General features: G+C 46.7%; 4 protein-coding genes across 15 annotated transcripts; 1 reads left to right on the forward strand and 3 right to left on the reverse strand.

The window, feature by feature from the left end:
- Positions 1-12,433: 12,433 nt before the first annotated feature.
- Positions 12,434-15,670, reverse strand: Nat8f2 (N-acetyltransferase 8 (GCN5-related) family member 2). Of its 2 annotated transcripts, XM_006236799.5 has the most exons (3): positions 14,845-15,670; positions 14,624-14,743; positions 12,434-14,298 (listed from the first exon to the last, which is right to left on the reverse strand). In XM_006236799.5, exon 3 carries the CDS (start codon positions 14,223-14,225, stop codon positions 13,545-13,547), a length of 681 nt encoding a protein of 226 aa, XP_006236861.1. In that variant the 5' UTR covers positions 14,226-14,298; positions 14,624-14,743; positions 14,845-15,670; the 3' UTR covers positions 12,434-13,544. The 2 variants fall into 2 exon arrangements, with proteins under 2 accessions (XP_006236861.1, NP_001166920.1); NM_001173449.2 differs by lacking the exon at positions 14,845-15,670.
- A 2,871-nt stretch (positions 15,671-18,541) lies between these two features.
- On the reverse strand, positions 18,542-25,051 carry Nat8f4 (N-acetyltransferase 8 (GCN5-related) family member 4). Its single transcript, XM_006236818.4, has 3 exons — positions 24,495-25,051; positions 21,445-21,590; positions 18,542-21,104 (listed from the first exon to the last, which is right to left on the reverse strand). The coding sequence occupies exon 3, from the start codon at positions 21,029-21,031 to the stop codon at positions 20,351-20,353; it is 681 nt and encodes a 226-aa protein (XP_006236880.1). The 5' UTR covers positions 21,032-21,104; positions 21,445-21,590; positions 24,495-25,051; the 3' UTR covers positions 18,542-20,350.
- Positions 25,052-28,656: 3,605 nt separating this feature from the next.
- Positions 28,657-35,342, reverse strand: Nat8f1 (N-acetyltransferase 8 (GCN5-related) family member 1). Its single transcript, NM_021668.3, has 2 exons — positions 35,234-35,342; positions 28,657-30,699 (listed from the first exon to the last, which is right to left on the reverse strand). The coding sequence occupies exon 2, from the start codon at positions 30,665-30,667 to the stop codon at positions 29,972-29,974; it is 696 nt and encodes a 231-aa protein (NP_067700.2). The 5' UTR covers positions 30,668-30,699; positions 35,234-35,342; the 3' UTR covers positions 28,657-29,971.
- A 16-nt stretch (positions 35,343-35,358) lies between these two features.
- On the forward strand, positions 35,359-50,359 carry Tprkb (Tp53rk binding protein). Of its 11 annotated transcripts, none has more exons than XM_063285809.1 (7): positions 35,377-35,493; positions 39,079-39,745; positions 40,678-40,766; positions 43,406-43,567; positions 46,320-46,442; positions 47,807-47,983; positions 48,749-50,359. In XM_063285809.1, exons 4-7 carry the CDS (start codon positions 43,427-43,429, stop codon positions 48,833-48,835), a joined length of 528 nt encoding a protein of 175 aa, XP_063141879.1. In that variant the 5' UTR covers positions 35,377-35,493; positions 39,079-39,745; positions 40,678-40,766; positions 43,406-43,426; the 3' UTR covers positions 48,836-50,359. The 11 variants fall into 11 exon arrangements, with proteins under 11 accessions (XP_038963288.1, XP_006236808.1, XP_063141878.1 ...); XM_006236743.5 differs by having other exon boundaries at positions 35,396-35,493; positions 39,590-39,745; XM_039107360.2 differs by lacking the exon at positions 39,079-39,745 and having other exon boundaries at positions 35,359-35,493; positions 43,410-43,567.
- Positions 50,360-51,296: the final 937 nt, after the last annotated feature.

The raw sequence follows: 51,296 nt of genomic DNA on the forward strand, positions 1-51,296 counted from the left end.
CTGTCAACACTAATGGCCTGTCCATTATGACACAGGTCAAAGAGGGAAATCAGCACTAACTTTGAGGTGCATTTAGGCCAGAAATGACGAGAACCAGCAGAACTCAGACAGTAACAAACAGGAAGGTCTCAGCTGCACAGAGGGCTGCAGAAGAACATTGGTACTCATGTAGGGAGAGGCCAGCTTTGGAATGCTCAGGGACGCTACCTGCAGATTCTTCATGGCAAACCAGAGGCTGGAACCCAGGTCCCAGTAGAGGCTGTGGCCACTCCTGGTGTTTATCTTCAAGCTTGGGTTCCAGGTCAACCATTCTCATGACACTCAAGAGAAAATAGGTACTGTGTATCCATTTCCTATGATTGCAATCTTCTATCTCAGAGGGAAGCTGGTCAGGACACAGGATGTTTATAGGGAGATAAGACAATGAAATGTTGCAAGGGGAGGTGAAATGCTCAACCTGCAGGGAAGCTTCCTAAGCTCAGGAATAAGCATCGCAAGAACTTCAGGAAGTCCTTGAAACCAATCAGATTCACTACCCTCCCCTTCTCAGGCATAAGCATGAGCTGTAAGGACAGTTGGGAGACTCTGAAACAAGTTGATCTGCATGGAAGAATGGTGACCAGTCACGTTACATAGGAGAGACGTTGACCCCACTGAGACACCTGGGAAGGACACTCTCCAACCTGTTGAGGCCTGTGTGCACTTCCTCAAGTTTTCCTGGTTTTTGGGAACTGTCACTCACGATGGCTTTGACGGTGCAGCTGTTTGTCAATCATTCCTGTAAGTCACCATTCACCAGTATCTCTGGACTTGGCCCAATGAAAGTCATTGGTTCACTAAACGGGACTTTGATGTTATCTGTACTTTGGTCTGTCATCAGCCCTATCTGCGGTAGGTAGACACGTGTGTGTGTGTGTGTGTGTGTGTGTGTGTGTGTGTGTGTGTGTGTGTGTGTGTGTGTGTGTTTTGCATCTTACTCAGCAATACTGTCACATAGCATTGTGTGACCCTGTCTCGGGTCATTTTGCTATCGTCTCTACCATGTGAGTGCTAAGCAGAAGTTAAACTAGGGATCTGATGTGGGGAGCAGAGGGTGTGCATGCTGCCAGGCAGATTCCCTCCAGCAGAAACAGAAGTCAAGCTGAAAGGGTGGTGAGTTTTACTGGCCCTCTGTGCCCTCATATCCTTGGTGGCTTCCTGGAAACCCAGTGGCCTCAGTCCTGATGCATCTTGAAAGCATGTTGGGCTTTGTAAGTTTTCTGTGCCTCTGTTCTCAGTATCACCTTCCTCCCACCCCACCACGGTTTCTGTAGCCTGCTCTCTAGCCATAGTTGAAGCTGCTTGCTTTTGTTCTCACCAGCTGAAAGGTGACAGCATATGTCCCACAATTCCGAGTATCAGCGTATTTTAGGGTTTTATTGCTGTGAAGAGACATTATGACTATGGCAACTCTTATAAAGGAAAACATTTATTTGGGGCTGGCTTAAAGACCAGAGGTTTACTCCGTTGTCATCATGGGGGGAGGCATGGCAGCATGCAGGCAGACGTGGTGCTAGTGAGGAAGCTGAGAGTTCCACATCTGGATCCACAGGCAGCAGGAGGAGACAGTGAGACACTAGGCAGTAGCATGTGATAATTAAAAAAATCAATGGGGGCTGGAGAGATGGCTCAGAGGTTAAGAGCACTGGCTGCTCTTCCAGAGGTCCTGAGTTCAATTCCCAGCAACCACATGGGGGCTCACAACCATCTGTAATGGGATCTGATGCCTGAAGACAGCTACAGTGTGTGTGTGTGTGTGTGTGTGTGTGTGTGTGTGTGTGTGTGTGTGTGTGTATATATATAATATATATACATATATATATATATATATATATATATATATAATCTTTAAAAAACTTAGAATCAACAGATAGCACAACCACTGGGTGCAGAAACTACCATCCTAAATTCACCAACTATTCTATGGAAATCTTCCGCATCCTGATGGATTCTGCCACCTGTCCCCCCTCTTTCTTTTGGACTCCTTCTTGCCCAGTGATTGGCTTCTTGTCATCTTTATTAATCAATTAGGGGGAAATTCCGCTACACTAGGAGGCCTGGCTTAAGCTTCGGAAACTTCAAAGCCTGATACCAGTCATATGTTCTCCAACAAGGCCACACCTACTCCCAATAAGGCCAACCTCTTAATAGTGCCACTTCCTGTGAGCCTATGGGGGTCATTGTCATACAAACCACCATGAAGAGCAGGATAGGTGGTCAGTCTCAGTGTTATGAATTCTAGAAAACAAAGTGTGTGTGAGCGCGTGCGTGTGTTTTCTTTGGTTTAAGATCTGTACCCCCTTCTGTTGGGGGAACACATCCTTTTGGCTCAGCCACATCACCCAGGATAACCACAATGTCCCACCTGTCCCACTCAGGGGACAGGAGTGCTGACTTGTTTTGTGCTTGACTCCTGCTCATGCTCGGGGTTGGTCTTTGGCTGGAGATGGAGTGTGGGGAGAGTGTGAGGAAGCCAGGGCTCATCCAGGGCTCCCCACCTTCTAAGGGGAATGCACACAGGGAGGGAGAACTAGTTCCCCAGGTGAGCCTTAAGTTCCTTCTGCTCTGCTCTGTGCCTGCTCTAAGGAGCCCCAGGGAAGGGGAAAGGCTCCCTTGGGCTGAGCCCAAAGGAAAAGGGAAAGTTCCACTCTTTTTCCCCCAATTTAGGTCTTCTTTTAAACCAACGATTTGTAAACCCACTATTTTCTGATAAAACAAAACAAAATGTCCACAAAGAGACAGAGGGTCAGACCCAAGGGAACTTCATGGCTGCTGTACAGACTGCATGGCCAAGGATTCTGGGAAGAGAAGGTTCATTACCTTATTAAAGATCTAATTAGTCCTCTAATCTCTTCAGTGGGCATTAAAGTGAACCCATCACACTGAGGGATGGTCCCTTGGACAGGTGATTAGCAGGTGCAATTGGATTAGTTATTTTATAAAGGAGCTGTTTTACTTTTAGTACATGTGTGTGTGTGTGTGTGTGTGTGTGTGTGTGTGTGTGTGTGTGTGTTGGGGTGGGGGGGTTGCCTTCATGTATGTCTGTGTACCTGAGTCTAGAGGCCAGAGAAGCTATCACTCAAGAACTAGAGTTATATATTGTTGTGAGCTGCCTTGTGTGGAGTTAGAATTGAACCTGATTCCTCTGGAAGAACAACCAGTACACTTAATTGCTGAACCATCTTTCCAAACCCTGTGCTAACTCTTGAGACAGCAGATGCTGCCATATGTCCACTCATTTGGCTAGGAAGCAATGGCTTTACCTAGTGGCCTTCAGTGCTGTGGTAGCCCACTTCCTAAAGCAGCACCCCTGACCCCCACAGTAATCAAGTGCTGGGATTATAGGCCACCACACCCAGATATACACCCAGATACACTTCTATTTTAATTTATTTGAAAGAGGAGGAGGAGGAGGAAGGAAGAGGAGGGAGAGAGAGAGAGAGAGAGAGAGAGAGAGAGAGAGAGAGAGAGAGAGAAGATGTATTTTTGTGGGTCACATGTATTTGCCTCCTTGGATAAGAAACCAGCAGGGATAAGGTGGAGGAGGGGCTGTGTAAACCAGTGGTCACTGTTACTTCCCAGTAACACAAGCAAGGCTTTGTGTCAACAGAGAGGAGGTGTCTTTGGCACACCCCATTCACCATTGAGAACCCAGCCTGCCCTAAGCCTCCATTTGCGTTTTAGGAGAACCCAATGCCTCAGAGGCTTTGTGTATGGCCTCTGCTGCCAACCTCCTTCTTACCCCATCCCAAGCTGTCTGTTCAGCAGCCTGGAGCTGTGCTGGCCCATGGCCACTCTGGCTTTGTTATTCTGTTTTTCTTGGCTTTGCTGCAACTCTGTTCAGCCACCCAAGAGAGTAAAGCATGGCCTTCAAAATTTAGATGCATCACAACTGGCTGTCCTGGATGCCTTCACAGCCTTTTGTGCCCAGGTCAGCACTGCCCTCCCTCCCACCCTTCACTTGGGTTTGGCCTTGGGGATAGGGTGGGAGGCCTGGGAGAGATCGGAAGATGGAGGCAGAGAGTGAGCTAGTGCTTCGTCTGGGACCTCCTTGAGGACAGGGTCTATTCCCAGCCGTCAGGTTCCCCAAACCTTCCCTCCCTTCCTGTCCAGAACAGGCAGCCTTGATGACTTCATACTTCTGCTCCTCCTCTTCAGACCCTTGGTCACCGCATGCTGGCTTTAGCGCATCCTGGGTGTGAGTCCTGCCTGTCCCTGTGGTGCTCAACTCCCCATCACTGTCTCTCAGTCCCTGAGGTAATCCACTAGCAAAGTGAGAAGGGCTGTTGTGGCTCAGAGGTTTGGAGGGTCTAGCCCAGGGTAGATCCAGGTACCCTGAGAAGGCTCTGAAGGAGGAGCCCCTGCAGGCTTCATAGGCAGCTCAGACACTGGTCAGGGGATTGTCCCTAAGACCTTGGGCTGTGTGGGCTGGGAAGAGATGAATCCTTGGTAGGTGGCCTTTGGATTTCTCTCAACGGAGCCCCAGACTTGGTCCAACTTGGATCCTAGGAAGGGCTGAGCAGTCCAGAGCTGGCGAAGGGTAGTGGGTATAGAGGGTGTCCCCTCCCTGCAGTGGGGATGGACACATCAGTGAGAAGCTGACACACTGCTCCTCTCCTTGGGTCAGAGAGTGGAATGGATGGAAGGAGACTATTTATAAAGGATGTTGTGCTCTGTGGTTCTGGGGCAGCTCCTATACACTGGCCTCCCTCAGGCATGGCTCCAAACGTAGGTGGTCACATACATCAGAGCCGTCTTCCTCCCAGAGGTCCAGTGAGGCACATGCTCTTGGCTATCAGGGAACATTTGCCTAGTGGGATTTTTGAAGTAAGGTGTCCATGTTGAGAAGAGGATGAATTTAAAAGCATGTGTCTAGATAGTAGCTTCATAGTAAATTCTAAATGCACCTGATACCCCACCACCCCTTGCCCATCTCCAATACTCAGTGGCTTCCTAAAAATCACCCCGGCTTTGTTATCAGCTTAGTAGGATTCCCAGGGCAAACTGACAACCATTACCCTAACGAAAAATGGGTTTCTACCCTTCCTCTGTTGCAATGGCTGCCCCTTCAAAAAAGCATATAATTGGAGCTCCCTCAATATTTGCCAATGGGAAAAGAGGAGAGCTGCAGTGATAATGTACTACTCCCCTAAGGATGACCCTCCCCCATCATCCAATTCAAAGAGCTGCCCTATCACTCCTCCAATATAAAGGACCATATGCTGTCTATTTAGCCCTATAGGATGTCAATAGGCCCTTTTTAGTCTGCTGTCGATTTGTCCCCTGGCTATCAAAATTCTTTGTCAAATTAGATGCCAACCCCCTTTCCCTTCTACTCATACAGGTTTCCACCCACCCACTTCTCCCTTCTACATCCAGCACGTCAGATTTCACAGTCCTCTGCCAGGTCCAATATCCAAGGGAAATGTCCTCACTGATCAAACTGCCTCTACAGGAACATTTATAGTCCCCATCGAACAAACAGACCAATTCTACACACACACACACACACACACACACACACACACACACACACACACACACATCAAGGGGCTTCATACCTACTTTCCCACATCCCTCTTGCCCAACTCCAAAGGATAATAAAAACATGTTCCTCTTGTGCATCCCTCAGCTTTATAAACTGTGGGCACCCATGCATGAGGTCTCAAACCCAGTGCCCTATGACAAATTGTTGTCACCCACTGTGGGTTTCCCAGCTCTCATGGATCGTTGGTGGGGGCAGAGATGTCAAATGTGCTTCGGAAACCCTGTGAGTATGTATGGTGAAAGACCACACTGGGACGGGCTGTCAGTAAGCAGATCAACTTTACTTAGGGTAATTCAAGGCATATAAAGTCTTGGAGGATTTAGAGTAGAGACATCCAGGATGGGTGAAGGTCATTGGCTGGAGGATTAGGGTGCTCATTAGCATTGGGAAGCATTCAGGAATCTCAGGTGCTGGCTAAACAGGTTTTGTCAGGTGAAAGAAAATTAATCCTATAAACTAATTGAGGCTAGGTGATGTTCCTCAAGCAGAGGAGTGTGTGTGGGCTTAGAATGCCCAGGCAAGGTCAGAGAAGGAGAAGCCCTGCTAACGAAGGGGGTCTCCCATAGTGTGCCATGCCAAGAGCTTATCCAGTCATGGTGGACTTTGACCTTAATTAGCAGAGTTTTCCCACAACCAACATTCCCCAGCCTACCCCGCTAATGTACATTTAAGACAACTCTGACCACCCTAAATATAGTTAACATCTACAAGAGCACCAAACACCCTCCTTTCTCCCTCCATTGGCACATACCGGGAATAACCCCTCCTATCCTAGTATGATGGCACCACCCCTTGGATGGGATTTGGAAGGGACCAGGCTCCCTCCTTACAACTGGAGTTTTGTTTGTGTTTCTCACAAGACCAGCCTTGGCCTATCTGAGTTCCTGCCATTGATGTCTGACAGCACCCCACCAACCAAGAAGATTCCCCTCCTCTCCCTGACAGACCAAGGACAGAGGAGGCAAAGGTGGCAGAAGAGACACTACTCTATAGAAACAACATCTCCTGGAAGGACATCCGTGACCTGGGGACTGCTGTCCAGGCCATGTGCACTCCACAAGCCCCCCTCTCCTCGATTCTTATGACTGTTTTTGTCACTCTTTATATAACTCTGCCACTGCCCAGCATCTCCCTAGATTGGCAGCCATTCCCATTAACATTTCCCTTCATGAACCCCATGGACCCTTACCCACACGGAAAGCACAGGACATTCCTCTCTGATCTAACCCTCCCCCTTTGCCTTGTAAGACCTTCCTCAAGACTCCATCCTGCATGTTCCTGTTATATCACTGTCACCGAACCAATATGAGCTAAACCCTCTGCTCTTCTCTGGTGCAAAGGCTCTACTGGTTCCTGCATTAACCCCCGTTTCAAGGTTTCTGCCCCTCCATAATGATTGTTCTCAGAGTTTACCTCTATGAACCTCAAGAACTTGCCTTATAGCTGGGAGGAGACAGAAAGATAAGAGAGATCTTTGTCCTCTGCTCATCAGACTGGGTCTTGCTGTCTCACTGGGCGCAACGGGAACCACTGGAGTAGCTCTCATCCAAACCCACCACCTGGACACTGACTTCCCGGACCAGGCTATGGCTTCCACTGCAGTCAGCCTTGAGTCTCTTCAACACCAGATGACCTCCTTAGCAGGAGTTGTTCTCCAAAACCTGAGTCCCTGGACTCACTGACTGCTGGACAGGGAGGGACTTGCGTTTTGCTAGGGGAGGAATGTTGCTTCTATGTCAATGAATCCAGGCTGGGAAAACAAGACATGCAAATGCTCAAAGATCTCCAGCAAGATCTCCGGGCACTCCCAATACACCTACCCCATGGTACTCAAACCCCTTGGTAGCTTGGCTTCTTCCCCTCTTGGGTCCATACTAGCCACTGGAGCTCTGCTTCCCCTGCACCCTGACTCGTCCAATTCTAAAGCAGCAGATGAGTAGCACTGCAGAGACCACTCACTGCTCATCAGGTCTATGTTCCTGTGATGGTTTGCTCAGCCAACGGAGTGGCACTATTAGAAGGTGTGGCCTTGTTGGAGGAAGTGTGTCATTGTGGGGGTGGGCTTGGAGACCTTCCTCCTAGCTGCCTGAGGATGCCCAGTCTGTTCCTGGCTTCTTTAGGATGAAAATGTAGAACTCTCAGTTCCACCTGCCTGGATGCTGCCATGTTCCCACCTTGAATGATAATGGACTGAACCTCTGACCCTGTAAGCCAGCCCCAATTAAATGTTGTTAATGGTGTCTGTTCACAGCAGTAAAACCCTAACTAAGACAGTTGCCAACATAGGAGACAGTTACTCCTGTGACACCTCTCCTTTATATAACAAAAAGGAAGAATTGTGGGGCAAGTGGGTTGTGCCATCGGACAGAAGAACTGGTAAGGTTGGGTGACTCAGACCCCAAGGAATCTCAGAGACTTGAGCTCGGCAGGAGTTGAGCCACTTCTGTACCTGCTCTGGAACAAGTAACCACACACCCCACTGAGAGGAGCATGGACAGTCAGCCACATAAGGAAACACCTGCAGTCCTTCCCCGTGCAAATAGAGCATCACTAACGTCTCAGACTGAGCCAATAGGAAACACCTACACCTAAATCCCACCCGCTCCTCAATGCTTACATAGAACCTGACCATATGGAATAAAGCGTACACGTTATTTCACTGAGGATCTTCTGAGAGTGCCTCTTTTTACTGAGCTGAAACACTTGGGGAAGAGTTCTTTCTCCCAAAGCTTTGGACCTGCCACCTCTGCCACTACCACTGCTGCCTCTGCTGCTGGCGCTGGAGCTGCTTTGATCTCTGTGAGAGACCAGGAACCTCGACTGCCTGCCCCGTGCAGGCTGCCCAAACCTCCTTGCTTCTCTTCTAAGAGCTGAAACACTCTTGGCATTCATGGCTGGACCAGAGCCCCATGGAACCTTTTCATCTTGTCTCCACTTTGCCCTGAGGGTAAACAACAATGTCCCTCTATCCATAGCCGACTCTCTGTCCGTGTCCAGATATCCTTTGCCTGAACTGTGAATCCGGTTTCATTCTCAACCGTGGGTCCTCAGGATAATGGTGTAAGGCAGGGAGATCCTGCTCTGCTGTCACCTCTTAGCCAGGACTTCCTAGGGAGGTTCCAGGACAGAGGAGAACATGGTGGAGGTCCCTGATGCTCCCTGGGATTTAAAGTCTCATATAGAAGCAGTACACTGCATAGCTGTGTGCTCCAGATTGAGGCATGTCCTAAAGAGAAAGGAGGCTCACATGACTCTGGAAGCCCCTAAAATGTAACACGGCCCGTGAAGCCCATCTCTGGGGCTGTATTCATAGCAAATGGTTGTGGGGGTGGAGTCTGTAGCAGAGATAACGGCCTGTGGTTGTTCAGGGACTTCCAACGATGCAGTTTTTGTAAATCTTTCCCTGTGCTGATGTGGGCACCTATAAGAAACCCAAATCAACTCCCTGATTCACCCTGATGGTACCTGTGGTGGTCTGAACGAGATTTAATGCTTGGTCACCAGGGAGTGGCACTATTTGAAAGGATTGGGAGGTGCGTGCTTGTTGGAGGAAGTGTGTTACAGCAGATGCACTTCGAGGTTTCAAAGGCTCATGCAATGGGAGTCCTTGTCTCTGCCCAAGGACCAGGATGTAGTACCCAAGAACTGCCCCAGAGCAATGCGTACCGTCATGCTCCATGTATGTCACCGTGCTCCATGCGTGCCACCGTGCTCCACGTATGCCTCCATGCTCTCTGCTGTGAGGGTAATGGACTAAATCTCTTAAACTGTAATCCAGCCCCCTGTTAAGTGTTTCTTTTATAAGAACTGCCTTGACTAAGACAGTAGTGTTACATGGATTTTCCTTTTCTTTTCCTCTCTCTCTCCCTCTCCCTCCCCCCTTCTCTCTTTGGTCTATTGTTGATGTCCTGATGTTTCTGAAGAAACATATCTTCCCTGGAAAAGTCAGTTACAAAACACTTGGCACCACTAGGGACTGAAGCCAGATGACCGAGAGGATCGGTTGCATCAGCTTGCAGTGAGAGATAAGACATACCACCCAGGCTAATTAGCAAGATGTTCTCTGGCCTGCACATGCTCACCTTCGCACACAGGCTGAAGGACTGAGATCATGCCATCATATCCTAACTTTATTTTATGTCGGCTCGGTCACTTCTCAGCTCTCCACCCTCAGGCAGCCACCTCTGCCTTGGCAATGCTTCAAGGACTGCCTGTGACCTTATCTACGGGCCAAATGTGTTGGAAAGATACTGTGGAGCTCTGAAAAGGAATCAGAAGTTACTCAGCTGTTCTAACTCCCTCATTATATACCTCCCCCTCCCAAACATTGATGTAATTATAGTTTTGTCTTTTAAGACACTCTAAGGCAGCAAGAGGCTTTATAGAGGCACGAGTTCACTCTTGGTCTGGCTGTCCAAAGAAAAGGACTGAACACTTGTAATTTGCTCAGTCAGCTTGGTTGTCAATAACTATCTCATGTAGCCTGTTTCCCAGGCACCACACATGCAATGGAGATCAATGTGATACCTCTTGTAAATGACCAATCAAGCTAAAAGTGGTTGTTTAATCAACTCCAGGCAGGTATGTTGTAGAAGCTGTCTGAATCAATCCAGTCATTATCCTCAACTCCTAACCAAACAAATTAATTGGAAAGCTGGTTGGTTCTGATGGAAAGAGTTCAGGGATATATCCCCTAAAGCAAGAAATAATCAAGACTGTGCCAAAACCACACTGCAGTGGGCAACTTTGCCAGGCGACTTTCAGGGACCATTGGTTTAAGGTGGGAATGGCCATGCTCTGATTGCTAAACTTGAACTTCATAGATTTTACTATTTGAGATTAAGGACATCTGTTTCACTAACTCTATGTAGCCCTCCCCATGATCCTTAAAACCTTCCTTGGGATTGGAGAGATGACTGAGTGTTTAAGAGCATGTGTTGTTCTTGATGAAGACAAGGGTTCAGATCCCAGCACCCACATAGTGGCTCACAATGATCTTTAACTCTACTTATAGAGGACCTGACATCTTCTAACATCCATGGTACCAGAATGGAGTACATACATAGATATAGGCAAACACTCATGTGCAAACTATGTCATGTAACAATTTCCTCTGAAATCAAAACATTCCATCCTACAGGGAAGCTCCTTAAGCAGGAAGGTGAACAACTCACATTAGCTTCAGGAAGTCCCTGAAACTGACTAGATTCAATAGCCCTCCTCCCCCGGCCCCCTGCCTAGAATAAGCAATAAAGCTTCAAAAATGATGCTTAACCAAACTTCAAAACAAACAAACAAACAAACAAACAAACAAAAAACACAAGACCAGGCAAACCACCTAGAAAAAGCACACGTCAGCCAAGCTTCCTGGAAGACATTTGGACAAGAGTCGCTTGGAAAGGACAGTCTCCAGTCTGTTGTAATGCCTATCTCCGAGTCACTTCTACTCATGTTAAGTACACCCTCACTGGCATTCCTGGAAGTAACACTCAATAAAACTCATTAGTTCAGTCAGAGTCAAAGTGGGACAGCCACTGGCTCTGGCCGCAGTTTGTCTTTCTAGCCTTGGAGATGCTAACTCTAAGAGTTCATAAATTTCCAAACATGTTCTTTCCTCTTTTTATGAAGGTATACAATGTGAAATTAGCCTATGGCCACACTGTAAGACTTTGTGGCCATCGCTCAATCAAAAGTGATGGCCATAATCATATTTCTCTGGTTCTATGGTATTATGTCATGTAATAATTTCCTCTGAAATCAAAACGTTCCATCCTTCAGGGAAGTTCCTTAAGCAGAAGGTGAACAACTCACATTAACTTCAGGATACTGAAACTGACTAGATTCAATACCCTCTCTCCCCCGGCCCCCTGCCTAGAATTATTGCTTTGAAGGAATGAAGCTTCAAAGATAACGCTTAGCCAAACTTCAAAACAAACAAACAAACAAACAAACAAACAAAAAACAAGACCAGACAAACCACCTGGAAAAAGCACAAGTCCCAACCATAGGTACATGCAGCCATCAGAACAACAAGGGTTCCAGCTTTGCATCCTCCAGGAAGAGATGGGGAAGCATTACTGACTTATGCAGAATTGATTAAAGAGGAATGATGACATTTGCTCCCTTCCTTGACATGGCTACATGGCACCTACATAAAGCACTGTTTAGGTCAGACATGTAAGTGTTGATATTAGCCTTGTGGGTGTAGAAAGCTCCGTGTCCCCTCTGTTATTCATCATGGAGCATGGCCTCTGCTGCTCCCCCTGTGGGGATCACAAGACAGGGAACACAGAAATAACTCTCCATGGCAGACAGAATTCCAACAGGACAACTGGTCACCCTGTCCTCTCAGCTGAAAGTGCAGCTGCTGAGCTCATAAGGACCATGGCAGGGGGAGCAGAGAGTGGGAGGATGTGGGTGGCTGTTAGCACGGCATTTTGGGTGCTGCCAGCCAATCTTACTGCCCCGGGGCTGCTGCCATGCCTGCCCAGAAAGAGCAGGGGCTGGGCAAGGAGGTCCAGCACAGATCTGAGGCTGAGTCCAGAGCAGAGTCCCTGAGCAGGAGAGATGGCAGTAAGGCGTTGGAGAGTCACACAGCTTCCCAGGTGCCAAGGACATGCTGATTACCCACCTTGCCGTCCTTCCACCCTGGTCTTGCTTGGCCTCTCTGTTCCTGTCCTTTGGCTCCCTTCCCAGGTGGGTACAAAATGAGTAAAACCATCTGTTTTTGTGCCTGTGTCGGGGTTTTGACTTTGAATTTGCCTGGAGATGTGAACGAACATCTATTCATACCATCCAGGCCCTGTGACAGACCCAAGCAAAGTAGCAAACACCAATCTACCCAAGTCAAGGTGGATGAAACATTTTATTGGAGCTACAGGGACTCAGATGAGGGATTACTGATGGGGGCATGGGTCGTGCAGGCAGTATTACCATTGCAGAGGTAATGTCTCACACAATCTACAACACTGGGGTTCCTAAGAGACTTCTCTCTGCCTGGGTGACTTTAGAGAGGGACCCTCCCCTGGGTCTGCTGATCCTCAGTCATCCCTCAACACGAAGATGCTTCAGTTCAGACCAAACAGATACAGGAGACTACACACAAGATCATATTATCCACCCAACCCCCTCATTAGTTCTGAGACTTTTCTCCACTCTACAGTGCTGTTCTAACTCCTGAACGGCCATTTTAACTTTTTACAGAGGATAACCAGGAGCACTGGATGCCTACTGCTCTCCCACCCAAGCAAGTGCCAATTGGTCCTGGGGTTTTTCTCCAGGGCAATATTCATGAGAATTCCTGACCCCATATCATCTTCCTGGATCCCCAAGAAGGTTTCATGCTCTGTAACCATATAGTTGGGCTTTCCCATGAGACTGGGACCAAATAAGCACCCAGGAGAGGCTGTTCAAAGCTATTCCCACTGCATCAGAGGTCCCTTTCCTGCCTCTGCACAAGGGTGACTTAGGAGTAAGTTACACACTTCCTTGCTCTAGCTCTCGCGGGGCGCCCGCCCTGACCTATGACTGTGGTGCACCTCTACTGTGAAGACTCCATTTCTACACGAGTCTTAGAATTTTCAATAGTCCACACGTTCAGTGTGTGTGAGGAAAGCCTTTGTTTTGAGTTCACTTATCTTGTCTGCAAAGATCCTGAATCCTGTCTGAGCTGGAACTTCAGCTCACCAAGGTTGCGGATAGCTAACAGACTCCTAGTGAATGTGTGCAGGGTCCACTCGGCTGGGTTTCGTGCTCTCTTATCCCAGCACTAGAAAGATGAAACAGAGACCCTTAAAAAGGCAGCATGGAGCAGGAGGCCAACACCCAGAGGTCACCACCAGTTCTGCTGCATCTGAAAGGGATCGAAAGGGAGCCTTGGTCTTGGTAAATGAACTGCCAGGGTTGGCTTGTTCCTAAAGCAGAGTGAACTGGAGCCCTGCAGACAAAGGAAAAAAGATCACATTCTTGGTTCCCAAACAGAAGGGAGAGAGTAGGTGAAATGAAAGATAGAAAGACCAATTAACCTCTTGGCTATGCTGACGAAGTAATGGCCTGTCTTCTGGAAGCCCATGCCCTGGTACAGAGACATAGCGCTATACTGCATATTGCCAGTCACAAGGACAACATCCGTGTAGCCCTGGTCCCGTGCAAACTGGAGCACAATTCTGACCAGTGCTTTCGCTATCCCCTGTCCTCGATGCTGTGAGGACACAGACAGGCGGAAGAGCTGCAACTGCTTCCTCCCTGATGGAGGCTCCTTGACTGGCAGAGCAGCCACTATGCCCACCACCTGCCCCCCAGACTCAGCCACCCAGAAGGAGCCATGTGCATTCAGGTAAGACTTGGTGATGTCAGCCAAGTCGGCCTGCAAACATTTAGCCACATAATTTCTGCATGAAACCCAGAAAATGAGCCGCAGGCAAAGGAGAAAGAGGAAACTGTACACTGTGGCCAGGAGCCAAGAACCAGACACTAGGATTATGGTCACGGGCACCCCAGGAAAGAGCAGGAGAGAATGAGGCAGTGTCAGCACATGGTAGAAGGCAGCAGGGACATGCTCCTCCATGCCTCTGGAGAACAAGTCCAGGACTCTTCTGTGGTCCCTGTCCTGGAACTGTCTGATGTGATAAGGAGCCATGAGGAGACTTCTGCCTCTCAAGTATCAGTGATCACCAGGGACGTCCAGACCTTCTTGCACAGCTTCCTGAGCCCTGCAGGAAACAGAGGAAAGCAGGTCAGCCCCCAATGCCCTCCCAAACTCCCAGAAGCCAGTGAGACTCCATCCACAGGCAGACCTCTGTTGACACCCATCTTGGGACAACATGTCAGGTTGTCCTCACCTAATGACCCCATTTCTTCCCTTTTCTAGTCATGTGTCCCTGGGACATGTTCCATGACCTGTCTGAGCCTGTATGTCTTTCCCCTGTAGATCATGGTAAAACAACGCCTGGTTTCAAGGTTGGTTTGAAGATTTAACCCAGGAAGCTGTGTGCAGAGCCCTCCCTGAGATCCTCCTCCGGTTACAAGTTCTCTGACCTTTGGGACCTGAGGTGCCACACTGTGGAAAGATGTGCAGTTCTGAGATCTTCTGTTTCCTCTTAAGGGTCCAGACATTGAAAACGCCTGTGTTTCCAGGTACGAGCTTGAACAATTCCTCTTTTCAGAAACCAGAGAAATTTAGTCTACAGAAAAGCAAAGGATCAAAGAAAAATGTCTCCACCCATGGGACTCCAGACTCACAGAAAACCAAGTCTCACCTCTCTGTCCTCTCACCTAACACCACACATCCAAGTGTCCAGGATGGCCTCTACTTCTGATTATGTCCAGGAGAACCTGCCAGAGCATGCTTAACCTCTAGGGCACAGATCTGGCCTGGAACTTCATTGGCTGACTCCTGGACAACCTTAAACCAAAGGTCAGGAGCTGAAAAGTGAAAGGGAAGAGAACCCATATTTGTTTATCTCTTGATGACCCCAGGATTAACCTAGAGGGGAAACTGGCTCTGCCTGGCCCTGAGTTCCTAGTCATTTTGGGAAGAGTCTCCCTACTTTCTGTCCCTTTTAATCATAGCCTCTTACACCCAGTGTACTTTGCCATGTCTGGTTTCCAGCCTAGTCACTGACATTGTCACCTACCTCCTGGAAGAGGCCCGTGCTTGGGAGATGCTGAGCTTCTCTTTCTCTCTATGCTATGGTTGGTCCTGAGATAACAGATCCTGATCTTCCAAACTGACTTCCTGTCCCTCCTCCTGACCCTCAGGGATGCTGTCACTCAGCCTCCTTGCTGATGCACCTGCTTTACTGAATGTCTTTTCCTGCCCCTGCAGTGCTTTGGTCCAGGTAATCGGCCCCACAGTCAGCAGCTGACTGAGCTTGGCAGCCCCTTCAGAACCAAGACATCAAACTCTTCACAGATGACCTGAGGAACTCCTTCAACACACAAGGCAAGAGTGACATCATACTCTTCACACAGATTATCTGAGGAAGTATTCATCACACCAGGGAAGAGTGACATCATACTCTTCACACAGATTATCTGAGGAAGTATTCATCACACCAGGGAAGAGTGACATCATACTCTTCACACAGATTATCTGAGGAAGTATTCATCACACCAGGGAAGAGTGACAGAGGAGCTCCTTTTCTTGTAAGATACCCCAACACATGGATGCTCTTTCCCCTAGGACTGACCTACCTATCAGTGAGGGTCCTTCTGTCTGCACTCATGGCGTCCTACACAGGGTCATGATGTATCCAAGCCGGCACTTCTTTGGTGCTGTTAGCTTGGGCCTATTGTAGGCAGGGCCAGTGGGCTCCCAGGAGACATACAGTAAGGTGGAACACCACAGAATCTCCTCAGGAATCGTCATGTGTCAAAGTTGGGAGCTTTGGACATGGTCTAGGTAGCAGAAACAGGGCCACAAAGACAGGGAAGACAGGTACAACACAAGACCATGATGTAAGTTGGTACATTCTGGAGCATTTAACCTGGAACTATGGTTAGCCTCCACACCCAGATTCTTTAACAAACCGGGGGAGGGATGGCCAGGGAGCCATAATCTGCATGTTCAAATCAGAGGAGGACTTGAGGAACTGGTTCTTTCCTTCCACTGTGGGACCTGGCATTGACCTTAGCTTCCCTACAATGGAAAGAGTGGGAGAAGGAGGAGGCAGGCTCTCCATAGTGGATTTCGGTTGAGGCTGTGACTGTCCGCACTACCCATGCCCCTGCACAGGTCAGGCTGCTGCACTGCACCTCTAATGGCTGCACAGGGGAAGCTGCCCCAGGACACTCTGAAGGCCAGTGCTGGGATGGGCTGCCCAAGCCATCTCGCAAGCACTGCCGGTCACTAACACATTGTCCACTTTGACTGCTGCAGTGCTGGTGCATTTCATTAATTTGTGTCCTGAGGCTGATTTGTGAAGCTTTTACTTCTCTCCGTGGGGTGTGTGTGATCCCTGTGAGTCTCTGACCAAGAAAAGGAAAAAAGTGTTGCCATTTCCCCGGGAAGAAGTTAATGGAAGTGCCCATGTCTCTTAAAGGATTGTCTGAGCCCATGTAAGAACAATGTTCTCTTCAGTAACCAGGTAAGTTCAGAGCCTGGGGTATGCTTTGGAAGAGAAGCTCATTTCTTGCTGTAATGCACTGCTGGGAGAAAAGCAGATGAAGAAGCTAGGGATATGGCTCCATCAGAAGCTTACCATACAAGGTGACTCCCTTCTTTGGTCCTTCAGGCCAGCCTCAACTCTGTGTCCATGACCGGAAACTTGCAGCGGAACTCCAAGTGAAGCCCAGGACTCACAGACTTGGCACTTTCAGGCTTCCGTACAGGACATGATTTGTATGTGAGGAAGAGGCTCAGCCGACTTTCTTGCCGCTTTGGAGGGGACACGATACTCTCTGATTTATTCATCCACGCACTTGAAGTTCCAGCTCCCCCCGAACCTTACACTGCTTCTTCCAAGGAAGCTTGTTTGGGTGAGAAACTCTCCTCATCAATATCACACTGTTCATGTCTCAGGCTCCACAACCTAAGGTGGATGCTAAAGACAGAAATCGCAGGAACGTATTTTATATTAAAAATACGTTGCAGCTCCCTTTCCCTGCATTTGTATCTGTGCCTCTGTTCCTGGGGTCATGGACTCATTCAGTTGGAACAAAAGTGGCACAGCCATTGGCTCTGGTCACAGTCCCTCCATTGTGACAGAAACTCCACACAGTTTGCCCTTTCCAGCCTTGGAGACCCTTGTGCTTTGAGTTTATACCTGTCCACACATTTCTCTTTCCTTCATTGTTTTTGTTTGTTTTGTTTGGTTTTTTTAAATGAAAAGTATACAATAAGAAATTAACCTATGGCCACACTGTAAGACTTTGTAGCTGTGGCGCCATCAAAAGTGTTGGCCATAATCTTATTTCTCAAATCCCAGGCAGTCCCAGCGGACACTGCCTCCTTTTCTGTCTCCCCCAAACTCAAGCACCTCCATTCTGCAAGGTTAACTTGCAGTTTGGCCCATGGCTCACGGCATAGTTTCCTATTTACCGTGCTGATTTCCCAGCCCCAGTGCATCCTCCTTCTGGTATCAGCCCCTCTGACTTAGAGATGCCATCCCATCCATGGGTGCATGCAGCCATCAGCTCAGCATGGGCTGCAGCTTCGCATCCTCAAGGAAGAGATGGGGAAGCATTACTGACTTATGCAGAATTGGTTCAAGAGGACTGATGACATTTGCTCCCCTCCTTGAGATGGCTACATGGCACCTACATAAAGCACTGTTTAGGTCAGACATGTAAGTGTTGATATTAGCCTTGTGGGTGTAGAAAGCTCCGTGTCCCCTCTGTTATTCATCATGGAGCATGGCCTCTGCTGCTCCCCCTGTGGGGATCACAAGACAGGGAACACAGAAATAACTCTCCATGGCAGACAGAATTCCAACAGGACAACTGGTCACCCTGTCCTCTCAGCTGAAAGTGCAGCTGCTGAGCTCATAAGGACCATGGCAGGGGGAGCAGAGAGTGGGAGGATGTGGGTGGCTGTTAGCACGGCATTTTGGGTGCTGCCAGCCAATCTTACTGCCCCGGGGCTGCTGCCATGCCTGCCCAGAAAGAGCAGGGGCTGGGCAAGGAGGTCCAGCACAGATCTGAGGCTGAGTCCAGAGCAGAGTCCCTGAGCAGGAGAGATGGCAGTAAGGCGTTGGAGAGTCACACAGCTTCCCAGGTGCCAAGGACATGCTGATTACCCACCTTGCCGTCCTTCCACCCTGGTCTTGCTTGGCCTCTCTGTTCCTGTCCTTTGGCTCCCTTCCCAGGTGGGTACAAAATGAGTAAAACCATCTGTTTTTGTGCCTGTGTCAGGGTTTTGACTGAATTTGCCTGGAGATGTGAACGAACATCTATTCATACCATCCAGGCCCTGTGACAGACCCAAGCAAAGTAGCAAACACCAATCTACCCAAGTCAAGGTGGATGAAACATTTTATTGGAGCTACAGGGACTCAGATGAGGGATTACTGATGGGGGCATGGGTCGTGCAGGCAGTATTACCATTGCAGAGGTAATGCCTCACACAATCTACAACACTGGGGTTCCTAAGAGGCTTCTCTCTGCCTGGGTGACTTTAGAGAGGGGCCCTCCCCTGGGTCTGCTGATCCTTAGTCATCCCTCAACATGAAGATGCTTCAGTTCAGACCAAACAGATACAGGAGACTACACCCACTCCAGATCTTATATCTGTAATGCATCCCCTTCTATACCTCTTCTAAGTCTTGGAGCAAGTGATACATGTACACATCTATTTTCATTTACAATTCAACATCAGGCTATATCACAGATCACTCGCTGATTCTCAGCAATTGGACAAGGTCTGAGTCTCTGGAGTAACTACCACCCACTGTGAAAGGCTCCCTTTACCACTGAGGCTGGCACAGCAGTCATAGGGCATAAAAACAAATGTTTTGAAGGCAAGACCACACACTATACCTGTTTAATAAAAAATAAAACAATACTAGTAGTAGTCTACTTACTATGGCCTATGGCCTCCACACCACAGAATTGTGTCCTGGCTTAGAATAACGAATGGGAATGCTAACCAGCGGAGGTCTCAATCAGAAAGTATCTGTGCGCAAATATTACAATTCCACTATGGCACTATGACTAGTCTTGCATGTAACAACACAGCACACAGGCTGCAACAAATCTCCCTCAGGCCCTGAGCCTCTTGGCACGAGCACACAAGGCTCTTTCAGCCCAGCCTCTGCTTGACTCCTCCATGTTCTAAAACCAAACAATGTGATGTCCTCACACAGGAGTTCTCCAGTTCCTGCATGCAACCAAAAGCAGTGGCAACACATGTGCGACTCACTGGGCTTCAGGGTCTTTTCCAAAAATTCATGAAGGCTGCCTGTGCCTAGCATGGTAATCTTCACCCAACAACCTCATTAGTTCAGAGACTGCCTTTCTCCACCTTACAGTGCCGTTCTAACTCCTGAACGGCCATTTTAACATTTTACAGAGGATAACCAGGAGCACTGGAAACCATTGCTCTCAAACCCAAGGAAATGCCAATTGGTTCTGGGGTTTTTCTCTAGGGTGACCTTTGGATGATAATTCCGGAACCCATGTCCTTTCCCTGGATCTCCAAGAAGGTTTCATGCTCTGTATGCATTAGATTGGGCTTTCCCATGAGACTGGGACCAAATAAGCACCCAGGAGAGGCTGTTCAAAGCTATTCCCTCTGCATCAGAGGTCCCTTTCCTGCCTCTGCACAAGGGTGACTTAGGAGTAAGTTACACACTTCCTTGCTCTAGCTCTTGCGGGGCGCCCACCCTGACCTATGACTGTGGTGCACCTTACCATGGAGACTCCATTTCTACACGAGTCTTAGAATTTTCAATAGTCCACACGTTCAGTGTGTGTGAGGAAAGCCTTTGTTTTGAGTTCACTTATCTTGTCTGCAAAGATCCTGAATCCTGTCTGAGCTGGAACTTCAGCTCACCAAGGTTGCTGATAGCTAACAGACTCCTAGTGAATGTGTGCAGGGTCCACTCGGCTGGGTTTCGTGCTCTCTTATCCCAGCACTAGAAAGATGAAACAGAGACCCTTAAAAAGGCAGCATGGAGAAGGAGGCCAACACCCAGAGGTCACCACCAGTTCTGCTGCATCTGAAAGGGATCGAAAGGGAGCCTTGGTCTTGGTAAATGAACTGCCAGGGTTGGCTTGTTCCTAAAGCAGAGTGAACTGGAGTCATTGAGACAAAGGGAAAAAAGATCACATCCTTGGTTCCCAGACAGAAGGGAGAGAGTAGGTGAAATGAAAGATAGGAAGACCAATTAACCTCGTGGTTATGCTCATAAAGTGCTGGCCTGTCTTCTGGAAGCCCATGCCCTGGTACAGAGACATAGCGCTGTACTGCACACTGCTGGTCTGTAGGACAACATCCGTGTAGCCCTGGTCCCGTGCAAACTGGAGCACAGTTCTGACCAGTGCTTTTGCTATCCCCTGTCCTCGATGCTGTGAGGACACAGACAGGCGAAAGAGCTGCAGCTGCCTCCTCCCTGATGGAGGCTCCTTGACTGGCAGACTTCCCACTATGCCCACCACCTGCCCCCCAGACTCAGCCACCCAGAAGGAGCCATGTGCATTCAGGTAAGACTTGGTGATGTCAGCCAGGTCTGATTTCAAACACATAGCCACATAATTTCTCCATGAAAACCAGATAAGGAGCCGCAGGCAAAGGAGAAAGAGGAAACTGTACACTGTGGCCAGGAGCCAAGAGCCAGACACTAGGATTATGGTCACGGGCACCCCAGGAAAGAGCAGGAGAGAATGAGGCAGTGTCAGCACATGGTAGAAGGCAGCAGGGACATGCTCCTCCATGCCTCTGGAGAACAAGTCCAGGACTCTTCTGTGGTCCCTGTCCTGGAACTGTCTGATGTGATAAGGAGCCATGAGGAGACTTCTGCCTCTCAAGTATCAGTGATCACCAGGGACGTCCAGACCTTCTTGCACAGCTTCCTGAGCCCTGCAGGAAACAGAGGAAGGCAGGTCAGCCCCCCAATGCCCTCCCAAACTCCCAGAAGCCAGTGAGACTCCATCCACAGGCAGACCTCTGTTGACACCCATGAGGAAGCAGGACACTATCCTGGGACATGTCAGGTTGCCCTCACCTAATGACCCCATTTCTTCCCTTTTCTAGCCATGTGTCTCTGGGACATGTTCCATGACCTGTCTGAGCCTGTGTGTCTTCCCCTGCAGATCATGGTAAAGCAACACCTGTTTTCGAGGTTGCTTTGAAGATTTAACCCAGGAAGCTGTGTGCAGAGCCCTCCCTGAGATCCTCCTCCGGTTACAAGTTCTCTGACCTTTGGGACCTGAGGTGCCACAGTGTGGAAAGATGTGCAGTTCTGAGATCTTCTGTTTCCTCTTCAGGGTCCAGACATTGAAAAGTCCTGTGTTTCCAGGTACAAACTTGAACAATTCCTCTTTCCAACACCTGGAAAGATTCAGTCTACAGAAAAGCAAAGGATCAATGCAAAAACTTTCCCCCATGGGACTTCAGTGAATCCTAATGATCCAAACTGACTTCCTGTCCCTCCTCCTGACCCTCAGGGATGTTATCACTCAGCCTCCTTGCTGATGCACCTGCTTCACTGAATGTTTTTTCCAGCCCCTGCAGTGCTTTGGTCCAGGTAATCGGCCCCACAGTCAGCAGCTGACTGAGCTTGGCAGCCCCTTCAGAACCAAGACATCAAACTCTTCACAGAAGACCTGAGGAACTCCTTTAACACACAAGGCAAGAGTGACATCATACTCTTCACACAGATTATCTGAGGAAGTATTCATCACACCAGGGAAGAGTGACAGAGGAGTTCCTTTTCTTGTAAGATACCCCAACACATGGATGCTCTTTCCCCTAGGACTGACCTACCTATCAGTGAGGGTCCTTCTGTCTGCACTCATGGCGTCCTACACAGGGTCATGATGTATCCAAGCCGGCACTTCTTTGGTGCTGTTAGCTTGGGCCTATTGTAGGCAGGGCCAGTGGGCTCCCAGGAGACATACAGTAAGGTGGAACACCACAGAATCTCCTCAGGAATCGTCATGTGTCAAAGTTGGGAGCTTTGGACATGGTCTAGGTAGCAGAAACAGGGCCACAAAGACAGGGATGACAGGTACAACACAAGACCATGGTGTAAGCTGGTACATTCTGGAGCATTTAACCTGGGACTATGGTTACTTGGGGTGGGGTGGGGAAGTGAGCTTTAAGGAGAAAGAGGAAAGGCATTCTTGGTGGGGTCTTATATTGAAAATTCTCAGGAGTTTTAGGGCTTGAAGGATCAGGAGAAGCCTTCAGAACTTGAAAGGAAATTGTAAGAAAGACCAGAAGATGTAGGAGAGAGGATGAGAGGTGGTGAGGATTTCCAGGGAGGACTAGGGATTGAGGCTCTAGGAGAGCTTAGTTCATCTCTTGCCATCAGTGAGGGAGCTTCTCAGGATGAAGGGTGAGAGAGACTCCCCTGAGCAGGACTAAAGAGGAGCCCGAAGACGGTATGGTCATTGTTTCATGGGAAAGATACCACACATAGAGGGGGTACATTAGGATGTGGGAGAAAGGTGGGAGGGAGGAAGGGGAGAGAGAACAAGTTCAAGTGTATGAAGCATGCAGCCTTACAAGGAGCAAAGAGAAATCCTTTTAACTGTGGGATGCGTGTACTGGGTGTATGTTTATATGACTTGATCTATATGTGACAATCAATCGGAGAGAGAGAAAGATGGCAAGACTTCCCCAAAGGCAGTGATGCATCTGAGCTAGAGAAGGCCCAGGCTCAGGTACAAAGTGCTCTGAAGGCAGCTGGGCCAGGAGAGCAACCTTGCTGGAAAGAAATCAAGCTACCTGTGGGTAAACAACATGTGAGGCCTGGTTCTGATGTGAGTCTGCCTGAAACAAAAGGCTTTCCTTCTGTTAATCCCCTCAGGGCTGTGGTTTGCCATTGCCTTGCATTGCATGGTCTGTGGGCACTTCATGGTTTATATGGTCTAAAGGACAGCAATGTCTGAGGTGACAAAGGAATAATTTGGGTTGGCAGGGAACCAGGAGACACAGAGGTAGCTGAGAGCAGAGTAAAGATGTCAAGACCTCTGAGCCTCCACCATGTAGACATACATTTTGGAGCCACAGTGACGGTAGATTTAACCCAATTAGGGTGGGGGGTGCACACTGAGCCCACATCTGTGGCAGAGTAACCGAGATCCTGCTGGGGTGAGGCCATGTTGGGAAAACTCATGGTTCGTCTGTCAATGCTGCCTTCAGCTTTCTTGCACAGGGCAAACCAGAAGCTGGAACCAGGGTCCTGGAGGACAGTGCTGTTACCACCTGAATGGCAAACGTTCCCCAGAGGGTTATGTGTTTTAGCGTTTGTTCTCCAGAGGGTGTCATTGTTTTGGTAGGTTGTAGACTCTTTTAGGCCAGGGTAGCATTAATGTGGGACCACAGGGGTAGACTAGAGGGTTACAGCCTCCTCAGCTTGGGACCTGAGTTCTGTTCCCTGCTGCACCTGGATGTAAGCTGCATGCCAAACCCTGAAGTTACTCCTGCTACGCCTCCAGATCCCCCCCCCCCACGAACTGATACTCATACTCATACACACACAAACTGAGGCTAAGTCGATCCCCATTTTTTAAAAAAGCCTATTTGTGGTCTCTTGTGCTCCTGGAATTGAGTCCATGCCCCCTAATAAGGATGCAGAACCTGCAGAGGCAGGCCCTTGCTGCCCATCACCCACTCTCTTCCTTGGGTCTCCTTAAGAATAGTGCATTGATCTTATCCCACTCCCGGCCTCCACAATACCAAGAACACACGAGGTACAGGAGGTCTCCATCCAACATCCGGTCCTGGAAACTCACTATCCTCAGAAATGCTTGTGAAATGGTGGAGGCTGTTAATCCTGCTCCAGGCTTCCAAGCACTCCTGAAGCTCTTTCAGTGCAAAACACTCACTCACCTCCCCACGTGGGTGCCTCCCTAATTCCTCCAGAGAGCCCACTTGATAAAGAGTCCAGAATATTCTTGAAAAGAACCGCGACTCTTGGGCTGCTCAGTGTTTAAGAGCACTGACTGCTCTTCCAGAGGTCCTGAGTTCAAATCCCAGCAACTACATGGTGGCTCACAACCATCTGTAATGGGATCTGATGCCCTCTTCTGGTGTGTGTGAAGACAACTACAGTGTACTTAATAAATAAATAAATCTTAAAAAAAAAAAAAAAAGAACCGTGACTCTTCCCTTGGTGATTATCCTCTCCCCACCCCAGGGAGAGCCTGAGGGTCTCTAATGAGAGCCATGATGTTGGCTAAGAACAAAGGCACGACTCAAAAACACCATTTCAATTTCCACTGGAAATTGCCAGAAGAGCACCTGTTTTCCTCTGAGTCAGCAAGCCATGCTCTGCAGTGAGGAAGACTTATCTGAAGGAAGGTGCAGACGACGCCCACCAGGATCCGAAAGACTTCCTTAGCAGCTCAGCAGCTCAGCAGCTCTCTACCTGGACAGGAACTGGACTCCCGGAAGTAGCAGATTCTTTCCATGAGGAAGATATTCTTGGGCTGACGGAGACTGAGGGTGAGCTTTGCTCTCAGGAACTGACGCAACAAATGCTCCAACTCCGCTGCGGACTCTTATCTTGTGAGATGGAACTCAGACTTCTGGTCCAAGTTCACTGCGTGCGCTCTCCAAGGCCAAGGGTGGGGAACAGGTGAAAGGGGTCCGCGGCTCAGCACTGCACGGCTCGGCGCCTCGCTACGCGCCGCCCCCTGGAGGCAGTACACGAGGATGAAGCAGGAGGAGAGAGCTGAGGCCAATGAAGATCTTGTGCTTGCAGGAGACAGTGTCTGTGTGGTGTCCATTGGTTTCTAGGGCTTCCTGCTCAGTGGCTACTCAGCCTTTGCCCTAAATCACGTTGTTTCCAATTAAAAAAATACAACCAAGCACTTCACAATTTAAGGGATTATAATTCTGTGTATACAACGCCCCCCCCCCCCCCCCCAGGTCATGAAAACATAGTCCATTAAGAATCAAAGAGCTGTCAAACAACGGGAGCAGTGTTATTGGCTCACAGAAAACCAGCGATCACACACTGATGTATGACAGCGCTTCAGGCTCTGAGTAATCCTTTTGCTTGCTGACCCATGTCAGATCTGGTGGCTACCATCTGATTTCCCACTACAAACTGGAAAATGATGATTAAACTCCACCGAAAGTATGTTCAACCCTTTGCAAGGGAAACTTGTCTGTGAAAGAAAGGAAGCACACGACTGAGGAAGAAGGCAGGTCAGGAGATGTTTCAGACATAGAAAACACTAGTTCCTTGTTTTCCTTTGCTGTCAGGGGTTTTGAAAGCCGTCTTAGCAAATGTCACTTCAATTCTGATAACCTTGAAGAGGGAGGGGAGAAATAATACCTAACATCTCAAATAGACGGACATCAGGTTTGTCTAAAATTCTTCCTGAAATAACAAGTACCTAGGGAATCAAGACTGTTAGGGGCCGGGAAGGCGATGCTCAGTAAAGCCCTTGCTGGATTAACATGAGCACCGCGATGGGGAGAGCCTCCACACCCAGATTCTCCTTTAACAAACTGGGGGGGAGGGGTGGCCAGGGAGCCATAATCTGCATGTTCAAATCAGAGGAGGACTTGAGGAACTGGTTCTTTCCTTCCACTGTGGGACCTGGCATTGACTTTAGCTTCCCTACAATGGAAAGAGTGGGAGAAGGAGGAGGCAGGCTCTCCATAGTGGATTTCGGTTGAGGCTGTGACTGTCCGCACTACCCATGCCCCTGCACAGGTCAGGCTGCTGCACTGCACCTCTAATGGCTGCACAGGGGAAGCTGCCCCAGGACACTCTGAAGGCCAGTGCTGGGATGGGCTGCCCAAGCCATCTCGCAAGCACTGCCGGTCACTAACACATTGTCCACTTTGACTGCTGAGTGCTGGTGCATTTCATTAATTTGTGGTCTGAGGCTGATTTGTGAAGCTTTTACTTCTCTCCGTGGGGTGTGTGTGATCCCTGTGAGTCTCTGACCAAGAAAAGGAAAAAAGTGTTGCCATTTCCCCGGGAAGAAGTTAATGGAAGTGCCCATGTCTCTTAAAGGATTGTCTGAGCCCATGTAAGAACAATGTTCTCTTCAGTAACCAGGTAAGTTCGGAGCCTGAGGTATGCTTTGGAAGAGAAGCTCATTTCTTGCTGTAATGCACTGCTGGGAGAAAAGGGGATGTAGGAGCTAGGGAAAAGCGCTTGCCACAGAAACTTTAGGACCTGAGTTGGATTCCTAGCAGCCATGTTTAATACTGAGCCGATGGTGGCTAACTCTTGTAATTCTGGGTCTGAAGAGGCAGAGACTAGAAAATTCCTAGGACACTTTGCAGGCAATGTACCCTAAGACATGAGTCCCAGGTTCCTGTTAGGAACTGTTTCAAGAAGAAGGGGTGGCCTCCTCCAACCTCTGCACACATGTGCACCAACCTCCATGGGCTTGGAGGTGAAGAGACAGAAGTTGTAGTTTCGTGGGTCACATGTATTTGCCTCCTTGGATAAGAAGCCAGCAGGAATAAGGTGGAGGAGGGGCTGTGTAAACCAGTGGTCACTGTTACTTCCCAGGATTCAGAAAGACAAGCAAGGCTTTGTGTCAACAGAGAGGAGGTGTCTTTGGCATACCCCATTCACCATTGAGAACCCAGCCTGCCCTAAGCCTCCATTTGCGTTTTAGGAGAACCCAATGCCTCAGAGGCTTTGTGTATGGCCTCTGCTGCCAACCTCCTTCTTACCCATCCCAAGCTGTCTGTTCAGCAGCCTGGAGCTGTGCTGGCTCATGGCCACTCTGGCTTTGTTGTTCTGTTTTTCCTGGCTTTGCTGCAACTCTGTTCAGCCACCCAAGAGAGTAAAGCATGGCCTTCAAAATTTAGATGCATCACAACTGGCTGTCCTGGATGCCTTCACAGCCTTTTGTGCCCAGGTCAGCACTGCCCTCCCTCCCACCCTTCACTTGGGTTTGGCCTTGGGGATAGGGTGGGAGGCCTGGGAGAGATCGGAAGATGGAGGCAGAGAGTGAGCTAGTGCTTCGTCTGGGACCTCCTTGAGGACAAGGTCTATTCCCAGCCACCAGGTTCCCCAAACCTTCCCTCCCTTCCTGTCCAGAACAGGCAGCCTTGATGACTTCATACTTCTGCTCCTCCTCTTCAGACCCGTGGTCACCGCATGCTGGCTTTAGCGCATCCTGGGTATGAGTCCTGCCTGTCCCTGTGGTGCTCAACTCCCAGTCATTGTCTCTCAGTCCCTGAGGTAATCCACTAGCAAAGTGAGAAGGGCTGTTGTGGCTCAGAGGTTTGGAGGGTCTAGCCCAGGTAGATCCAGGTGCCCTGAGAAGGCCCTGAAGGAGGAACCCCTGCAGGCTTCATAGGCAGCTCAGACACTGGTCAGGGGATTGTCCCTAAGACCTTGGGCTGTGTGGGCTGGGAAGAGATGAATCCTTGGTAGGTGGCCTTTGGATTTCTCTCAACAGAGCCCCAGACTAGGTCCAACTTTGATCCTAGGAAGGGCTGAGCAGTCCAGAGCTGGTGAAGAGTAGTGGGTATAGCAGGTGTCCTACCCCTGTTGTAGAGACAGACACCTTGGCAAGTAGAAGCTAACATGCTATGTTTTGTCCCCTACAATGTGTGGAAGAACCTACCTAAGAAGTCCTGGCGTCCAGGGGCAGGGGTAGCTCCTCTACAGAGGCTCCCCTCAGATATGGCTCCATACGTGGTCACATAGACCAGAGCCTTCTTCTTCCCAGAGGCCCAGTGAGCCAAAAAACATCTTCTAATTTGTATTCTAGCTGTGTGTGGCCATCTTTTTTGGGTAGAGGACATACTACAGTGCCATTAAGTGCAGCGTAGAGAGTATTCCCACAGCCCTAGAGCCACTGTGTAGAGACCAGGCTGGGTGGACCATGTTAAAATTGGTGCATTTAAAAACAAAGATATCCAACCTTGACGGCCTTTCTGCAGGGGTAGGAAAGAAAATATTCATGGCTGAACACGGGCTACCCCAGTATGATGCCAGCACTGCATTTAAATGGCAGTGTTCCAGACTTAATGAAACTTCACTGTGTCATACTACATGCAGCTACACCGACCCCATGCTTCTGAAAACAACAGACTGTGATGGAGGATAGCACTCACCTTGATCTATCCATGGCATGAAGGAAACAGTGTGAAGCAAAGCAACAAGAGACTCATATCTTGATGAGTGAGCCTTACGTGTCATACTTAAGTGATCGAGGTAGGCTTCCCATGTTCTCACAGTCTAGGAAGTAGGCACTAATCCTCTGGGTGACTGCATCTCTAGAGGGCACAAAGGATCTTGAGAAGACTGATCGCCTGCAGCTTGTGAGCACTGTTAACTGGTAAGGTTTACACCCATCTCCAAGGAGCAGAGGAGACATTTACAATGACAAGCATTGTGAGGCTTTTCTTACAGAAATATGAAGATATTCCAGATTGGACACTGACTGCCAGATAAATTATACCATCCAAGTCTATCTTAGTTGAATTAGTGAGTTTATTGAGCTGTGTATAAGAATGAGAACAAGGAGTTACTTACAGGAGCATGGATGACTCAAAGGCAGCTTCATCACTGGAAAGGCACAGGCATGACTTACAAAACATCCATTCATTCTGGAGCCCTGCACCACTTCCAAGCAGCTCTGAAGGTAAGTCTCTTCTCTCCAGCAGTAGCTGCTAATAGAACCTTGGGGTGGGCCTCAGTGAATCCTTTAAGTTTCAGGTGCTTCCTGATCTTGTTAAGTTGTCTCACCTCTTGAACCTGTCTTACTTACAAGTCTCATGAGCTTTCAGAAAGTAGCTATTTCCTAGGAAATAAAATGAAAGGGGTAGCGTTTCATTTCTTAGGAAATAGCTACATAGCAAGTTTACTGCAGAGTGCGCTGCTGTAAGAGAAAGTGATAAAGGCACTTTTTTTCTAACTTCCAAATAAGGAGACTATAGTGACTATATGCACACCCATATTCTACTTCTGAGGAGTCAGAGATCTTCTCTACCAGGATAACAGGGTTCTTGGGTTCTAAACACAGGCGATAGTTAGAAATGTACTTTTATTGAAGCCTGGGGGTAAATGAGCTTTCTTAGTATTTTGTATAACTCTGCACATCTTTCTAATGAAAATCTCTACTCTGAGGATGTAAACATGAGCTAAAACACCTCAAGACCCTGGGATGCTGATCTTTTCCCCAAACACCCTTCTGATACTTGCATCAGTATCCAGTCCTGGGGAGCTCCTGGCTTGTTTGTGGGCTGGGCTCGGCTGTAGTGATGCCTGTGTGAGTGAAGACAGTAGAATAAGAAACTCAGTGTATCCATGTGTGAACCTGGCAAAGAATTAAAACAAAGGTGTCATTCACTGAGTCTGAGAAGGACAATGACCAGAGGCCAAAGCTCATGGCTTCCTGAAATGTAGGAACAGAGAGAGAGAGAGAAACCTTCATGTTCACTTCCCATGTTTACATTCAACCAACTAGGTGTCCTGGCGGTAGGTGAACTCCAGCCTTACAGAAACTTCTGGTCCACACTCAAAAGTGAAATACATACATTAGTATTTTGCACGGTTTCTAATACAACAGTAATATCGGGCTAGGTATATGAAACACAGGCACCCCAGACACCTCGAATGCAGCAGAGCCCCCACACCCCCTGTCAGCCATCACATGCATTAGAAGCTGGTGTGCAGCAACAAGCTTTTATTGTTAATCACACTGACATGACAGGGTTCACTGGTTCCTGTAGCAGAGTTTAGAGAAGCATGCTTGCTCCACAGGAACTCAAGGTCACAGCCCCCTTTCCTAGGCAGAAGGGAAGGGATACTTTAATTGAATTGTCCGAATACCCACTAACCTCCAGAACATAGTCAGGAAGCGTTGGCCTGTCTTCTGGAAGCCCATGCCCAGGTAGAGGGTCATAGCACCTTGTTGCAAGGTACTGGTCTCAAGGACAACATCAGTGTAGCCCTGGTCCCGTGCAAACTGGAGGACAGTTCTGACCAGTGCTTTCGCTATCCCCTGTCCTCGATGCTGTGAGGACACAGACAGGCGAAAGAGCTGCAGCTGCTTCCTCCCTGATGGAGGATCCTTGACTGGCAGAGCAGCCACTATGCCCACCACCTGGTTTCCAGACTCAGCCACCCAGAAGGAGCCATGTGCATTCAGGTAAGACTTGGTGATGTCAGCCATGTCTGTCCGCAAACATGTAGCCACATACTCCTTCCAGGGCTGTCCAGCAAGGAACCGCAGGAGTAGGAGCAGAAAGAAGATGCATACAACAGCCAGCAGCCAGGAGCCAGACACCAGGACCAGGGCAAGGGGCACCCCAAGTAAGAGTAGGAGGGTTCGGGGCAGCATAAGCATGTGGCGGAAGGTGGAGGGGATGTGTTCTTCCATGCCCTTGGTGAACACATCCACGACACTTTTGTGGTCGCTGTCTTGGTACTGGCGGATGTGATAAGGAGCCATGGGAGACTTCTGGGTCTCAAATCTTGGCATCCAGGAGAGACAGCTATACCTATCCCTGAACCCTGCAGAAGAGAGAAGCCATGTGAGTCTCCTGAACTTCCCTTTCCCAACCTCCCAGGACCCATGTAGGCCCTGTTCAAAGGTGTATTTTTCTGCTGTCACCATAAAGGAAGCCGGACACTAACACTGAGAGGAAGAACCTGAAGTCCCCCTGCACCCTCCGTTTTCGTCGCTAGCCACTGGGTGCTCTTATTCTCTCTGATCAGGTGTGTCCATCTGTCCATCAGGGAAACGGAACATTTGGTTTTAACGCTCTGACCTGTGGGCAGCATGCCCACGATAAATTGCCGCTATCCCCTTACTCAGTTACAGGCTCTTTGGTCTTTGGTATTGAGATGGCACCTTTGTGCTGGAAGATGTGATGTCCCAAGAACTGTGTTTCCTAGTCACAGCCCTGCCTCACAGAGCTGTGTTTCCAAGCTCAAGTTCCAGCAAAGCCTTTCTCCTCACTAGAAAGACTTGATGTGGTGACCAAGGGTTAACTCCAAGCGCCCACCCTTAGATATTATTGTGCAATACAAGCCCCAGCTTTGCCTCTCTTCCTCTCACCTGCTAACACAGAGCCAGGAGTGTCTGGAATGGTTCCTACTTCTAAGTCACACTAAGAAGAAACTACTGCCCTCCCTCTGGGCAGTAGAACTGCGGAGGAAATGCCTTGGGTGGCTCCAGAATAATTGTAAACCAAAGGCCCAGAACTGGACTGAGAAGGTAGCACACATCCATCTTTCCTTGTGACCCCATCAAATACACCTGGACAGGCAAGCTCTGGAGTGGTACATTGGGCCCCACCATTATGAAGCCCACCACCATCTTGTTTCCTTCACTTCTTATTGGTTTTCTCCAATTCTCATCCTGGATATCTGAATGTGCTTGCTATGATAGTGTCTCTTTCTATGGTGTGTGTGTGTGTGTGTGTGTGTGTGTGTGTGTGTGTGTGTGTGAAAAGCAACCCTTTACAGGGGGCCATCCAAGACCCTTGAACGTATCAGGTATTTACATTATGATTAATAACAGTAGCAAAATTAGTTATGTTTGGGGGTCCCCACAACAGGTGGAACTATATTAAAGGTTTGAGAAGCATTGTTAGATTTGGTCACTGGCTATGTGCTCATACCTCCTGCCTCAGTAAGGGCCTTTATAGCAGTGTTCACCCCTGCCTTGGCTGTAGCTACTCCTACTGAAATGGATCTGTAGCCTACACTGACCTCCCCACTCCTTAGCCACAGTGTGAAGGAGGCAACTCTTGTGTTTCATGAGCCCCTTTCCATCCCAGTAGATCTGCTTTCCAAATAACAGTCCCCAGGTAGGGCATCTGCTGGAGTTCTGAGCCATGCTCACACACAGGGATCTTCTCACACCAGCTAACAGCAGCATCACTATACCGGTATGGGCAAGAGTGGCTTACCTGACTCTCTTTTCCACGTAAACATGAGAAATTTTATTTAAAGAAAATATGAGAATATTTTTGTAAGGACAAAAGGGGAATGCCACCATGCCCAGTGAAAGGGAATATTTCAGAAATTGAAGGAATTTAGTGTGGTAAAATAGGGTTTTGCCTTGGATAATAATGACTAGATTTTTTTTCCCCAAATGAAAACAAAACAAAACAACAACAACAACAAAAATGAGGGTAAAGCCAGGCAGTGAGCGGCAAATGAAGGGCACAAAGTCTTCAGGGACAACCTACGATGGTGCAGTCCTGTGCTGCTACTGGGGTTCCTTAAGTCAAAATTAAGCTCATCTACACGACCCAACGGCCCACAGTTTAAAACAGTGGGTTCTTGTTAGACTGTAAGATATTAATCTCCTCTCAGCATTTGTAAAAAGTACTTAAAAATGCAAACATTTTAATTAACTACTTCTGCTTTTTGTTATCTTTGTCAAAAATTTAACTAGGTAGAGAACCCATCTTAAGCTGATGCTCATTAGGTCTAATTTGTTTTTGTTAACCTCTCTAAATAACCACTTTTATAAGTAATTTTCCCAGTAAATTTAACACCCTATGCATCTGTGTAGCAATCTACGTCTGACCTTGTTTGTAGTTACAGACATTTAATTCATGTAGAATGATTGACACAACACATTTTATACAGAAGTTGTAATGTATACTTATGACCATATAATTCTTTTGCTATTTGTACTATTTTTAACCAGTATCATTCAGAATTAAAAACAAAACCAATCACAATTAGTACTGTTATCTAAAATCCTGGTGTATATGTCTTCACCTTGACAGAAGACATACTTTATTGCTATATTCATAATTTATTTATTGCATCTGTGTATAATCATTGACACTGTTCCCCATTATGGGTCTAAAGTTTATTTTTAAATAGTTAATGCTGTAGACCTTTTACCTTACCTGGCCAAAGAACCAAAATTTTGCTTCAAAACCAAAACTAGGCAGATTAATAAATAATGGGGGGAGGATCTTTAGTTCTGTGTAATTCTTCCATGTGGTGACGCAAACTGATGTGTGTGTGTGTGCGTGCAAGCGCGCGTGCACGCACGCACGCGTGAAGCTGTGAGTGTTGTACTATTTTTAACCAGTATCATTCAGAATTAAAAACAAAACCAAATCACAATTAATACTGTTATCTAAAATCCTGGTGTATATGTCTTCACCTTGACAGAAGACATACCTAATTGCTGTATTCATAATTCATTTATTACATCTGTGTATAATCATTGACACTGTTCCCCATTATGGGTCTAAAGTTTATTTTTAAATAGTTAATGCTGTAGACCTTTTACCCTACCCAGCCAAAGAACCCAAATTTTGCTTCAAAATTGTGAGTGGAGGTTAGAAGGCAAGCTTGTGGAGTTGGTTCTCTCCTTCCTCCTTAGGTGGGCTCAGGGGATTTTATTCAGGTCTCAAGCTTGCTGGGCTATCTTAATGGATTACATACTGAATTTTAACACTAGCTTTCCTTAAATGTTTGCTCATTAGTTCTGTGTGGTGTTCTTTAAGAATTAATATGGCTACCGTCTACAGACATTTTTGCAAAAATACAGCCTCTAATGGACATCCCCATTAGTGTTTTTGGAGATGCTAAGATAGTACCAACTGGATAAACAAAATGTAAAAAAATTGACAAGGTAGGATTCTAGGGTTTATTGGCATTAATTCCTTGACATCTGTCACTCATTCACACCTTCAACACTGAATCAGATCTGTTGGGACAGATCTCATCCCAAGGATGAGAGACAAGATCAAACCACCATAGCCAAGCAATAGTATCTTCAGAGAACATTCTTCAGAGATGTGGAAAGATTTGTCAGTACCAGAACCAAGTCACAGTGGCATGATGTTGCTTGTCTGCAATTCCAGTACTTGGGAAGCTGAAACAGAAAGGCTGACAACTGCAGGACAGCCTGGCCCTCATGAGTAAGGGCCAAAAGTAAAGCAGAGAAGTTAAAGAGAAATGGTTTTTATACATTTTATACCTGACACATTTTCCAACCTTGGTTCATACTTTTATTGTTTATATTTGCTTCAGAACAAGGCATATTTCAGAAATTCTCACTCCAAGTCACAGCTGCTTCTGTTACACATATGCTGTGTTCTGACACACATCTTTTTGTGCCAGAGAATTTTCTTACAAGTAAGAAGTCATTCTGACAATCAACCAGGTACACGGTGTCAGGATCTCATTTTTTAATATGACACAGATCTCAGAGTTGCTACTGACAGCGGAGAATGATTGGGGACAGATAGGGACACTTTCATATTCTGTATTATGAAGACACCCATACTCCACACTGAGGAAAGGAACCTAGTGCTGACACCCTCTTATTTGTTTTGAGTTAACCTCCCAGGTACCTCTGGAGGAGTATAAGGTTGATCTCAGTAGAAACTAATTAGACTCTGAGTTTCAACGTGCCTAGATCCAAACATCTGCAGATGAGAAAGAGTGCAGAAAGCTAACAAAGCAAATATCATCTGCCCAGCGAGGCAAAATGGAGCTCCAGGATTATTGGCTGTCTTTGCCTATGGCCCAATCTCCTCCTTTATATAATCTGCTGGGTGGAGATGGTATAAAATACATGTCTTTAGGGTAATTAATCTACATTCTTAAGACTGTTGGCTCTCTCTGGATAAACTGTAATATTATGATTCAAGCCCTTTATTCATTGGGTTCGCTGACAGGTAGCAAGAATCAAAATCTGATTTTACTATCTAGGTGGCCATCCTTTCCACGAGCAGTACCCTGGTCTTGCACAATTTCCTGAGGCTGATGGATTTTGGGGACTTGATCCCAGTATCACGTCCTTCTGTCTGCTCAAGAAATTTGCCTTTTTCCTCTGTCACAGCTGTGAGAGTCCACTTGTCTCTAGATCTCCAAGCACCGAAAGAGCTCCTTCAAAGTAGGACCCAAGCACGCCACATCCCCGTTTTTACCTGAGAGCATACTCGGGTAAACAGAGTCTCAAAAGCTGATGAATTGTAACTCACGTCCTGGTGAATATTTTTCTTTTCACAGGAAAAGGGCATTCAACACAGGCTAAGAACAAAGCTGACACTCAATACCATACCTCAACTACTAGGCCCAACCTGTAGGGTGCTTTCTGCTTCCGAAGCCGGGACAAAGCAGAAGTAGCTATCCTCAGCCTCCGCCACAAGCGCCTAGCATTAATAGTAGTTTGCTGAAGTTCATATAAACATAGCCAGGAGTCCGCCCACCGGAAACAGGCTGCCTTGGAGTCCGTCCACCTGATCAAACATTAAGCTCTTCCGGAAGTAGAGAGCTTCGTTTCCAAGGGGACGATCTTCTGAGACGGACAGGAGACTGAGGGTGAGTTCCGCCCTGTAGCTCTTTCCATGCGGACAATTTTGTGGGCTAAGTGTGCATGTCTTCGCCAGTGTTTGTCGCGAGCCCTCCCAAGCCGCGGGTGGAGAGCGACATAGTCTCAGGAGTGCGGCTCCGGCCGGAAGGCCACTCGGCTGCGCGCGCGCCGGGGCGCCCCCTGCAGGCGATGCCGGAGGCTGAGGCTGGAGGAGCCGCGTGCGGACCGCTCAGCTACAGCCAGGCCCAGTGCTGGGAGGGAGTTGCTTCCGAGAGTGGCCCCCCACGCCCGGCTTTAGGGGGCCAGCGGGCTCCCAGGGGGCGGGAGGGATCCAGGCAGGAAGCCCGGGAGTACAGGGACGTCTTGTTGGAAAGCCTGACCAACCTAAGTGAGGGCAGGCCATGCCATGCAGGCCGGAGAAGTCAGGCAGGGAAGTTAGGGCTTTAGCTTCAGCTCTGACTTCCTCCTGAAGGACCCGGTGACCATAAGGATAGGTTAGAATTGCATTACTGGTGGCCAGGGCCCGTATGAGGACGTTGTTAGGATGTTAATGATAAGGGGTGATGGTAGTGTCTGTGACAAGGATGAGTCAGAGTTAGAAGTGGATGTAGAAGAGTCAGAACATGGGCGTTGCCTTAGACCACCTCCTGTTGCTAATACCACAATACTTCATCGGGAGAGTGAGGTATTTTATTGTGTTTTCCTAGAAGAGGCTTTCTGTGTGTATCTCTGGCTGTCCTGAACTCACTCTGTAGACCAGGGTAGCCTCAAACTCAGAGATCTGCCTGCCTCTGCCTCAAGCCAGGGAACAGGTTAGGAGGCTAGGCAAACTTGCTTTCACCACAGACTTGCTCTGGAGATGTTAGCCATTATTTTGATGTTTTTACATGACAGAGCATACGGATCACACCTACCATATTCTTTATCAGTTCGATGCTAACATGAGAAAGGCTGTGTCAGGACATTATAAAACTTTTTCTATAACAGAAACCTTCACACATAATTCTAGAAAATCAGAGGTAACTTTCTGTTACGTTTAAGTTTTGTGCTTTTTAAATTTTTTTTAAATATTTTATGTGTAAGTATGTTTTGCCTGTATATATGTGTGTGTGCCACTTGGGTGCCTGGTACCAATGGAGGCTAGAAGAGGGCATTGGATCTGCTGGGACTGGAGTTACAGATGGTTGTGAGCCACCTGAATGCTGGGTCTTGGTCATCTGCAAAAGCAGCAAATGTTCCTTTTTTCTTTTTTTTCCTTAAAGATTTATTTACTTGTTATATAAGTACATTGTAGCTGTCTTCAGACATACAGGAAGAGGGGATCAGATCTCATTACAGATGGTTATGAGCCACCATGTGGTTGCTGGGATTTGAACTCAGGACCTCTGGAATAACAGTCAGTGCTCTTATCCACGGAGCCATCTCTCCAGCCCCCTTTTTTCTTTTTAATTGGATAGTTTATGTATTTACATTTCAAATGTTCCCCCTCTCATCCCCTGTCCCCCTGCTTCTATGAGGATGCTCCCTCTCCCACCCATCCACTCCCCCTCAACACCCTGGCATTCCTCTATATTGGGGAAATGAGACTTCACAGGACCAAGGGCTTCTCCTATTGATGCCAGACAATGCCATCCTCTACTACATATGTGGCTGGAGGCATGAGTCCGTCCCCCCCACCCCCATGTATACTCTTTGGTTAGTGGTTTAGTCCCTGGGAGCTCTGGGAGGTCTAGTTGGTTGATGTTGTTCTTCCTGTGGGGTTGCAAACTCTTTCAACTCCTTCAGTTCTTTCTCTAATTCCTCCATAGGGGTCCCTGTGCTCAGTCTGATGATTAGCTGTAAGCATCTTAATCTGTATCAGTAAGGCTCTGGCAGAGCCTTTCAGGAGACATTCATATCAGGCTCCTGTCAGCAAGCACTTCTTGGCATCAGCAATAGCGATGCAAAGGACACTGTCAATAGGACAAAATGGCAACCAACAGATTGGGTAAAGGTCTTTACCAATCCTACATCTGATAGAGGGCTAATATCTAATATATACAAAGAACTCAAGAAGTTAGACTCCAGAGAATCAAATAATCCTATTAAAAAAATAGGGTACTGAGCTAAACAGAGAATACTCACCTGAGGATTATCGAATAGCCAAGAAGCACCTAAAGAAATGCTCAACATCCTTAGTCATCAGGGAAATACAAATCAAAACAACCCTGAGATTCCACCTCACACCAGTCAAAATGGCTAAGATTAAAAACTCAGGTGACAGGTGATGCTGGTAAGGATGTGGAGAAAAAGGAACACTCCTTCATTGTTGGTGGGATTGTAGACTGGTACAACTGCTCTGGGAATCAATCTGGAGGTTCCTCAGAAAATTGGACATAGTGCTACCTGAGGATCCAGCTATACCTCTCTTGGGCATATACCCAAAAGATGCCTCATCATATAACAAAGACACATGCTCCACTATGTTCATAGCAGCCTTATTTGTAATAGCCAGAAGCTGGAAAGAATCCAGATGCCCTTCAACAGAGTAATGGATACAGAAAATGTGATACATCTACACAATGGAGTACTACTCAGCTATCAAAAACAATGACTTTATGAAATTCTTAGGCAAATGGTTGGAACTAGAAAATACCATCCTGAGTGACGTAACCCAGTCACAAAAGAACACACATGGTGTGCACTCACTGATAAGTGGATATTAGCATAAAAGCTCGAATATCCAAGATACAATCCACAGAGCACAGGAAGCTCAAGAAAAAGGAAGACCAAAATGTAGATGCATCAGTCCTTCTGAGAAGGGGGAACAAAATACTCACAGGGGGAAATAACGGGACAAAGAGTAAAGCAGAGACTACCCCACCTGGGGATCCATTCCATATACAGCAGCAAATGTTCTTAATGGCTGAGCCAACTCTCCAGTCGTGGTTTATGTTCTGTTTTCTGAGGCAGGATCTCATATAACCCAGGCTAGCCTGGGACCGGAGTTGTGTAGTTGAGGGTGACTTTGACCTCTTTTCAGATGAAAATGTAACTTTATACACATGTAATAGGATATATTAGAATAGGCATAGACAAAGAAGAAGCTCAAAGAGTCAGTGCCATTTTGCTTGCAGGGAGGAAGGCGTAAGAAACTGGAACAAACTAGGGTTTTGAGGAAAACATTCCAAGACTTGCCTCCAAAGGAGTTACGGAACATAAAGTTAGGATTCAGGTGCCAAAGTTAATCCTTGCCGCTTAATGTACACGTGTAATAAAGAGTCCAAAATTCCGTTTGGAATAAGAAGTTTTTCATTAAGTATACAACAGTTTGTTTCTCAGAAAGTGATAGGTCACCCTTTAGATGTGGTTTCAGGTCAACCTTTACACGGGGTTTCAGTTATGCAAGTACCAGAAAATCTCAAGTACAAATAACACCTATGCTGATTCAGGCAAGTGTAACACTGAGTCAGTGTTTTAGGTCCTGTTGGTTGTGTTGTAAGCCATCTCTGCAGCCAACATTTTGGGTTTATAAATGTCAGCAGTTATTATATTTTGGTTTTTATTGTATATGCTCACTATAACCTTTTTGTTTTTGTTTATTTTTGAGACAGGTTCTCACTGTGTAGCTCTGGCTATTTTGAAACTAACTATGTAGACCAGGCTAGCCTCAAACCCACAGAGATCCACCTGCTTCTCCCTTCTGAGTGCTGGAATTAAAGGCGTGTGCCACTATGCCCAGCTGATGTTCACCATAGTTAAAACAACAGATGACACACATTAAGTGAAGAGAGTTGAATTTTAATGATAATCATGGTAATTCTTGAGATAATGCTTACACAGAATGAACCAGTATTGATTAATTGGCATTTTACACACACCGACCAAGAAAACTTAAAACAACTATCAAAGGCAGTCTCCCCTGAGTAGACTATGGTAATGTCTACTATTAAATATTTAAATATGGATGCCAAAGTATTACAGAGAGCACTATAGTTCACTTGGAGTAAAAATAGCCTGTCAGTCATCCTAATCAGGATCTTACAAAAGCATCAGGTTTCCAGGAGAGACACTATTCTAGAAAAGTCAGTAAATCTTTTGGTAGTTTTACATCTGTAAAACCAGGAACAGGCTATCTCTTGGAGTCTGAAGAAGATAGCCAGTCCCACCATGACAAGATTCCAGCCACAGTGGAAGATGAAAAGACCTTCCTTCAGCTACGTCCCCTGGTTCTAGAGGAGTCTCCTGTGTATACACGTTTGTGGCATCTGAGCCGTAGAAGTAGGTCTTTGTAAAACTTACTAATTTGCACAAAGATAAAAGTAGGTGTGAATGTAATTTTAACCACAGTGCCAGGTATGTCTGTGAGTCCTTCAGTCCAATGTCATCTGTCCATTGATTTCACTGAAGTTATGTGGATGAGGATTGTTTTTGTCAGCAAGACTGTTTTTTCACTCAGGATGAACTTTTTTTTTTTTTTTGGTTCTTTTTTTCGGAGCTGGGGACCGAACCCAGGGCCTGCGCTTCCTAGGCAAGCGCTCTACCACTGAGCTAAATCCCCAGCCCCCAGGATGAACTTTTTTACACTTTTAAAGATAAAACCAACATGTCCACTACTATCCTTAGATTTAATGGTTATTTGTTTGAAGGATCTGTCTCAAATAGTCATCTTATTAGTCTCTCTAAAGCATGCTTTGAGCACCTAGTGTGCCTTATCAGAGCTCCAGCCTGAAGAGATTTCACTGTATATCTGGGTCACTTCTCTTCCAAATCTCACTCCAGCAGTGAGATGTTAGCCCAGACTAGCTGAACAGAAAGACCATCATCGTTTGATTTCAGCCTGAGCCCAATTTTTCTGTCTTGATCCTTACAGAAAATGACTTCAGGGATCTTTCATTAATTCCTGCTCTATCGATCCCTATACCATTATATGGTGTGGGTGTCACTGCATAGTTCACTTGGGAGGCCCTGCTACTAGCCGAGTCTGGGCTAGTGCTCCAGGGGCCAAGGCTAGAAGTGCACAAATTTCTTTTTTATATAAACCCAACCTCGTGTGTTTGGATATAGATAAAGATTTCCAGTCTGAATGATGGGAGCAGAAGCCTCTGTAAAAATTGTTAGGCTGGCAGGGTTGGTGGACAGGGTAGTTTGGGCTTGAATTACCTATGTTCAAGAGCAGGTTAAAGACTCGTTCTGTTTTGTTTTGTTTTGAGGCATTTTCCAGACTGTAAAGACCCACGCTCCTAATCTCCTCTAATCTTGAACTTCTGATCCTCCTCTTCTGACCTTCACTGGATTCTAGGTGAGCACTATCACACCTGGTTTTATACAGTGTTTGGGATTGAACCCAAGGTTCTATGCATGTGCTTGAGTACTCTACCAATCAATCATCTTCCCAGGCCCTCTTTTCACTACCTTTTCTTTATGAGCAGCCTTTAAATTATTTTAAGACGTTTATTTTCAATTTATGTGTAAACGTGTGCCTACATGCTCACATCAGATACATTCTGGATGCCCATGGAGACCGGAAGGAGGTATCTGATCCCCGGGAGTTGGAGTTAGAAGTGGTTGTGGGTCTCCTGATATCAGTGCTAAGAACCAAGCTCAGGTCAAGAACAGTAAATACTCAAAAGTGCTCAGCCATCTCTCCAATCCCATGAAGAGCTTTTCCAAAACCTCCTCAGTTAGGCTGGGAATAGGCCAAGCATGGTGGAGCAAGCTTGTGGCCACACTGCTAGTGTGGGGAAGCAGTAGGACTGGGAGTTCCAGGCCAGCCTAGCTCCGAACGTGAGACTAACACAAGATTAAACTGACATATTTAACTACGTTCTGTTTGTTTTTCATCCCTGTGGTTTTACTTAATGTTATTACTGGTTTGACAAATCAACATTACAATGCTGACTTTGTGTTGTTTGAGGGCTGGGGCTTATGCTGAAAATTGAACACGCTTGTGCACATATTTGCAGACTGCTTGATCACTAAGCCATTTTTCCTGCCAACATGAGAACTTTTTTAAAAAATATTTTTTAAGATTTATTTACTCAATTTACTTATGTGAGTACACTGTAGCTGTCTTCTGTCTGATGCCAGGAGAGGGCATCAGATCTTATTACAGATGGTTGTGATCCACCATGTGGTTGATGGGAATTGAACTCAGGACCTGTGGAAAAGCTCTGTGTGCTCTTAACTGCTGAGCCATCTCTCCAGCCCCCACGTGACAACTTTTTTTTTAAAGTTTTTTAAATTTATTTTTCTCTCATACAATATATCCTGACCAAGCTCCCACTCCTCCCAGCCCTTCCCCACCTCCCCTCTCCCCTAGATCCACTCCCTCCCATCTCCCCTTAGAAAAGAGCAGGCTTTCCAGGGAGGCACCTGAACATGACACAACAAGATACAGTAAGACTAGGCAGAAACTCTCACATCAAGGCTGGGCAAAGCAACCAGTAGGACACAGTAAGAGGAAAAGGGTCCCGGAAGCATCAGACACCCCCATCCCCACTGAACATGGCAGCTTTTAACCCTTTAGTCACACCAAACCTTGCTATTGGTTGGATAGTTGTTCTCAGCCTTTCAAGATGATACAAAGGACATCTTATTTTATCATCATCAAACTTCAATTAGTTCCTCAAGAAAAAAAAAACTAGCAATGGACAGATATAAAAGATGAGTAGAACTTAGAACCTAGAAGATTGGCCAAACCAAAGAATCAGTTAAGATGTTGGTGGTAGAATATGCTTAGCCTTGGAAAGGCCTTAAATCAGTGTCCATCATTAAAAAGAAAACTGATGGTTGAAATTGTTCTTAACGTTTATTTATTCTTTCGTAATGTATAGCAAGTCAGTTATACCCAGGACAATGCTCACAATAGATGAGCCCTTGTGCTGTGCACAACCCTACACTTCTTTTACATCACATTGTGGACGTGAGCCAGCACAGCTGGTGAGAATTACTTAACACTTGTATGCTTTTGGTCAATTCCACGTTTAAATATATGTCTGAGTAAGGTATGGTATTTGAGTATAATAAATTATTTTTCTCAGTATTTGTGGCCAGGCTTTGTTAAAGGATAAATAAAGTAGATGAGAAAGCTAGGAAGAGTATGGTGAATTCAGGTCTTGTTACTGCTCTAGGTGATCTGTGACCCATTGGTCTTCTATGAGGAGAGCAGTCCTTGACTGTGCACAGAGGCTACCCATCTTTCCAAGCAGGGCACCAGCTGCTTCCTTTGGCCTTTCCCCGGAAATGGGAGAAGTAGAAACAGCTCAGCACAGCTAGAAACACACCTTATAAAGATGCCAAAGATGCTTTAGAAGTGGACTTTACTACTTTAGGAATTCTACAGTTTATGAAGTTAATTTGTTAGCTCCAGCTGTCAGCCTGACATAGCTTTCAGAGTCACCTGAGAAAGGACTTTCAATTGAGGGATTGTGCAGATCTTATTGACGCATTGACCTATCTATGATGGGCTGCCTTGACTCTTACTTGTTGTGATATAGAAGGGCCTAGCCCACTATGAGCAGCACCATTCCCTGGGCAAGTGGTCCTGAACTGTATTAAAAATCTAATTAGTTAAGCAGAAGCCAGCAACTGAGTGAACAGTGTTCCTTCATGGTTTTGGGTTCTTGTAACTATAAGCCAAATAAGCCCTTTCCTCCTCTGAATTGCTTCTGGTCAGAATGTTTCTTCAAGCAATAGAAATAAAGCTAGAGCAGAAACAGGACAGTAGAACACGAGGAGTCTGTTAGGATGGTTACATCCGCGTGTGCTTTCACATGCCATTCTGGGCTCGGGGAGCAGAGGCAGGAGGATGGAAGTACAGGGCTAGTTATAGGCCAGTAAGGCTGTCACGTGAGACAGACAAAGAGAAACTGGGTGGGAAAGGTGGACATAATCTTTTACATTCAAAAAAAACCTGTTGCTCTTTTGTTTTTGTCCAAGAGAGACCTCCTTGTCTATGAAATGCAGTTAACACAGCAGCTGGACTTGTTTCCCGAGTGCAAGGTGACCCTTCTGTTATTTAAAGATGTAAAAAATGCAGGAGACTTGAGAAAAAAGGCCATGGAAGGATCTATAGATGGCTCATTGATAAATGCCAATGTGGTAAGTACAAAATATGGGAATGAGTTAACCAAGGCAGACATTTAAGAATATGCTCATTTTACCCTATAATTCTTTGATATCCAGGTAAAAAGTGTTTGCCCAAGTCACACTTGGGTGTTTTAAGTTTAAAATAACAAACAGAGTCTAAAATGCTGTATCCTTCCTAGGAAGGGTTATGGCCTAGCTCTGAGCACCTGTGTTCTGGCAGATGCCTGAGTTTTGGCTTCTCATATTGTGAAGTGGGAGTCTGCAGAAGAAGCATAGTATCTTAGTTGCTATTCTGTTGCTGTAAAGAGATACCATACCCAAGGCAGCTTATTAAAAAAGCACATAATTGGGGGGTTGCTTACAGGTTCAGAGGCTAGTCCATAGCCACCATAGTGGAGGGTGTGTGGCAGCAGTAAGGCAGGCTGGCAGGCAGGCAGGCATGTCAGTGGGGCAGTACCTAAGAGCTTAGATCTGGTCCACAAGCTGGAGGTAGAGAACACAACTGGGCCTATTGTGGCCTTTGAAGTTTCAAAAGCCCATCCCCAGTAATACCTCACACCCCATTGGCATCCGTGAACCCTCAAAGCCTATCTCCAGTGACACACCTCCTCCAAAAAGGCCACATCTCCTATGATGGCTCTTAGTTCTCAACCTGACTACATCTGGAATGAACTAAATCCCCCAAGTGGCTGGACATGCCTGTGAGGGAATCTTTGCTTAACTGAGTGATTTGATCAACATACTATAAAATAAATAAAAAATAAATACTTTCTTACTTCAAGAGAGAAGAACCAAGACATAGTCACAATCAAAACAAAAATCAACTTCCAACTGTAAACAACACAATGTCCAGTGTCTGGTATCCACTCATCATCTTCTGGGCTCCTCCTCCAGCTCTGCCTTCTGTAGCACACACAGCTGGTCTTCTAAGCTCAGGCAGCCTCTGTTCCACTGCTGCTGCTATTCTTGGGGCCCATACTGGCCTCTTCAGAATGCTGGGACTCCTGCAACTTCACCCTCACCAATGCCTTACCTGACCTCTCTCAGTGCCAAGCCTCAGCGGCTCTCCATGACCCCTTCATGCCTCCAAAACCAGTACCACCTGGGTGACTCTTAAACTTGCCAAGTTCAACTGCCAGCACAAAGTACAACCTTGACTACCTCTGGAACATAGCTTCTGTGTGCTCTCAGGAAACACTTCTGAGAGAATTGTACCTCAGTGATGCTGGTGTTTTTTAATCACTGCTAATTTGTCAGTTCCAGCTCACCAGGATCAGTTATCCAGTAACTCGGAGATTCCTTCTCAGTGGCGCTAGTCTCTTGTTAAGTGCGGCTGACTCTTCACTCCCAGCTGATCAGATGCACAGATTATTCATTACAAAAGGCTTCGTGGAGTCCTTGCTTCCCTCTGACACTTCACAAGCCAGGCTTCCATTGTCTGCCCTGCTTCCAACATTCTTATTTCCACGCTCCTACAGAAAAGCTCACTGGACTTTCAACACTCTGTGTGTGACTTTATCCCAAAAGTCATTCCACAATCCTCCTCAAAACAACATGGCCAGGTTCTTTACAGCAGTATTCCACTATCCTAATCCTAACTTCTGTCTCAGGTAGGTTACAATTGCTACGAAACACCGTGACCAAAGCAGCTTGGGAAGTAAAGTGTTTATTTGGCTTACATTTCCATATCACTGTTCATCAAACAAATCAAAGGAAGTGAGGACAAGAACTCAAGCAGGGCAGGAACCTGGAAACAGGAGCTGATGCAGAGACCATGGAGGAGTGCTGCTTACTGGCCTGCTTTCTTCTAGAACCTAGGCCCACCTGCCCAGGGTGCTCCACCCATACTGGCCCAGACCTTGTCACATCAATCACTAATTAAGTACGTGCTTTACAACCTGCCTATGGAGCCTGGTCTTATTGAGGCATTTTCCCAATTGAGGCTTCCTCTTCTCCAGTGACTCGAGCTTGTGTCAAGTGACATAAAACTAGTCCTTCCTAAACAACCCACCAATTGAGAACCAAACATTCAAGCATAGGAGCCTATGGGAGCCATTCTCATTCAAACCAACACAAGTGGCAGAGTGGTTAAGGCACCAGGTTCGCACTTACTGTGACACAGGAAGAAGTGCCCTATTGTTCTTTGCATTGTGCATATCCCAACAGTCCTGCAAGGGGAGTACTGTGCATTGTCTCCCTTTGATAGGTAAGACAGCAACTTGCCTGGTTCCCACATGGTAAGCAACAGGGCTGGGATTGAAACCCCGACGTCTTTATCCCACTCACCTCATTGTTCTGTGAGTAACACTGATTTCATTGAGTGTGTGGGGATTGAAGGAAACAATGTTGTGGCTTCTTCTGTATTAGAATAATGTGGCTTGTCCTGCAGCTTTAAAGTTATGTCATTTTTTTGTGTTGCAAGGGCCCTCGAGGTCATAATTTTTAAATACAGCCCATAAGAATTATGATCAAGGGACTGGAGAGATGACTCAGTGGTTAAGAGCACTGACTGCTCTTCCAGAGGTCCTGAGTTCAATTCCCAGCAACCACATGGTGGCTCACAACCATCTATAATGGGATTCAATCCCCTCTTCTGGTGTGTCTGAAGACAGCGACAGTGTACTCACATTAAATAAATAAATAAATCTTTAAAAGAAAAGAATTATGATCAAATAAACAGCTGGACTAAAGTTACCTCAGGCAGGCACAAAGTTAGGGACACTCCTGACTTTTTCTGTGCTAATATCTGTATTCTCTCTGGTAGATTGTCGATCCATTTCAAATACTTGTGGCAGCAAACAAAGCCGTTCATCTCCACAAACTGGGAAAAATGAAGACAAGAACTCTGTCTACTGAAATTATCTTCAACCTCTCCCCAAATAATAATGTAATGTGATGACTAACTTTATTTCTGTTGGCCTCATCATCTGAACCCCCACCCCTAACCCCACCCTCCCACCCCCGCTCCAATGTGACACCGAGGGCCAGGTTTCTCCAAGTAAGCTATTAGTGCTAAGCCAAAGTAGTTATGTGGAGAGGTCTGGGCAGAGCTGGTTAGCACTGCAAACTGCTGTGGAGTTGGTTTTTTGATCAAAGTTTAAACCACATGGGGCTGGTATCGTCTGCCCTTTCAATGTTGTCTTAAGTAGGCCCCTTGAGCATTTTTAAGCAACTGACAGAAACCCACATGATAAAACGTGAGTTATAGATATTTTTTGTGTCACTCTCCATATAAATTCCTTGAGGTGGAATCCGTATACTTTTTTTTTCATAGTCAGTAGTAGGAACTTTCTGTGACCTACTAGAGCCATTGACACCTGCTCCCTCACATATATATAACTCATAAACACATGCATGTATATGTGGTTATGGGGTATGCATATTCATGTGTGGGAATATGGGTGCCTCAGTGCCACGATGTGCTCGTGGAGGTCTAGAGAATGACCTTGGGTATTGGTCCTTGCCTTGTACTTGTTCCAGATAAGGTCTCTTTGTTTTTTGCCAAAAACACCACGTTATCTGGCCTGCAGCTTCCTGGGTTCTTCTGTCCCCAACTCTTATCGTGCTGTAGGAACACTGGGATTACAGATGATTGCTGCTGCGCCTGGCTGTGCATGGGTGCTAGGGAACTGAACACGTGTGCCAAGTGCTTTACCCACTGAGCCATAGAGTGCGATTTAAATGAAAGCTGTTGAGGTGATGACATTCTGCATGTGACACAAGGAAACGATGCCTGTGCTCTGCTGATGACGATTTGGTATTATTGCTGTTAATCACCAGCTACCAGTATCAAAGGGAAAACTAAGAAGTCTTTGGCATGAATTAAACCACACTTGGTTACAAAGTTTATAAAATCAGTCAGCATGGCATCAGAACTCCTCATTAATAGAATCATTGGAAATAATTGATAACATCATCCTTGTTTGAGACACAGCTCTGGGGACAGAAAAGCAAATACAATCTTGATAATGAACAAGACAAAACTTAGTACCCTCAGATAAATGACAAGAGGAATACAAACTAGTCTGGAAAGCCACTTGGAGACAGAGGCAGGGGCGTTTGTGTGCAAAGCCAAAAAGTCTGGACTTGATCCAGAGGAGTAAAGTGCAAATGTAAGCAGGGCAGCAATAGTAGGTGCTGGAAAGGGTCATTGAAGGGGAAGCTACCCCAGAAACAGTGGGGCTGACTGAGCAGGCCAGGACTTAGTCCAGACAAGACACTGGCTCATTGTCTTTTGTTTCTTTCTCGTAGATTTCAGAGGCTTTGAAGAAGTTTGGCATCTCAGAAAGTAACACTTCAGTTCTGATTGTTTATGTTGAAGATGGAGACAAACAAGTGCATCAGGAACACCTAGTATCTCAAGTGGAAGGCCAGCAGGTGCCCTTGGAAAGTCTTCCTGAAATAACAAGGCTCTCAGAAGTCAGGAAGGTTTGTAGCACACAGCCTGAGGAGGTCAGCAGATGAATTCTGCTGACCTCCTTGCTCATCTCTGTTGTTTTGCGAATTTTGAACCATTAACATTTTAGTTAGTTACAAGGTAATGGGATTCATGACATTTATACACATCCTGTTTCTGCTCTTTCTCATATCCTCTTCCTCTCTTGCTCCCAATACCTTTTGAACTGTTAAGAACTAGTGCGGGGCTGGAAAGCTGACTCGGCAGCTAAGAGCACCTGCTGTTCTTGCCGAGGACTCTGACTCCTGGCAAGCTCCTAGCCATCTTTGCCAACCCTTCCTGGGGAACCTGATGTCTTCTGGCCTTCATGGGAACTGCACACATGTAGTACACACACATAAAGGCAAAACACCCATATAAGTAAAAGTTTAAAATGGTTTAGAAATAGTAACATAATTTTACAAATTTTTAGAAGGTATTTATAAATGAAAGAACTTGGATGTGGAATGAAAACTGTAAGAAAAGGCATCTCTTTCCATATTGAATGACTTCATAAAGTTAATAGCTAGATGTGGACTCTTAAAATTGATACAAATACGGTTTATATGTCCAGGCAACTTGGTTTTTTATATTAATAACTACACTTAAAAAGAATATTTGACATTAGTGACGAATTGGCACCAACTGTGAACACTTTAAACGGATTTGTGATTTCAAATCATTAATGCCATAATTAAATGTTTATGTAATAACATCACGTGGACATAGCATTCACTGACTGTCCTTCACGTTTACAGATATATAAACTGTCATCACAAGAAGAGAGGATTGGGACATTATTGGATGGTATCATTTGTAGAATGTCAACAAAGGATGTTTTATAAGTTGTTTAAAATATCAACAGAAAATCATAGAGGTAATTACTAGCTTTTCTTTCCCACTTCTAAAATTAACATTCTCATCACAGGAAAAGGGAAGAAGGTACTACTACCAGTCCGTTTGTTTTTTTACTTCTTAAAGATAACCTCTGTCACTGGTTTTATCATTGTTATTTAGTCCTCTACTTATATTTCAAGACCTTTCATTTTTATACAATTGGAATAAAAAGTGCAAGCACCTAGAGAAGGCTTCGGTGCTCAAGGCTCAGCCTCAGTAATCCTTCATCACTTTGTCACTCACCTTATACTTCTGGCTTTTCCACATTGCCCTTCTAAGCTCTGGGTCCTGAGAGTTTTACGCCTAAGAATTTCTTTTACTCTAAGCCAGGTGTGGTGACTTTTTACAGTCCACTACTCAGGAGGCTGAGGCAGGAGAAAGCTACAAGTTCAAGATCAGCCTAAAGTACTATGTCAGTTCCCTTCTCAATAAATACACAGCAGTTCATTTAACTCTCTTAGCCACTTATTAAGTGGATATGTCTTTGTGCCTCTTTATACACGAGGCAACTGAAAGATTGTAGGAATACTAACCGATTAGCCTAGGGTCATGTAACTAGTATAAAACCATGTTTGACGGTTCCTTTTCCCCCTCACTTTATCTTGTATTTTGATTGTATCCATCACAATAGGTTTGGTCAAAGGTCAGCAAAACATTGCTCCTCAAAGGCCATCTGGTCCCTGCTCAATTACTCAATACCACCTTTGCAGTCTGAAAGCAGATACAGAGGACAGGTGGATAGTGAGTGGCCTCTGTCCGTAAGCATTGAGTTGAGCTGGCGGTGGGCAGCCCTGGAGTTGAGGCTGTGGACTCCAGAGTTGGTTATAGTGACAGTCAGGCCTTAAAGCTCACTGGCTCAGTACAGCAGAAGGAAACATTTCGTTATCTTTAAGGTCATACAGACCATAGGGAAAACCGGCAGCTGTGTTTTAGGAGCCTTCTGCTGGGCCTCTCACCCTGGGCTTTTAGGTTACCGTGCAGCTGGGCAGAAGCTCTGGGGAGGCAGTGTACCTTGAAAGCATCCACACGGGAGAGACCATATTGCTCACCTCTTTTCTTTCATACAAGTTTTAAAATGGTGACTCCATGTTCTTCCCCCAAGCCCAGTCAGTTCTGCGCCTTCAGTCCTCTCTAGAGCTCCTAGTCTGAAAAGCCTGGAACCCTCTCAGAGTGCAGTTCTAGGGTTGTTCTCTAGGTACCCTGTGGTGGTTTGAATACACCTGGCCTAGGGAGTGGCACTATTAGGAGGTGTGGCCTTGTTGGAGTAGGTATGGCCTTGACAGAGTTGGAGTAGTATGTCACTGTGGGCATGGGCTTGGGAGCCAGTCTTTTCTTGGTGGCCTTCAGATGAAGATGTAGAGCTCTCAGCTCCTGCACCATGCCTGCCTAGACACTGTCATGCTCCTGCCTTGATGATAATGGACTGAAACTCTGAACCTGTAAGCCAGCCCCAATTAAATGTCCTTATAAGAGTTGCCTTAGTCATTGTGTCTGTTTGCAGCAGTCAAACCCTAAGACATACCCCATACCCAGAATTCCTTTCTGAGTCACACCTCTTGAGCAGTCAGACAAGACTGCTCCATGGGGTTGGGGGGCGGGGTGGGGGCGCAGAGAATGATACAGAACAAAGAATAGGTGACTCTTACACACTTGCCCAAGATTGTCCAAAATGAAAGAAATCTTGATTCTTTTTCTTATTATGATGGGGAGGGGGTGCATGATCTCAGTGTCCCTGCCTCATATGGGCTGTCACAGGGACCACACTGAGTATGCAATTAGAATGTTAGCTCAGGGGATGCAGAGTCCTAAGGTTGATACTGCCCGGCTTTGCGTGATGGAGAAGGTCTCAACAGAAGCCTAAGGAGGCTGTCCTTAGTGACCACAGACAGAACATACTTCAATGACCATCAAGGCCAGCCAGGGTCAAGGAGAGCCACATGGCAAGAGAGGGTGAGGCATATAGTCCTAGTAGCCAAGTCACGGGGTTTGGAGGGCCATAGTAAGGGGTCTCTGTGTAACTGAAATTGGTTAGTGGCAAGGTTTGACTTGGCCGACCCCTCTAGAGTTGAACTGTACCAGAGGTAATGCCAGGATGAAACAGAATCCCCAGTAATGCCCAGGTGTCACAGATTACTGACTTAGGGATACCTGGATCTCCATGATCAGCAGTCTCTGGCTTAGGGTAGGAGAGAGCAAAATACCTCACATCTCTAATAGTACCCCAATATTGCAGAGGAACTGGCTGCAAGGGAGGACTAGCCTTGCGTATGTAAGCACAGTATCATATCCCATCACAGCCTTGAGTCAGGTTTTCGAGATGGCACAATCATGCACAAGGCACCTACATTTCTGGAGTTCCTGAGGCTTTGAACTCTGGCTAGCTCCAGCCTGAATTCCAGGCGGGCCAGA

The sequence above is a fragment of the Rattus norvegicus genome, chromosome 4 (genome assembly GCF_036323735.1).
Source record: "Rattus norvegicus strain BN/NHsdMcwi chromosome 4, GRCr8, whole genome shotgun sequence".
Classification (NCBI taxonomy): Eukaryota; Metazoa; Chordata; class Mammalia; order Rodentia; family Muridae; genus Rattus; species Rattus norvegicus.

Coding starts and splice junctions, on each gene's coding strand:
- Nat8f2 (XM_006236799.5), bottom strand. CDS start 14,225: ATGGCTCCTTATCACATCAGACAGTTCCAGGACAGGGACCACAGAAGA.
- Nat8f1 (NM_021668.3), bottom strand. CDS start 30,667: ATGCCAAGATTTGAGACCCAGAAGTCTCCCATGGCTCCTTATCACATC.
- Nat8f4 (XM_006236818.4), bottom strand. CDS start 21,031: ATGGCTCCTTATCACATCAGACAGTTCCAGGACAGGGACCACAGAAGA.
- Tprkb (XM_039107360.2), top strand. CDS start 43,427: ATGCAGTTAACACAGCAGCTGGACTTGTTTCCCGAGTGCAAGGTGACC. Junction 46,443..47,806: donor ACCTCTCCCCAAATAATAAT/GTAATGTGATGA, acceptor TCTTTCTCGTAG/ATTTCAGAGGCTTTGAAGAA. Junction 47,984..48,748: donor GGCTCTCAGAAGTCAGGAAG/GTTTGTAGCACA, acceptor TCACGTTTACAG/ATATATAAACTGTCATCACA.